This window comes from Culex quinquefasciatus, chromosome 1 (genome assembly GCF_015732765.1).
Source record: "Culex quinquefasciatus strain JHB chromosome 1, VPISU_Cqui_1.0_pri_paternal, whole genome shotgun sequence".
In the NCBI taxonomy this organism is placed as follows: domain Eukaryota; kingdom Metazoa; phylum Arthropoda; class Insecta; order Diptera; family Culicidae; genus Culex; species Culex quinquefasciatus.
This window is the reverse complement of record NC_051861.1, coordinates 73,576,702-73,648,790: the sequence shown is the minus strand read 5'-3', so window position 1 is coordinate 73,648,790 and position 72,089 is coordinate 73,576,702. Positions and strand designations below refer to the sequence as shown.

General features: G+C 40.8%; 3 protein-coding genes and 1 long non-coding RNA gene across 14 annotated transcripts; 2 read left to right on the top strand and 2 right to left on the bottom strand.

The window, feature by feature from the left end:
* Positions 1 to 21,069: 21,069 nt before the first annotated feature.
* Positions 21,070 to 53,004, top strand: LOC6041845 (tektin-3). 11 transcript variants are annotated; one of them, XM_038251043.1, is made up of 7 exons: positions 30,207 to 30,317; positions 30,718 to 30,901; positions 37,491 to 38,318; positions 40,883 to 40,992; positions 41,878 to 42,049; positions 52,389 to 52,525; positions 52,602 to 53,004. In XM_038251043.1, exons 2-7 carry the CDS (start codon positions 30,884 to 30,886, stop codon positions 52,828 to 52,830), a joined length of 1,494 nt encoding a protein of 497 aa, XP_038106971.1. In that variant the 5' UTR covers positions 30,207 to 30,317; positions 30,718 to 30,883; the 3' UTR covers positions 52,831 to 53,004. The 11 variants fall into 11 exon arrangements, with proteins under 11 accessions (XP_001851055.2, XP_038106971.1, XP_038106989.1 ...); XM_038251061.1 differs by having other exon boundaries at positions 30,211 to 30,270; XM_038251072.1 differs by having other exon boundaries at positions 30,211 to 30,282.
* On the top strand, positions 48,268 to 49,228 carry LOC119766507. The gene is made up of 4 exons (XR_005276961.1): positions 48,268 to 48,703; positions 48,766 to 48,875; positions 48,934 to 48,999; positions 49,068 to 49,228. It is a non-coding gene; the product is annotated as an uncharacterized LOC119766507 (long non-coding RNA).
* A 38-nt stretch (positions 53,005 to 53,042) lies between the features above and the next one.
* LOC6041844 (regulator of nonsense transcripts 2) lies at positions 53,043 to 60,823 on the bottom strand. Its single transcript, XM_001851002.2, has 4 exons — positions 58,910 to 60,823; positions 54,295 to 55,084; positions 53,716 to 54,237; positions 53,043 to 53,458 (listed from the first exon to the last, which is right to left on the bottom strand). Exons 1-4 carry the CDS (start codon positions 60,688 to 60,690, stop codon positions 53,132 to 53,134), a joined length of 3,420 nt encoding a protein of 1,139 aa, XP_001851054.2. The 5' UTR covers positions 60,691 to 60,823; the 3' UTR covers positions 53,043 to 53,131.
* Positions 60,824 to 61,373: 550 nt separating this feature from the next.
* Positions 61,374 to 65,192, bottom strand: LOC6041843 (neutral alpha-glucosidase AB). Its single transcript, XM_001851001.2, is given in 5 exon segments — positions 61,374 to 62,684; positions 63,193 to 63,633; positions 63,636 to 64,314; positions 64,373 to 64,853; positions 64,917 to 65,192. Coding segments are annotated over 5 exon segments (2,793 nt in total). The 5' UTR covers positions 65,039 to 65,192; the 3' UTR covers positions 61,374 to 61,614.
* Positions 65,193 to 72,089: the final 6,897 nt, after the last annotated feature.

The window sequence follows — 72,089 nt, the reverse complement described above, 5'->3', positions numbered from 1 at the left end:
GAACCAGACGGGTTCTCGAACTATCTTTAGACTTCCAATCCCAGGCAAAACAGGGATCAGCGCGTATATAATGGTTAATAAATGGCATTTGTGTAACACTTCTTTCAACTCCCGACCCAACCATCTCGCTTTTCTTCTTTTTCTGGTTTAAATCATAGTTTAGTTTGCTTGAAATTATTCAGTCTTATAATGAATAAGTACATACAAACAAATAATTATTCAGGAAGAAAAACAAATCAAACAAACCATGGTATTGCTTTGGACAGTCTTTTCGTAAAAAAAGTCTAAATAAAAATAAATTTGAAAGTTATGTTTGTGGAGAACCCTATTTTTTATAATTTGATAACTGAGGCAAAGGTCAGTCAGTCATAGATTCCTCAGCAAAGTTCAAAATATTCTACTCAGACACAATTGCAGTGGAATGATGCGGTCCACCATCAAAGGAAATATTCAATTTATGTTCACCTGACCATTACGGCGTTCCGTGCCTGTGGTGGGACAAATAAAATTAAGCGTAATCACGCACTCATTAGGAAAATGGCACGTGTGCTGTTAGAAAATTCTAGATAATCGTTTGAAAAGATTTTAAAGTATTTTTTGAATTATAACATAATGCGATTCAAATTAAAATAAACTGGCTGAATTTCCCAACAGTAACCTAAAATACGATATAAATTGCGAGAATTACAGTACCGCAAACTTTAGCCTCTTTCATTGCTGTCGAACGCCACTCTTCGGAACGTGGGGGGACGCGAATTCCACGAGGACAAATCACGGCTCCAAGTTCAGTCATGCTTTACGTCGCATTTCCGGCGATAATTTTCACTCTGTCACCAATAATTATTGCAATTGTTCCTGGTGGTTGCAATATTATGTTACGATTTTACAGTTCAGAGAGCGCGGAGAGTTTCCACCACCGGCAACAGCGTTGGCGTTGCTGCGGGGCGAGTGAGTAAATTTGTTGAAAACACAAACAACTCTATTCCGATGGGCCATGGTTACATGGTAGGGTAACCAGAAACAAAAAAACTTTTGTAAATTCCTAACGTAGGGGAAATTCTCGTATCTTTGGCAGGTTAATCACTCGCACCTAATTCCATCCAATTTGCTGATTTTCACTATTTAAACAACTAAATTTGCAAAACTTTTGATATAAACTTGCTTGCTCACTTCTTATTGAGCTATTTATCACTCGATTTCAGTTGAAAACGCTTTTAATTAGCTTTAATTGAATGTCAAAGTTCTTACCTGCCAACATTAGAGGCACGCTGGAATTAGATGCTGTTCCCCTAGCTCCGTTTCATTTATATTTCAAAATTGCAAATGTATGTCATGATTTTATTTAGACATCTTTTCTGTACTTTTAATTAAAATTGTTAACTTTTATTGATATTAGCATTAGAATTAGCATTTTAGAACGCCCTATCCACAGATGGCACCACAACGCTTATCCCACTGTTTGGTGTGATAGTATGAGACCCTCATCCGGACCAATAATCCAACTAGTGCGTCCATTCCGGGAATTCCCGAGACAAAAATCCCGGGATTTTTCCTAAACCGGGAATTCCCGAGATTTTCTATAATTTGTCCCGGGAATTCCCGAAATTAAAAAAAAAAACATATTTTGGCCTGGAAATTCAGATTTGGTTGTGAAAATAGTAAAACAATAAAATGAATTTAAATTTGTATTCAACAAATCTCAGCATTAAATTGGCTTTTTAGGAAAAAATATTATAATTTTAATTAACAGGTCCGCAAAATGCCTAGTGCTTTAAATTTTTTTCTCTATTATTTTATTTTTTTAAGGACTGAATATATTTACGTATATTTTCGATATTAAATTAAAAAACGTTACTTAATCCACCTTTAGGTGGTTGGTGCCTTCCTCACATTCATAAAGTGAACACACTACACAGTGTATAAATTACACTTATTTTTATCAAAATATCTGAGATCAGGCCTCAAAAAAAGTGAATTGAAAACACTAAAGTACTTATAACTTTTGATAGGGTTGACAGATCTTCAGTCTTTTGGGCTCGTTGGAAAGGTCTTTTGATTACCTATCCAATGATGGGTCGCATAATAGATCCGGACGACTTTTTCATCAAAATATTTGAGATCCGGCCTCAAAAATGTGTATAAATAACACTTAAGTACTCATAACTTTTGATGGGGTTGTCAGATCTTCAATCTTTTGGACGCGTTGGAAAGGTATTTCAAATACCTTTCTAACAATATATAGCATGACAGGTTTTCTTACAAAAACCACCCTTTTTACAATCATCCAAAGTTTAGCTAAAGCCGTTTTTTAGTATAACTTTTGAAGTACTTTTCTAAACTTCATAATATTAACTAGGGTCTTGTGGGACCCCAAGACGGATCGAATGAGACCAAAACAATCTAAATCGGTTCAGCCAATCCGGAGATAATCGAGTGCATATTTTTGGGTGCACGGACTCACATCCAGACACACGCACAGACATTTGTTCACAATTTGATTATGAGTCGATAGGTATACGTGAAGGTGGGTCTACGAGGTCGAATAAAGAAGTTCATTTTTCGATTGATTTTATAGCCTTTCCTCATTGAGGTGAGGAAGGCAAAAACAATCTCATATCAAATTATTTATAATCAAACACCGGTATCTAGGGCAAATACGTACACATGTAACGAATAAATACAGCTATTAAAGCAAAAAATAATTGCATGACATTTTGGATGACTACGGTTAAAACAGGAACTTAACAAAACGATTTGTACTTCCAAATGTATTGCTCTAAAATCTCCTGTACCTATTTAGACTGTAATTCTGATTTTCCCTCGGTTGGTGGTAGTAACTTGAAGATAATTTGTGAAATATGTTTTATATAAAACAATGAGTTCAAACTGATATAAAATTTCACATTGATCGGTATCATTTTATTTATTGTCGTTTTTTAGCTGTTTTAGTCATGTCATATAAAAATATATATAAAAGAAAAAAAAATATAAAAGAATTCCAAAGTTTTTTTTTTTTGAATAGGTCCTATACTTATATGGAAGACAAAAGCTTATTGGACCTTTCAAAAAAAAAAATCAAGAATTATGTAATTTGATTCGCAAATAAAAAAATAATTAATCATACTGGAATTTAAAATAGTAGTTGATATAGAATCCTAAACACCACACAGACAAAACAAAATTCTTTAAGGCTATTTTAAAACTGTCGTCTTTGTTTAGATTGAAGTGAGGATTATCACCATTTGATTTTATTAAGCTAATTCAATGATTTTAAGCTTGAAAACATAACAAATATAATGAAATATAGATTTTTTAACTGATTCAAAAATTACCCGGGATCCCGGGATCCCGGGAATTCTCAGGATTCCAAAATATTTTTCCCGTTTCCCGGGAAATTCAAAACCCGGGAAAATTGGACGCCCTAAATCTAACACGAGAGATACCATGTCTTCATCTTTTGATGAGTGTGTAATTTTAGCTAGGGCATAAGTGGGTCCTTGCCGGGTCTAAGCTATCCTTTGAGGAACGGAAGGAATGTTAGTAAACACCTATCTAAAGTGCGCAGGGATCCCTACGACACCATAGTGGTATAGATGTTTGTAAGGGAGGTTTCGGACTCAATGTTAGTAGGAGGTAGAACCCAAGGATATACCCCGAAAGGTATTGTGGGTGGACAAAATTTGGTTTAACATTCAATCCAATACCCGCTAACCGGTAGCGAAATTATGGGAAAGTATAGTTTGCATCAGACTTTTGTATACACGCAGAAAAATCTGATTGCGAACTTGGCAAAATGTTGGGTACAGCTGCTAAACACGATTGTCGTCTTAAAGCCGGCAAACATGTTTGCCAAATTCAACCTAACATGTTTGTGGTTTCAACAAACATGTTTGTCATTGCCACGGCCTGACATGTTTGTAAATACAATAAACATTTGGGATGATTTAACAAACGTGATTGTTGATTCAAGGAACATTTTTGTGAAAATAAAAAATCGGGGTAGGCTTTTCTTCTTTTTCTTTGTTTTCTTTATATAAACAAAAGCTTCTTTTGATTACATTTATTTCCACATTTTCAACTCATATAAATGCATCACAGGGAGTTCCGGCCACACTTATTCGACAGGCATTTTTGCTGGACACCAAATAGAAACATCAGCTGCTGGAGACATGGAGAAAGTTATCTGAAACTGAAACTTCTTAAATATCCAACTCCTCAAGAAAATTAAACGACATAGCTTTTACCTGATTATACCTGAAAAAATCCACCAGCCTAGTTATATGGAACAAACAATGACTGGAAAAGGAAAATATAAAGTTTGATTCTAAATCAAATAACTAATAAACTAGACACTTACCTATTCTGTAAAAATCCTTAGAATTCCACCTTTTTCACTTCGGCCATCTTGATGTTGAGGTTGGAGTACATACACTGTTAATTTTCCTTACACGTTTACACGAGTTTAGTTTCAAACAACAAACTTGTTTGTCAAACCGGCAAAATGTTAGCAGAACCGAGAAACGGTGATTATTAAAATATTAAAATGTGTTTGTGGTGCTTAAAAACCGTGATAGTTGTTTGTAATAAACTGTTTTGTTAATTCAAACTTACACAATTTTTGTGCGTGTATGCCGAATGCTGATACAACTTATCTCAGTCCCGGGTATTAGGTGGTGATAGCCCTCGCGCTGCTTCCAACGACCCGTTTCAGAATGACAGAGCTCCTTGCGGTCCAATTCCGAGGTCGCTGGGCATTGTTCGGCCCCGCCTAAACATAGAAGCAAGCATCTGAAGGAAACTCGATCTATATTTAGACTTCCAATCCCCTCAGGCAAATCAGGGATCAGCGCGTATTTAATATGAGAAGATAGCATGTTTCAACACTACGGATCAACTCACTACTAGAGTGCAAACCTTCTGATGGCCGACTGCTTAGCGTCCCAGACCACCAATCCAAAGGTGTGAGTTCGAATCCCACCTGATACATTTTCGTTTTTGTTCATGTTCAAAGTTCAAATTCATGATTCCAAATTTCAAAGGTACCGACCGGGATTTGATCCCTGAACCTTCTGCTTGTGAGACAGAAGCCGTAACCATTAAGCCGCGGAGCCGGTTATTGATATTTTTATTTTATTTTAATAATAAAAACAAGCGATCGGGTGATTGGGAATGCAACTCGCCGAATTATTATTTGATTTTTGTTACGTGGAATGCAAATCAAACGTGATATAAATATAACATAGTTTAAATTCAAACAGCCGACCAAAAAGAAAATCTACAAGTAATATATATATAATTTGGAAAACATGACTGCAAATAATTAAAAATCGAAAGTAAACAGGAATTTTCACTCCTTTTTTCACCAGAGGCCGCACAAGCTCGATCCTGTCATCCTCCGACGAAGCTCGCACTCAAACTCAACTTTTATTGATAACCTAAATCTGATAATCTAAAAGCCTTTATGTTGTTAGCGAAAGTTGTACGGAGGAAATTTCTTCAAAGATATTTTCATGGGTGACGAAGAATGCAACAATACCATTGGAATGTTTTATTCTTCAGTCACCCTATAATGCACTTCCTTCCTCTCTCTTTCTCGATCATTTGTTTGGCCGTACTATCCATCGCTCTCACTTTTGAGTTCATTTCTAGCGTTTTCCCTTCTCCTGGAAAAGCCTGCACGTGCAGAGTGAAAGAGACACACTGTGAGAGGGAGAGAGCGCGCGCATAATGGAAAAACTTTCTGACCCGCTTACATTTAATTATCATTTTAATTAGCTCATTGGAACAATTTATGCTTGAAATGACTTCTATTAGCTCATTGGAATGCTCACTGTGGCTTGCCAAAGCTCGCAAATAAAAAGGAATTATTTAAATAGGCCTCTCTCTCTGGGGGCACTTTGCCTGCTATTTTGTATTTTTGTTTTCGGGGTTGCAGGACTTTGTGAAAGCTCCCGGCTTTCGTGACGGTGGTGGTGGTGGTAGTTCAGGTACGTTGCAACACCTGGTATAGCTAAACGGTTTTTATATTCTTTCTTTTTTTGCTCGACACGCACGAGCTGTTAATATCACGTGGTTACTTGCGTTCAACCTAAACAGGCAGGGAGAAGCTGTCGACAATCAATTATCAATTTCACTGCCACGCACAGAAGGTTAAGTTTTCTTTTCCAGGCTCATCATCTTAAGTGGTACTTCTCGACTAAAAGATGAAATGGTGGAAAGTGAAACTAAAACATAATCATACTGAAATTAGTTTTTCTTATCAACAGGCACAACTCGATTACAAATTTAATGTTTCTTCTTGTAAAATTTTTGTAAGCATCCATATTTTGTACTTTGCAGTGAAGTACCTAAAGCTCCAACTCCCTTTGTTAATTTTTTCCACAAAAGGCAGCTCTTTTCATACTTTTTTGCGTGGTTTACATTCAATTATACACCGCATTAGAGTGCATAAATTACAGGGGAAATTTTTACTTTGTACCCCCATGAAACTTGGCCATGACCAAGTGAATCCACCAAAAAACCAAAGACACCAGGTGTGGTATTGTACAAGCGGTGCGATGTTCGAAAGCATTCCCGTTATTTAAGGTCATACCCGACCTGGAAATCTCCCTGGTGGCATTTTCGTAACCCCAGAAATCGCCCTCAACCTGCATCCGTTTCACTGGAAGTGTATAGTAAAACTGACAATGGCAGTGACAGTAAAATAACAAAATTTATTGGTCAAAGAGGAAACTCATTCTCCCACGAAACAGAAGAAACACGCTAACCTCTTTGCCCAGAACGGAACGAAAACCGGAATTTCGTGTCCTTTTGGGTAGGTACCTTTCGAGCTACCGAGACTGAGGTCTTCCGGAGAGCACACGGAGTGCTTCTTTCATTTTGGATCTGGCTGGCACCACTGCTGACTGGAGACAATGACCCTAATAAAAAAGTACGACATGGTTTTTCGCCGAAAAATGGCGCGAAATTTTCATCAAGTCGAGACGATGCCAAGCGGGACTACATTCCACGTCAGTACTCTTTGTCTCTTGGTGAGTAAATATTTTCCAGTTAGTTCCTTATTATGCACTGATGGCTGGAAAAATATTTTCATTCCAAGAAAAAAAATTAAAAAATAAACAATAATCAATCAAATATTAAATAAAGGTGAAATAATCTAATTACGGCTTAATTTGAAAACCAAATGGTGTCAGAAAAAAATTTAGTACTTCTTGCATGAGAACATCCTTTCAGAATATCAACCAAATTCGAACTTAGCTTGGAGACTAAGTAAGTACTAGCATATAGCTCTAGCGTATTTTATTACCGTAATCTGGGGTGAATCGGGACTTCAGTCTGAATAGGGACAGCAGTTTTTAGAGCACTTAGTGCTTTTAAATTTGGAAATGGATGTACACATTTTGTTGGTCTGGACCAGGACCAGGAAAATTGAAATATTGTGCTCCAACATGGTTAAAACTGCTGTCCGAATTCGCCCCATGTGTCCCGATTGACCCACTATTTTTTTGTAAAAACGATTTTTTGGAACTTAGAGAAGGTTACATAGTTTTTAAGTAAATTAAAAATAATAAAGTTAGGCCGTTGCAAATATTTTTTGAAGTTTATATCCCTCGGCTCTGACCAAAGTCGAGGACGGGGGCAAAACAAATTGAAATAACAAGCCTAGGTTTCAACAATTGGATGAAAAAAGTGTTTTAAAATGCATTTTACAGGCGTACAGTTGCTTTCCAATCATTAGTTTTGAAAATATCGAGGTATTGAAGGATTTTTTTTTCGCAAAAAAAAAACTTGTCGTGGGACTGTACATTGGTATTTCATGAAAATTTTAAATGTTTTCAAAGGAGTTAAAACATGCTAAATATGATTATAAACGTGGGAAAATGCATTTTAACTGGGTTTCTGTTAATTAAACTCAAATTTTCATTATCATTTTGAAGTTTTTCGAAAAAATATTTATTTTGCCCCCTGATTATTCAGGCCAACTTTGAAGGGGGAGGGGGCGACATAAACTTTGAAAAATATTTGCAACGGCCTTATTGAACAGCCATTTCAAAAACACATTTATCGTTTGAATAAACATCATTATAATCCTGTTCGTGTTCACTTGTTCAGCTTGAGCTTTTTGGGTCTTCCAGGTTTGCGCTTTTTAGATTCGGAGCTTCCAGAGTGATCACTATCACTATGACTACCAGAACTAGCGTCCATTGGTTGATGAGGCTTCGGTTCAGGGAAGAGCCCAAGTAACATTTTAGGCTTTATCAAGGCTGTCACAATCAATATAAAACATATCAGCCAAAACCAACATTAAAACCACTAAGTTGTAACAGCCTCCCCAGAACCCCGATAAACCTCTGTTAAAACCCAAAAGGACCTCCACAAAAGGTTTTCACGGCCTATTTATAAAACCTACATAGGAGTTCAAGGCTTTAACATTGAACCCTAACTACCTCCTCAAAGCTTACAAAATAATTCACATATTTAAAAAAAACACCAATGGTTTAACCAAGCATGGTGGTGTTTAAATTTCCCAATTGTCGAAAATTTCCACTTTAAATTTTCCGCAGCTTTTGCCAAACAATGACATTGTTTCAACGAGGAAGTTCATTTGGATTGTCGCGTGCGTTTGTGGGTGCTCTATTTTTAATTTAATTTTCATTTCACCACTGTGTTTGTCCAGGTTTCATTTTTTATATCACCGTGTGCGGCGAGTATATCGAACCAGCGAACAAACACGTGAAAATTAATTTGTTCTTCGGGGAGGGAAAAAAAGAAACTAATTGAAATCGAGCCTAATTGTCAGCCGTGGCGATTCTTTCTGGCAAATGCACCCGCGAAAAATGAACCGAGCCCGTGGACCACGGCCACGCAAGTGCATTTGCGTTCACAAACAACGTGATTAAAATGCTGTGGTCAGCGCTAATTGGGTTGCGTCGATGGGATGTGAGAAGTGTCCGGATGTGATTGGGAGGAAAGGCTTTTTTAACGAGCATAATTGAATTGGGAACGCTGAATACGTTGATTTCTTAACGAACTTTTACTCAAGATTTTCTTTTTTTTTATTGTGAAACTTTTCATTTTGACAACAATTTTTTTTTAATTCAAATATTAAAAAAATACCCTGGGTTTTTCATATCAAACTATTGATGAAGTTATATCATAGTTCTGCAAACGCGTCCTTCTAATTTTTAAGACTTTACATACAATTTACTCGTCCAAAGCTTGTAATTTGCCATCCTTGCTGCATCCTTATCAATCCTAAACCTTTGTATAGCAAATAACAGCACATAGAGATTCTTCCGGTCTCAGGCTCAGGAATGCCACTATTTTGTGGGAAACTTTACCATTCTTGGTCCGACCTGTTCATGGGCAGCTTCCCCCGTACGACTGAAATGAAATTAAATCCCACCGGCATCAACCGGAAATCACCGACCCAGCTTGGTTGTTGCAGGACGATGATGATGACTAGGCAAACCTCTACTTTGTCCTGGAAGAACCGACCAAGCATACGCTCATACGTGTGTTTTCATTCACGGGGAAATTGCGGGAAAGTCTGAAATTAGAAACTTTAAATAACACGCTCTCGTTTGACGAGATTCGTTCCTTTTTAGAAAAGAAACACCTGCTAATCTTTTGATGTTATCAATGGAATTGAGTTTATTCTGCTTCTGGTAAACTAACCAATCCACCAACAGAGAGATTTTGCTGGACCATACATTGTTGCTACTCAACTTTGCCACCACCACTAGATGGTGATGAAGATGATGGTACTATAGGCGGTTCAACGTGTGAAAAAGTCAAACCAGCACTGGTGGTTAGCTCGGTCAGGTTTACCGTAGAGATCCTTAACACTCCTCCGTCCAAGCCTCCGAAACCGTTGCTTCGCTAATTTCAACTCGCTCGCATTTGGCCCCATTTCAACCAATCTTGATCGTTCTTGCAGCATTCTAACCGGTAGGATTTCAAGATTCATCTGAAACAAGAACGAACTTGATCCGACTAACCTGCTAGTCACACCGACTAAATTCGTCGAAGCAACTCTTTTTAGGCGCTTGTTTAGGGAACACGTCATGGCCAAATCAACAAGAAAGCATTCAAATTTGAAATCAACCATTCAAATTTAACTAATTTGGGGTCGCTGAACACGAATATGACACAAAGAATACTCCAAAATATTCAGAAATCCAGAAATCCAAGATGGCGGCCAATATGGCGCCTGTAGAATAGCGGGAACATATATTTGAGGGTGTAGTAGCCGTTCAACTACTCAAATCTAACTAATTTGGGATCGCTGACCATGAATATGACACAAAGAATACTCCAAAGTATTCAGTAATCCAGAAATCCAAGATGGCGGCCAATATGGCGCCTGTAGAATATTGGGAATATTTATTTGAGGGTGTAACAGCCTTTCAACCACTCAAATCTAACTATTTTGGGGTCGCTGGCCACGAATATGACCCTTAGAACACTCCAAAGTGTTCCAAGATCATGAATTCTAAGATGGCGGCCAATATGGCACCAGTAGAATATTGGGAATATTTGTTTGAGGGTGTAACAGCCTTTCAACCACTCAAATCTAACTAACTTGGGGACGCTGAACACGAATATGACACTAAGAATACTCCAAAGTATTCCAAGATCAAGAAAGTATTCAGAAATCCAGAAATCCAAGATGGCGGCCAATATGGCGCCTGTAGAATATTGGGAATATATGTTTGAGGGTGTAACTGCCACTCAACCACTCAAATCTAACTAATTTGGGGACGCTGAACACGAATATGACACTAAGAATACTCCAAAGTATTCCAAGAACAAGAACTCCAAGATGGCGGCCAATATGGCGCCTGTAGATTATGGGAAACATTTATTTGAGAGTGAAATAGGCATTCAACCACTCAAATCTAACTAATTTGGGGTCGCTGGCCACGAATATGAAACTGAGGATACTGCAAAGTATTCCAAGATCATGAATTCCAAGATGGCGGCCAATATGGCGCCTGTAGAATATTGGGAATATTTGTTTGAGGGTGTAACAGCCTTTCAACCACTCAAATCTAACTAACTTGGGGACCCTGAACACGAATATGACACTAAGAATACTCCAAAGTATTCCAAGATCAAGAACTCCAAGATGGCGGCCAATATGGCGCCTGTAGATTATGGGAAACATTTATTTGAGAGTGAAATAGGCATTCAACCACTCGAATCTAACTAATTTGGGGTCGCTGAACACGAATATGACACTTGGTATATTTCAAAGTTTTCAGAAATTCAGAAATCCAAGATGGCGGCCAATACGGCGCCTGTAGTATATTGGGAATATTTATTTGAGGTTGTAATAGTGATTCAACCACTCAAATGTAACTAATTTGGTGTCGCTGAACACGAATATGACACTAAGAATATCCCAAAGTATTCAGAAATCCAGAAAAAAAAATTTATTCCCAACATACTACTTGCGCCATTTTGGCAGCCATCTTAGATTTCTGGATTTCTGAATACTTTGGGATATTCTAAGTGTCATATTCGTGTTCAGTGACTTCAAATTATTTAGATTTAAGATGTTGAATTACTATTACAACCCCAAATCAATTTTCCCAATATACTAAAGGCGCCATATTGGCCACAATCTTGGATTTCTGAATTTCAGAATACTTTGGAATATACCAAGTGTCATATTCATGTTGAGCGACCCCAAATAAGTAAGATTTGAGTGGTTGAATGGCTTTTACAAACTCAAATAAATTTTCCCAATATTTTACAGGCGCCATATTGGCCGCCATATTGAAATTCTTGATATCGGAATACTTTGGGATGTTCTTAGCGTCATATACGTGTTCAGCGACTCAAATCAGTTAGATTTGAGTGGTTTTATCACTATTACAACCTCAAATAAATATTCCCAATATTCTACAGGCGTCATGGATTTCTGGATTTCTGAATACTTTGGAATATTGGAATATTCCTCATATTCATACCCCAAATTGGTTAGATCAATCAAATCATATCAAATTATTCGCTCTACAGCATTGCCTTGGCGTTCTCGATTGCGAGATTCCTACTCGAAACTAGGTGTTCGAAAGCTTGATTGTTGAGGCAATTGCAAACCTCTTTTTACACCTTAGCTTTCATCCACCCGGGATTCGAACTGACGACCTTTGGATTGTTAGTCCAACTGCCTACCAGCGACTCCACCGAAACAGGACCCAGGGAGACGACTCCTACACCTGGACTGAGCTAACGACCTAACCTTTTTAGGTTAGTCCGGGGCCAACATTTACTTCCCGTCCGACGGAAGGCGTGATCAGACAAATCTCGTCTCGAAAAATGCCACCGGGACCGTCTGGGATCGAACCCAGGCCGACTGGGTGAGAGGCAACCACGCTTACCCCTACACCACGGTCCCGGCATATTGGTTGGATTTGAGTGGTTGAATCACTATTACAACCTCAAATAAATATTCCCAATATACTACAAGCGCCATTTTGGCCGCCATCTTGGATTTCTGAATTTCATGATACTTTGGAATATACCAAGTGTCATATTCATGTTCAGCGACCCCTAATAAGTAAGATTTGAGTGGTTGAATCACTATTACAACCTCAAATAAATATTCCCAATATATTACAGGCGTCATATTGACAACCATCTTGGATTTCTAGATTTCTGAATACTTTGGGATATTCTTAGTGTCATATTCGTGTTCAGCGACACCAAAATAGTTACATTTGAGTGGTTGAATCACTATTACAACCTCAATAAAATATTCCCAATATACTACAGGCGCCATATAGGCCGCCATATTGGATTTCTGAATTTCTGAATACTTTGAAATATACCAAGTGTCATAGTCGTGTTCAGCGACCCCAAATTAGTTATGTTTGAGTGGTTGAATGGCTATTACACCCTCATACAAATATTCCCAAAATTCTACAGCCGCCATATTGGCCGCCATCTTGGATTTCTGGATTTCTGAATACTTTGGAATATACCAAGTGTCATATTCATGTTCAGCGACCTCAAATCAGTTAGATTTGAGTGGTTGAATCACTATTACAACCTCAAATAAATATTCCCAATATACTACAGGCGCCATATTGGTCGCCATCTTGGATTTCTGAATTTCATAATACTTTGGAATATACCAAGTGTCATATTCGTGTACAGCGACCCCAAATTAGTTAGATTTGAGTGGTTGAATGGCTATTACACCCTCATATAAATATTCAAAATATACTACAGGCGCCATATTGGCCGCCATCTTGGATTTCTGAATTTCTGAACTTTTGGAATATACAAAGTGTCATATTCGTGTTCAGCGACACCAAATTAGTTACATTTGAGTGGTTGAATCAATATTACAAGCTCAAATAAATACTCCCAATATACTACAGGCGCCATATTGGCAACCATCTTGGTTTTCTGGATTTCTGAATATTTTGGGATATTCTTAGTGTCATATTCGTGTTCAGAGACCCCAAATTAGTTAGATTTGTGTGGTTGAATGGCTATTACTCCCTCATATAAATATTCCCAATATACTACAGGCGCCACATTGGCCGCCATCTTGGATTTCTGGATTGCTGAATACTTTGGGATTTTCTAAGTGTCATATTCTTGTTCAGCTACCCCAAATTAGTTAGATTTGAGTGGTTGAATCACTATTACACCCTCAAATATATGTTCCCAATATACTACAGGCGCCATATTGGTCGCCATTTTGGATTTCTGGATTTCTGAATACTTTGGAATATTCTAAGTGTCATATTCGTGTTCAGCGACCCCAAATTAGTTACAATTGAGTGGTTGAATCACTATTACAACCTCAAAAAAATATTCCCAATATACTACAGGCGCCATATTGGCCGCCATCTTGGATTTCTGAATACTTTGGGATTTTCTAAGTGTCATATTCTTGTTCAGCGACCTCAAATTAGTTAGGTTTGAGTGGTTGAATCACTATTACACCCTCAAATATATGTTCCCAATATACTACAGGCGCCATATTGGTCGCCATTTTGGATTTCTGGATTTCTGAATACTTTGGAATATTCTAAGTGTCATATTCGTGTTCAGCGACCCCAAATTAGTTACAATTGAGTGGTTGAATCACTATTACAACCTCAAAAAAATATTCCCAATATACTACAGGCGCCATATTGGCCACCATCTTGGATTTCTGGATTTCTGAATACTTTGGAATATTCTAAGTGTCATATTCGTGTTCAGCGACCCCAAATTAGTTAAATTTGAATGGTTGATTTCAAATTTTAATGCTTTCTTGTTGATTTGGCCATGGTGTGTTCCCTAAAACGAGCGCCTAAAAAGAGTTGCTTCGACGAATTTAGTCGGTGTTACTAGCAGGTAAGTCGAATCAGGTTCGTTCTTGTTTCAGATGAATCTTGAAATCCTACCGGTTCGAATGCTGCAAGAACGATCAAGATTGGTTGAAATGGAACCAAATGCGAGCGAGTTGAATTTAGCGAAGCAACTGTTTCGGAGGCTTGGTCGTCCGTGTAAGTGAAATATGCCTTGGACGGAGGAGTGTTAATAGGGAGACTGGTCTAAGTGATTTTGACGTACCCAAACAGACACGAGTTTGACGTATCCAAACGAGTATTTGCCTTTACGCCCAGCAAAGCCTATCAGTGTTGCCAAGCTCAAAACATACGTTGCCAGATCGATTTAGCAAACTTAGACCAGTCTCCCTATTTAGGGTCTCTAGTTTACCGTCATTTCCATTAGGGTAGAATAGTCATCAATGAGACACGGGGAACAATGATAAAATTACTCACACAAGTCGTAGTTTCAACCAATCATGCTCATATTTGGGGGAAAGGTTTGTCTGCCTGTGTGGATCAATCGGACCGCGCGCTGGACTCACAATCCAGAGGTCGCTGGTTCGAATCCCGAGGTGGACGCAAAAAATTCTAAGTGTAAAATATAGGTATTCGGTGCCCTCTCCCCGTGCCATACCTTCACACTTAGGAGACCCGGGAGGCGGAGTCTTGTCGCAAAAAGAACGATACACACCTGTGGATCCGTTGACGAAACCGCAAGGTTTAAGAGGGCCACATTATAAGGTGTTACGTCGATTCCGTTCCGTTTGTCTACTGGATACACGTCTGCCATAATAGTGGCTTTGGTTATGGATGCTCCCTTGAAAAGTTATTAATAAATGTTTGATTCTGGGGTGTAAATGTAAATTAAGGACAAAAATAACATTTTCGCTACCATTGACACCAAAACTAATATTTCTTCAGATTTCTTTCGACATTCTATAAGGAATGAGTTGGGATACAATGTCCTTTCAAAAGGTTTGACCAAAATTAAGCTTATACCCAGAAACCAGGGCAGTGCGTGGCCGAATGGTTACGCTGTCCGCTTTGTAAGCGGATGATTCTGGGTTCGATTCCCATCTGCTGCAACCTTCCATCGGATGAGGAAGTAAAATGTCGGTCCCGGCCTTGGTTGTTAGGCCGTTAAGTCATTTCAGGTGTAGGAGTCGTCTCCATGCCATAAGTACAAACAACACACCAAACCAAGCCTACTCCGGTGGAATCGCTGGCGGCGGTTGGACTCGCAATCTGAAGGTCTTCAGTTCAAACACTGGGGTGGAAGGTTCCTTGGAGTAAAAAGAGGTTTGGGTGTTCTCCCCATTCAAGCCTTCGGACTCCTAGGTTCGAGCAGAAACTTGCAATAGAGACCACAAAAGACCCGGGGGTCGTTAATGTGGATGGTTTGATTTTTTTTTTTTTTTTTTTTTTGAAACCTAGGCTGTCTCATTGTTCCCCACTTCTTTGAGCCCATGGGAAACAATGAGACACTTAGATTTTTCTTCAATAAACTTTTCAAAATCTATGTAAACCTTTCAAATCATGAATTGAAATAGATTTTTTAACTCTATTTTACCAAAAATATTAAGTTATCTAGTTTAAATTTATGGATTTTACAAAATTTTAAATACTTTTAAGTATAACTTTTGTTAATTATAGTTTCAAGTTTGCAAAATTGCTTTAATCTGTTCAAGGCATGTCACCTGCAACACAAAAACATGATGTTTTGTTAGAAAAGTATTGATGTTCGTAGAGCGTCTCATTGTTCCCCAGCTATCTCATTATTCCTGCCAAGTGCGTCTACAAAGAGACAGTTGAATAACTCTGAATCTAGACGAAAGATCGATCTCATATGTTGGTCAATATTAAAACACATAAAAATGTAAATAATGCAACAAAAAGTTCATTAAAACATGCTGGTAAAAAAATACAAAAATCGTCGAAAGTTAAAAACCTAAAGCGTCTCATTGATGACTACCGTACCCTACGTCGTGTTGTGTCTCCACCGAATTTTTTTCTCTAAATTTGACCATCATCATCAGGGTTCCAACGTCAGGAATGTCAACGCAACATTAAACCGCGGAAGCTAGACGGGTGAGAGGAAAAGCTTTATCTACACTGAAAAAAACCAATTCTCGAAATCGTGAATAAAATTCACGAATGCGAGAACCTTCCTTCGTGGTCATTTATAGTGCAAATGCACCATAGTCATGAATAAATTCCTTCGTGGTTCTCAGAAATTTGTGTTAACACTGGAACGCCCAACGCATGTCCAACTTACACGGACGCCCAAGCCTCCCAAAAAAGGTGGAACGGTAACTTCAACTCGCTGGTTCTCGGGCCTAACTCAACCAATCAAGATGATTCTTCTTTCCAGTGATTTGTTAGGATGTCTATATGATTCTAGAACTTTGCAGAACTCAATTTGAACAAATCTGTAATTTCTGCGACAGAAAATATCGCTTCACCTTTTTTTTAAAAAGACTGCCTCCGCGGAATTTTTGGCGAATTTTTTTTTACACGTGAAAAAAAAGTTGGAACGATGTTTTTGATCGCAAAAATTACAGATTTGATCAAATTAAGTTCTGCAAAGTTCTAGAATCATCTAGACATCCTAACAAATCACTGAAAAGAAGAATCATCTTGATTGGTTGAGTTAGGCTCAAGAACCAGCGAGTTGAAGTTACCGTTCCAACTTTTTTGGAGCCTTGGGCGTTGGAATGTTAATATGTTTGAGATAAGCTTATCTGTAAAAAACAATAGCCAATGTATTCACCGTTAGGCAATATAGATTAAAACAATAAAAAAAAATGTTTAAATGTGTTTTTTTTCTAAACCGTTTTACACCACATTTGAGTTTTCTATCTTGTTAGAAGCAAAAAGGGACCATACTTTCTATGGAAAAGTTATAGACAACAGATCGGGTTTAATGCGCACATAATTGTTTTTTTTTCACAAAAAAAAAATATTATAAATAAAATCCATTGAGGATGATTACTACTTCTTAGTGATTGAATGTGCTCGCTTTAACGATCTCACATATTTGTTTGCTGTGTGTAGTCTAAACCCCGATTTAATCCCACCAGGGGTGAGATAGAGCCTTTCTTACTAAAGAATATAACTTCTCTCAATTCACAACATCGACTTGATACAAAAAATCTTATGATGAAAGCAAGGTATTATTAATGATGTGTTTTCTAAAAGAAATTGAAAACGCAATTTTCACCAATCGAATATTTTTAATCGTACAAATTCTTAGCTTCCAATGCGCAAGTGACGACACACACCGCGGTTTTGGTTTTCTAGTTTTGGTACGAGCCCAAAAACCGAACAAAGCAGGCGCAAAGCAAAACCGAGTTAACCGCACAGTGGGAAGCTTGCCATTCAGCGTCTACGAAAGTGAGAGAGTCAGAGATAGATATTTTTACAACAGCACCACTACACACTCAATCGCATTACCTTAGGTAGATAGCCATTGGCGTCGCGAGCATTGAAAACTTTGAAAACGATATAAAGCTTAGAAGCTTCGAAAGCTTCTATTGGAATCCAATGAACTCTGTTAAATAAACTAACGAAATCACGACAAAATGAAGCCTACTTAAAGGCGATTTTAGGAGCACACGGGAAACAAATTGTTTGTACCCGGATGAATGTCCTATGTCAAAAAAGTTTTTGCATAAACATTGGACAGTTATGCAAAAACGGACAGAGCAAAAGAAACCGAAAAGCTACGATATCTTACATGTTGAAGGAAACATCGGTAGACAAGCTACTACGAACGAGTATAAGTCGAGCCGAAACATATGCGCCAATATTCTCGCGCCAGTATTCGAAGCTCAACTTGACAACTTGGCGACGAAGCGTCGAAAATCGATGCAGTGTGATTTTTTAGCGATTTTTCGGTTTAAAATTCATGCTGAATCGACATATTTACGAAGCTGGAAATGACGTCCTGGCTTAAAGTAAAACCTATACCTTTCTTTAGTAAGAAAGGCAAAAAAAGTAAATCGTTCTAAAATTTGATCGGGATTGCCGATCGATGTCGAATTTGTTTCCGATGCTCACTCATGGTCTGTACTATGAATGTAGCAAGAAATATCGAATAAAATCAGAAATGAAAAATGTTGGCGAAGGTCACCAGGTGGGCTTTTACCTTTTTTTTAGGGATTTTGATTCTTATGGTAAGTCAATCAAACGGCTCTAACTCCAGAACCATATTATGAATCTGGATGAAAATTTGGGAGGTTGTAGAGCTCAAAAAATGCAATTTTTGAGATAAATAAAAGATATGAAAATGAAAAATTTTGACCATATTTTCATTTGAAAACTGGGTATTTTCTGGAAAAGTCTGGCCGCATCCGAAAACAGATGGATAATTCGAAATTTGCGCGGCAACTCGCCCAGGTTCAGCACACTAGCTGAGAACGGCGCGACACAAAATTTTGCAAAATTTTACCACATACGAACATCACTCGACCTTCACGGAATTTATTTTCTCAAAATTCGAGGGTTCGAGATAGACGAGTTCTATCAAGGTGAATCGATAGAGCGTCGAAAATCGATGCAGTGTGATTTTTTAGCGATTTTTCGGATTAAAATTCATGCTGAATCGACATATTAACGAAGCTGGAAATGACGTCCTGGCTTAAAGTAAAACCTATACCTTTCTTTAGTAAGAAAGGCAAAAAACAAGATAAACAGCTGCAACCAAAAACTGTTTTTATTCCATCAACTTTGTTAACAACTCAAAAAGGTAAAATTTTCTAAGTACTGATACTGCAGCCTAAACTATCGTATCAAAGACAATCAGACATAGTTTACTGTTTCGTCAATGTGAAGTATCAATAAAAGGATCATATAAAACACATATTCTTGATAAATTTGTAAATATTTGTAGCTATAAAAATGGTGTGCATTTTAATATCTTTTTCTACCACTCACACTAAAACCCCTGCCAATTGCATCCATAGGAAAAAGAGAATACAAAAAACTAAACGTGTAACCGCAACGTTGTTGCCAAGCATTAGCTTTTAGCTTTCTGCCGGCGGTCTCGTGGAGCTTCTGTGCACTGAACACATACATGTATATGAAAAATGTTTGACTGTTGAGTTATGAGCAACATTTTCACCACCGTTGTCCCCGCCGTACCGTACTGCCCCAAAAAGCTCCCACCAGGCTAACACAATAGATGTTACCCGAAAAAGCTTGTTCCATCGAGTATCATGTTCTCGCAAATAACTGCACCCTTTCGCTTTTGAATAGGGGGAATGTATCTATTTTATACTTAATGGCAACTAGACGCGAACCTTACTAAAAGAAAGCAAATTTGCTAAATGCTGATAATCATTAATCATATTTTTATGGTTAGGTTAGGAATCTATGCAAGTTAACTCGCTATTCAACGAACTACAAAAAATGAATTTGAATGTAGTTTCACCATTCATAAAATCTGAACACAGCTTAACATTTTGTAAGTACTTCTTTGTAACTGCTTCGTCATGAGCTGTTAAAATCGAGTTTCGCCATTCGACAACGTTAAATTATAGTTCAATTATAAATGCAATGGAATCCTTCTGGAATGGAATTCCTTATATTTTCATTGAATAAACCCAAGAATGTTTTCAAAATATTTGGATGCGCAAAAAATATGTTTCCTTCGATTGATGTTTTGATTACCTTTTTTAGAATTTCAAGCAAATAGCCTGACTGAAATTTGGCAGCTTTACCCTTATTCCCATAAAAAAAAACTATACAATAGATAAATTCCCCTGTGTTGGGGCTTCTGGATGCAGGCAGCATTTTTTAATGCTTCCCATCAGCATCACTATTCACAATAGGTAGCGCCATTCCACTTTGCCAACTTTATTCCATTATGTTTGTAATATCCCAAAAATATCGATAAAACAAATTACAGGATAGCAAAAAATAAACCAAATTCCTGTTTCCTGTCCCCACACACTCTGGTATTCTCCGATAACAAGCAATGAACGAAGCTCAAAATGAACTCTTTCGCTTCCAACGATAGTCGTTGTGATTGTTGTTGCTGCTCGAAAACAGACAGCAATTTAAACAAATTTAAGCAAAAAATTAAACCAGGAGTGAACCACCAGTCCCACGTCGCGAAATGAATCTAGGGTAGTTCTTATGAAACTGAAGCCGGTTGGAGTGGTTACTTGATATTGCAAATGATATTGATATCCGAAATAATGGTTTATGCTAAATTTTGGATGCTTTGTTGCATTGCTGAGCAGTGATGAGAGTCATGCCAAAAAAACTAAAATTTGAATTAAATGAAACAAAAAAATCGTTCCTTTGAGCATTTTTTGCATCTAAATAATTACAATAATGAGGAACTTATTTTAATTTTTTATTTTGTTTTGAAGGGCGTGTTTATAAAATCAAAGCAAATATTAACTTTCAACGGCTGAGCAAATTCGATCTGATCCAGCTTTGGCAACCATAATCCTCCAAACAGCTGACTTTTTGTTTACCGTATTACGCAAGACAAGTACAAAATTAAACGACTTCCTCATCACAATTGCTGGATGCAGCTGTATTATTACCATTACGAGACAAGCAGTTCACCAAAGAACAAACTTCGACGTCGACGACTTCAGCCGTTGCCTAGCTCAACTACCAAACAATGCTCATAATTCTGGGACACCACACACCCTCACGAAGGAGCTTTCGTTTCGATTCGACTATTTGTTTCTGAACTGCTGGGCTGACTTTATATTATATACGACGAAATGGTTGCAAATACGGACTCAAATCCCATCAACAGCCAAAAGTTTTAGGCCACGATAAGCTTCTTTCCCGATCCGATTCAGTTGGTGCTCGAGCTCAGTTGCGGGAAGAGTTCGCGATTTTCGATTTGACGTGGTGACTTTATTTTTTTATATTTTTGGATTTTTTTTTCTGGTGAAATGAAATCCTTACGGAAAGAAGTTTGATACTCTGAACAGGACGGGCAGTAAACATCGAATCAGGGCTTAATGTTGTGCTGGGAGGGAGCTAGTGACTATGAGGTGGTGCTCCCGTCCTCTCAAACACTACATGCCAACACCTTTATGCATTCGGCAAGGAAGTCGAGTGTGCCACTGGTAAGGATATTTTCTGTATTATTTTTTTTTTTTTTGGTAAAAAGGTGCAGTGGTAATGCTACAGGCATAACCATCATGACGAAGAACTTCGGACACAAAAGTTAATGATTTTTTTTATAGTTTTATTATTTTCGTTTCTTGGCCACAAAATCAATCACGAAACGGTTATTTCTTAAGATCTATTTATTTCTGCTTTAAGATCTTATGGTATTTCTGCTCTAAGATCTTATGGTATTTTGACGTTGGATAACGTCTAAAGTTTTGAAACGCTTCACAGCTAATCGTAATGTCTAGATTTTCGTGCCAGTTGATTTGAAATCATTTCATCAATTAAACTTTTGGCATTGAACATTTTTTAGAAATATTTTGAAATAATAAAAGCCATTATCAGGACTCCAATTCATTACAGAGAGCCAGTCTGAACCATGTGTTAAAGATTTTCTTTGCGTCACAACAAATTTGAATCACATTAAACGATTTATTCCCACACATTACAAGACTTTTTTCTCGTTTTGACGTATCTACGGCGTTCTCTCTGCCTTCCTACAGCATTCGCCACCTAGATTTCTTCGTTCCACGAAATCCCAAAACGAAAATCTATTTCATTTGCGTACTCAAATCACTCTCGACAGTCTACGAGGAAGGGACGACACAGCGGCAACAAAGATAGCTGAAGGCGGAGAAGCATCGCGGCGAAGGGGCAGACCGAACCTGGAAGGGTTCAATGTTGTTCGCGATGGGGAAATGTTTTGGCAAGGCTCTTGCCAGCCATCGGCGACAGCCATGTAAATTTCAACAGCAAGCATTTAAAAGCCCTTTTCAGGGCTCAAATTGATTACGAAAGAGTTATTCTCAATTTCAATAATTTCGCAATTATCGATTTATTACCCCCAGCGATTTATTACTCATATTGCCAAAAAGTTCAAGATGGTATGTCAGAGAAGACATAGGACCAAACATTTTGAATGAGTTTTTGGATTGCTAGTGAAATCTGGGATAAGATTATTGTATTTTGTTTCATAGATTTGTCGGCAAAATTGTCCTAAATGTTCCCCAAGGTGAACTTTCCATGAGGGCACCGGCAACTCCAGGTTGTGGCCACTACTGTCGAAATGGCCATTTGCAGGTTCAATATCAAAACAATGAATTTTGATACCCATATTGCAACAACCCGTATGTTTCGGTTAATGTTACCCTGGGCCCAAGAGGAACCTGCTTTGAGGGCACCGGCCACTCCAGGTTGTGGCCACTACTGTCGAAATGTCAATTTTAGTTCAGTATCAAAAACCATGAATTTTGATACCCATATTGCCAAAACTCGTATGGTTCTGTAAATGTCCCCCGGTCCCCGGGAGAACCTGCTTCGAGGGCACCAGCCAGTACAGGTTGTGGCCACTACTGCCGAAATGGTCATTTTCATGTTCAGTATCAAAAACCATGAATTTTGATACCCATATTGCCAAAACTCGTATGGTTCTTTAAAAGGCCCTCCGGGCCCCGGGGGAACCTTCTTTGAGGGCACCGGCCACGCCAGGTTTTAGCCACCACTGCCGAAATGGCAAATGGGTCTCGTGGCGCAGGGGTAGCGGCTTCGGCTGCCGATCCCGATGATGCTATGAGACGCGGGTTCGATTCCCGCCTTATCCACTGAGCTTCTATCGGATGGTGAAGTAAAACGTCGGTCCCGGTTTCTCCTGTCTCGTCAGAGGCGCTGGAGCAGAAATCCCACGTTAGAGGAAGGCCATGCCCCGGGGGGGCGTAGTGCCAATAGTTTCGTTTTTCGTTTTTTGCCGAAATGGCCATTATTATGTTCAGTATCAAAAACCATGAATTTTGATACCCATATTGCCAAAACTCGTATGGTTCTGTAAATGTCCCCCCAGGCCCCGGGGGAACCTTCTTTGAGGGCACCGGCCACTCCAGGTTTTGGCCACCACTGGCGTAAACAAAATCTTTGAACGAATTGGGGGAAGCTTCCTGGCTGACCCGGCTGTGCATCCCGGGGCCGTGACTAATTACACGAGCTCGTAGTAGATTCGTTGTACTAACCCATACAACAGGGCTACAACAATTTTTACACAGTCTACTAGGTTAAACGATTTTACTCCACTGCCTAAAAGTTGCCTCCGCTGGGCTGGCGGTTTTGCTCGTCCCAGGGTGTATCTGTAGTTGGTCGCAGTCTTTGATGGCCTTTTCAGGTGACGAATTTAGATACATCAATCGAACATCCGTGGAAGGGAAACTCGACGCATCGAACCCAATCAGCGTGTACCATGAAACGGGAGTGTGTATGAATGGTGTGTCATTCTACGGCATTCGCACACAATTTGCCCTCTTCAGTGCTGCTCTCCGATTCTCTCTCTCTCTCTAGAAAATAAAGGTAATTTTTCAGAAGAAATCCTTCTCCGGAAGAGAGAATTTGGGGCTCTCTCTCTCCCTGCTGCTGCTGCTTCACCCGTCTGCGGCTCAGATATTATGAGCCGACCCGACTTGTTCAGCATCTCGGTGGCAACTAAGTGGAGTGGAAAGGGTAGAACGCATTTTTATACTTCTACTTCGCTATTACTTCCCCTCTTTTCACAAGCACCCAAGATTTTTTCCTCATTTTGCCGTTCCTACTGCATTCTCTCTGCCTTCCTACTGCATTCGCCACCAAGATTTGATCGTTCCGCGATATGCCAAAACAAAAATCTATAAATATAGGTCGATTTGTCATTTTCGCAATCATTTCACTCTCGACTTTCAACGAGGAAGGGACGACGCGTCAGCAAATGAGGAAAGGTGAAGGCGAGAAACAGACACGGTAGTCTCGAGCTGGGCCGCAGTTCCCGGTCGGACGAGTCAACCAAACCGGGAATACCTGACGGCGGAGATGCTTGAGCTGAGGATAAAGTTGAAGCGTTCAACGTCGTTTCGATGGGGCTTTTTCTGAGCCAGTGTTTTTTGAAGGCTGTTGCCAGCAATCGGCGACGGCTTCAAATTTTCGAAAAAGTTATTCTGACTTGTGCATTTTTGCAGCAGGCGATTTTTCCCTCTCCGTGCTCACACACACACACACACACACACACACACACACACACACACACAAGCGCGTATGACATTCTACCACACAGAAACAGTGGTTTCATGCTAACTCTGTGGTGAAATGATATTTATTCAATCTTTTTTTAAATTTTTAGGGAACATTCTTAGAGAGAAATTTTGAAGGAACAACTCTTTCGTGAGATATTTGGTGGCCCTGAAAAGGGCCGTTTGTTTATCAAATCTTCCGCGAGGTGTAGTGCTTCATTCGAGCCGCTTCTCCGGTCAACGTTGAGGAAGATGTCCATGGCTTTGGTCTGGGTCAACCTGCATCAGCACCACGTTCCTAAGTGCTACTTGCGGCGGGGTTTTTGCTTCTTGTCCGTTACACTTGCGATGGTGGAGGAGCTGCTCTTCTTCTTTCCCGATGGTCTGCAGTGGCGATTCGTTCCGAAGTTCCGATCCTTCGGGGTGATGGCGGCCAGATTCGTTTCGTCAACCAGCGGACGGGCCGCGGGCTTGGCCGGTTTCCTCTCTCCTTCGGAACCTTGGCCTGTGGTTTGCTTTCTGCGGTGCAGCGGTTGTTCTTCGTTGTTTGTCCGTTGGGCTGCCTAGGGATATTTTCGCCTTCTGCGCCCTCTTCTGCTGCAGCTGATGTGGCCTCGACGTGAGGTGATCGAGGTGATTCTGATAGAGTTATCTAAGCCCGCTCTCACGCACACTAGCACGCCATTTGTTTTGCTGGACTGTACAAAATTTAACCTCAATCTTTTTCGTGTACGTACACGCAATACATACGCACGTAGATAACTCCATTCCGAGGCTGGATTTAATTTCATTTCCGTTTTGCGTAACCGTGCAGCAACATCACAGAGGAGCAGCTACATTTTGATACCTTTATTGCCCCAACTCTTATGGTTCCGCCAATTTCGAATTTCATGTCCAGTATCAAAAACCCTGAAGTTTGATACTTATATTGCCGCAACTCGTATGGTTCCGCAAATGTCCCCCCATCGGAACACGCCCGAGGGATCCGGTCATTCCGGATTGTGGCCACTACTGCCGAAATGTCAAATTTCATGTCCAGTATCAAAAACCCTGAAGTTTGATACTTATATTGCCCCAACTTTTATAGTTCCGCAAATGTCCCCTTATCGGAACATCCCCGGGGCCTACGGCCACTCCAGGTGGTGGCCACTACTGCCAAAATGTCAAATTTCATGTCCAGTATCAAAATCCCTTAAGTTTGATACCCATATTGCCCCAACTCTTATGGTTCCGCAAATTTCCCTTATCGGAACATCCCAGGGGCCTGCGGCCACTCCAGGTTATGGCCACTGCTGCCAAAATGTCAAATTTCATGTCACGTATCAAAATCCCTAAAGTTTGATACCCATATTCCCCCAACATTTATGGTTCTGCAAATTTCCCCCTATCGGAACACCCCCGGGGCCTCCGGCCACTCCAGGTGGTGGCCACTACTGCCGAAATGTCAAATTTCATGTTCAGTATCAAAAACCCTAAAGTTTGATACCCATATTGCCCTAACTCTTATGGTTCCCCAAATGTCCCCTTATCGGAACATTCCCGGGGCCTCCGGCCACTCCAGGTGGTGGCCACTACTGCCAAAATGTCAAATTTCATGTCCAGTATCAAAATCCCTTAAGTTTGATACCCATATTGCCCCAACTCTTATGGTTCCGCAAATGTCCCCTTATCGGAACATCCCCGGGGCCTCCGGCCACTCCAGGTGGTGGCCACTACTACCAAAATGTCAAATTTCATGTCCAGTATCAAAATCCCTAAAGTTTGATACTTATATTGCCCCAACTTTTATGGTTCCGCAAATGTCCCCTTATCGGAACATCCCCGGGGCCTCCGGCCACTCTAGGTTGCGGCCATTACTGCCAAAATGTCAAATTTCATGTCCAGTATCAAAATCCCTAAAGTTTGATACCCATATTCCCCCAACTCTTATGGTTCCGCAAATGTCCCCCTATCGGAACACCCCCGGGGCCTCCGGCCACTCCAGGTGGTGGCCACTACTGCCAAAATGTTATATTTCATGTCCAGTATCAAAATCCCTTAAGTTTGATACCCATATTGCCCCAACTCTTATGGTTCCCCAAATGTCCCCTTATCGGAACATTCCCGGGGCCTCCGGCCACTCCGGGTGGTGGCCACTACTGCCAAAATGTCATATTTCATGTCCAGTATCAGAATCCCTTAATTTTGATACCCATATTGCCCCAACTCTTATGGTTCGGCAAATGTCCCCTTATCGGAACATTCCCGGGGCCTCCGGCCACTCTAGGTTGCGGCCATTACTGCCAAAATGTCAAATTTCATGTCCAGTATCAAAATCCCTAAAGTTTGATACCAATATTGCCCCCACACTTATGGTTCCGCAAATGTCCCCTTATCGGAACATTCCCGGGGCCTCCAGGTGGTGGCCACTACTGTTAAGCGCTTGCGAGAGGAGCTGAGCTCCTCTCGCTTCGGTGGTAGACCACCGACTGAAGCCAGCCTTCCGATTTCCCATGGTTTTGTAGGGAAGCGGGAAGGCTAGTTCTGAAGACGCCACCTAGTGGCGCTTGCGAGAGGAGCTGAGCTCCTCTCGCTTCGGTGGTAGACCACCGACTGAAGCCAGCCTTCAAATTTCCCGTGGTTTTGTAGGAAAGAGAGAAGGCTGGCGCTCGCGAGAAAAGCTGAGCTCCTCTCGCTTCGGTGGTAGACCACCGACTAAACTAATGCTGTGGAGGGGGTGGCGTTTATATTTATATCAAAACCGTCGGCCGCGCTGCTTCTGTGATTTTCCCCTCTGCTTGGGGAAGGTGTTTCATTTTTCGGTTTCATTTCGCTTCGCGAAATTTTGGATTGCTACCCTGTATAGAGCCCTAAGACGAAGTTCTTCGTCAAAACATCAGACATTTTTCTTACAAGCATCTAATAAACATTACCGCTTACAAAAAAACTAAACATCATGAAATCACAGCCTTAACAAAAAAAAATCTATCGACGCCGTCGTGCTAACATGTCGTACGTCACGTTTTGACGTTCCGAGAAAAACGCGTTTTAATGTTTGACCTTGAATAAACAAAAACGAGAACACGCAATGTAAACAATACCTAACACGTTTTGTTTGGTTGACCACTCTGTGCGTTGCCCCAAAATTTGGTCGAATTTGGTTGCTGGAGTCCCGAAATATAATTGATTTTTTAGGGTAGTTGAGCTCGTTCCTGTGTCAAACGCGTTCTGACCAGAAATCCCTTTGGCCAATTGTCGCACTTACATCAATTTTAAGGCTGTGTCAAGATAGCACGAGAAGATGCATATGAAAAGTGACAAAAATGCACGGAGTTTTTTTTCGGTTTTTATTGAATATCTCAGGATTGAAATCTAATTTTGGGGATCTGTGAAGGTCAAAAGGTGAGGCATTGTGAGGTGCACAAAATGGCGTTCTTAACGACAAATTAGAACGACAGCGATGAATTACATTTACATATTGTGAACGCATACGCTGAACGATGTTAGGGTTTGTGTGCATACAGTTTCAAGCAACTGCTAAAGACTGCAAATGAGCTGTGGTGAATTCAAAATTGCCATAACGAAATTTTGATCATTCAAATGGACAGTTAAAATTCTTGAAGTTTTTTAAAAAGATTTTTTACATCTATTTGTCTGTGACTCTTGTTCGAAAGATTAAGATCGTGGGAAAATAATGTTCATAAAAATAATTTGTTAAAGAATCTCCTAACTAAGATAACAACTAAAAGAGCAACCAAAAGTGTAATCATCACAAAAGCCGCTCTCAAAACAATTTATTTTTCCCCCGAAACTATTCCAACTACTCCTAAAAAATAAACTGTGCTTCTTGTAACGCAGTTTTTTTATACTTGTCTAAAGATTCAACTCAAGAAAGAAACTTCCAACTGGTTCTTTTGATGTTAACTTGACTTGGTTTTTAGTGATGAATGTGAGCACCATCTCAGCAGGAGGAAACCTTAGAAATAGTTACAGAAAGAGAGAGAACACAGCGATTTCATTCATGCTGAGCAAAACTCTACATTTTATGTTCTGCTTTTTACGCCAATGAGTGACCTAGTTTCCTGAAGTATTTTGGAGGGGAAGAAACTCACCGCACAAGACAACACGTTGAAACGGTAAAATGTATCATATTATTTTATTCTTAAAAGACGTAAACGTGTTTATCAAAATTATATAAAAGTTGTTTTCAGCGTTACATACACATTTAATAGAACAGCCTGACAAACTCATACAAACGTGACCACGAATCGACTCACGCCGAGGCGTCTTTCAATTGCATTCAAAATAGCTGTATACATGCATTTTACAGTACTCAGTGGCACGTGCAGGACACTTTCAGTGTTTCTGAAACATGCATGAAAAGCTTTACGTTATCTCTGTGCTTCGTAATTAATTAATTTCAGGCTTTTACACTGAGGCTTCATCCATAAAGTACGTCACGCTAAAAGGGCCTCGTGGCGCGGTGGTCTATACCGAGCTTCAGGGTGCACCAAACTTCAATTTAGCCAACACGCCAGTGATGTTGAACTAAAACGTTTCAGTGGCCAAAGTGCCTCAAAAATTTACATTTAAAAAATATCTATTTTTACGGATTAAATCTAATTTAAAACGTAGGTAGCTTTTTTTCTGCGTTTTAATGTTTGACCTTGAATAAACAAAAATAAGAACACGCAATGTTAACAATAACAAATACATTTTGTTTGGTTGATCATTCTGTGCTTCCTCCAGATGTTTTGTTGAATTTGGTTGCTGAAGTCCCGAGTTATAACTGAAAATGTTTATGGTAGTCCAACTCGTTCCTGTCAAACGCGTTTTGAACTGAAATCCCTTTGACCAATTGTCGCACTTACATCAATTTTCAGGCTCTGTCAAGATAGCACGACAAGATTGAAACTTCTTTCATATGAAATGTGACAAAAATGAACGGAGTTCTCTATCTCAGGATTAAAATCGAATTTTGGGGATATGTGGAGGTCAAAAGGTGAGGAATTGTGAGCTGCACAAAATCGACATACGACAAGTTAGCAAGACAGCAAAGATTTGGGATTTGGGCTCAGTATGCACAGTGGAACAAACCCGTGAATTCCCGCCAAAAAGTCATTTTTGTTGCACCATACTCTTGAATAAATTCTTTCGTGTTTCTCAAATTTATGAACAACAACTCACGATTTAACATCAAGTTTTGCCATGAGTTGAAATGAACATTTTTTTTTGTTTTGGTATTGAAAAAAAATCATTGGATTTAAAAGAGACTCCAGGAATCAAATGTAACATCTGTTTGATTGCAACAAATGTTGCGAAAAAGTCACAATGTATCAAATTGAATACACTCGATACACTAAACTCCTCCATATAACTGACCTTAATCCCCAATGAAAAAGCAATAATTCGATATCGAGCAAACACAACAACATTCCTTAACGCGGGCGCGCAAAAGTTCCATCAAAGTGAAACCGTAAAGGCAGAAGGCCACCTCTTTCCACTTAACCCATTCCTCCCTGGTCGTAACCCCCTCGCGGTTGTCTAATCGAAACGGTAGTCGTCGTCGTTGTTGCCAGCATAAGCCATCATAAAAAAAACTGTTGGTGCAAACACATAAACGAACCTGCAACATAATTCGAATCCTGCGGCGGTTCACAAACACCATCGAAAACGGCCGTTGAAATCGTCGAATCGTTCGGCCCCAGAGCCATCAGTCGGGACTTGAACGTTGTTGGATTAGGAAGGATTTATTGAGTACTTGCAAATTTTGGGTTCTCTTGGTACGGGAGAGTGTGTGTGCCTTTGCTGCGGTTCTCATCCATTTAGGGTGACAAGAGGAAAAAACCCACTAAGCCATGTGAATTAAACGATCATACTGAGCGTATTTGTCATGAAATAAATCAAAAAGGCCAAGTTTACTCGAATTTAAGATTTTTTCTTTCTTACTATTTTTTTCTTAAAAGAATTCCACCACTGAAAAACAAACTGCAATCAAAAATCTAGTCCTTTGACTTTGCCAAAATGTTTCAGCTGTAAAATCAATTGTGAAAATGTGTTTTTATTTCTGATTTTTTTTTTTTGTAAATGTTTTCTAACAAACTCCAAGTTTTTCAGTAGAGGGTAAATTAAGGCCGATTTTGGTAATTTTGGTAATGACCTATATGCTTAGTTTGGAATCACCTGGCAATTTTTCTTATCACCCTATTATATCCTCTTAACCAAAGTAGAAAAGCATGTGAAAACGATGGTAATGCGTTAGAAGACGGTGGCGTCACGGATTAACACCAAGCGAGAGGCGGATTTGCTGCCAGACGGAACGACGGGAAGTGTCTGTTGTCGAGTCAGTTGTGGACATCCTGTTTGCGGGCCCTGAAGCACGTGGCCCGCTGCCTGATGGCCTACGAAGTGCAAGTAATTATAACGCAATCACCTCCCTCAACATTTTCCCCACGGTGTCACATCCAGTTTGTGTTACCCAAGGTCGCAGGCCTATTTTTGGCCCTCGGCTCAGTGATCGTGCAAGAAATATGTAGTTCAGAAAGTTGGAAGTGAAAAAAAACGTTGACACCTCCCGCGTGATTGGCGTTACCTCGTCCGCGATTGTTTTATCAATTTTCGATTTTTCAACTTGTGCTTGCGCAAGCACGTGGTTCTATTACGAGAGAGGGGAAAGAGAGCGCGCGCCAAACCACGAGGGGTAGTTCAGTGGGTTGTGTTGTGGAGTTTATTACTGGCTGAAAAAAAATCAGTGTATTATTGAATTGAGGGTGAAATGAATGGCAAGCAATTTGCTTTTGGTTTTATTTTAAACGAAATTCATCAGAGCTCTGACTGACTGACTGAGAGATTTTAAAGAAGCTACTTATACGAAGGATTTAATACTAATTACTTTCACATGACCTTCAGCTTAAAGAATACAGTAATTTTGCATTAGTGTGTTAAAAGTGTGTAATCCATAGTTTGTATTTGAAAATCAATGCCAGCTTTCAACAAAACAGGCTCATTAAAATCTTGATGCCTTTGATGAAATTCAGACAGTCTCAGCAAATTTGTTGTTATTTTTACGTAAAATTTCCAAAAGAAATCTGCCTGAGAAATCAACTTCTTGCCAAGTAGCGGAGATGAAAATACTGATTTTGATATCTCTAAAAAATGTTGCACATCCTTGCAAACAAAAATTAACATATGTTGTTGCTAAATTTATAGGCCAACAAAATTTTACAATTTTGACACAATGAACGTTTTCACAGCGGTGAGTTGGCCGTGCGGGTTAGGGCGCGGACTTAGCATGAGACCATGGTTGCCCCTCCGTTGCTGAACAGAACCGTAATATCCTTTCAGCACGACCTATCATAGGCTTCAGCGATCTAATGGTGTTTCCCTTATCAACAGCATGTATGAATGCGCTGAAAAGATAAAACACCAACGGCGCCCGCCATGTCAGTTTGTAGATCTCGATCTCGGACGGGAATGTTAGTTAGCGCAGGTTGCTACTAGGGTAGCTGGTTTACCCTGTGCTTACACCCCACAAGCGCCAGGAACCTGAAAATTTGTTAGTAAGGTGGGGTATTTGGTCAGGATTTACCATAGAAGATGACGATGCGACCCAAAATCAAAGTGTTTGTTCAATGCGTTTATGTATTAACACATTTTCCGTTTAAATTTTATAAATTTTTAATGAAATTGTTTAATCTTAGACAGCCGGCTGTGGAAAGATTTGGCCAAATAATGTTTATTTTTAGAATGAGGTGTTAAACGCAATGCTGCAATGATAGTGTGGACTGATTTTGAATCATATAATCATTTAATTCACAATTTTTTAATATTTTGAAATATCGCGATGAGCTCAACCGTCAACGTGCCTTCCGATCTTCTTTCTGTTAAGGTTTTCGATGCCTCTCGAGCTACGATGCTATGGAGAGGGCTTGACACACAAATATCCGACGTCGAGCACTCCGAGCTACGGTGCAACGGGAAGGTCTTTTTCAACACAAAAACACTCGCGTACCACACAACGTTCTTGCTGAATCAAAATAATTTTGTTACGCGATCATTCTAACGAAGCCAACCGTCAGAAAGCCTTCCAATCAACGATGATGAAGAAAGGGCTTTAAGCACACAATAATTCATCGATTAACACTCAAACGCTCGGGTAGTCATTTGACCCTTATTTTTTTTCTTAAAAATCTCATAACTTTTGATAGAATTGACCAATTTTGATGCTTCCGGGTGCAAAAGATCCAGATTTGTCTATATTTTCAACTGTCAGACGGAGGACAAATGTGGTCCATTTTTACCGGAGATATTCCGGATTCTGTTGGGGTACCTCGGCCCTCCTAAATGGATATTTTGCCAATATAATAAAAACTTTTCAACAGAATAAAATCGGAAATGATGCAAAACTTCAAGGAATCATCCTAAAACATCATCCTGCATAGATACATGACATGCTGAAGACCTTCGGGCACCGGAACAGGTTCTATCCGGAAACGGTTCACTGAGCTGATGTCAATTGTTGCCCAACTGGAACCGGCTCCGCTGCCCCGTAGGACTTAACCATGTCAATTATTTTTGCAGGATGATGTATTAGGATGATGCCTTGTAGTTTTGCATCATTTCCGAAATTTTTCTGTTGAAAAGTTTTTATTATATTGGCCAAATACCCATAGGAGGGCCGAGGTACAACAGAATCCGGAATATCTCCGGTAAAATGGACCACATTTGTCCCCCATCTGGCAGTTCAAAATATAGACAAATCTGGATCTTTTGCAACCGAAAGCATCCAAATTGGTCAATTCTATCAAAAGTTATGGGATTTCTAAGAAAAAAATAGGGGTCAAATGACTACCCGAGCGTTTGAGTGTTAATATAAATAATGTCCAAGATCTTGTTTTATTGCTACACCGCGTCCCTTCACTCACTCCTGATTTTTGTCTTAACTCTGCACACAAACACAACCATCCGCTCGCACTGGTGGAACATAGTTCCGTGCGGGTTAAGGCGCGGACTTAGTAGACAAACTAGATATAACTATCGCTGGTTTGATATTTTTATGGGATTACAGATATTTTTTTCTTAGCGCCTGCCAGATGTAAATTTACACATTATAAGAGGTAAAATTAAAGCTTTTTCCTGACATAAAAGATGTACCCCGTTTTTTAGATGTAATTTTACCATAATTTTCACCTGAATAATTGATATTTTGTAAACTAAGTGCACGGAAACATTTTTTATGGAACCAACAGGGCCATCCAGAAATCACACCAGCTCTTTTGTGAAAAATTGCAAAAAACGATATATATGAGTGGAACAATGGTCAAACATGAATATCACTTAAGTGGCTATAGCGCAGGGTTGCCAGATAGTCAATCTTTAAGACTCGTTGACTAGGTTTTCAAATTATATATTTTGGAGTGTATGCAGAACTGCGTAATCACCAGCATTTTTCATATAAATATGCTTCAAAAAGAGTATTTTTTTTAAAGACTCGTAGTTCCCATACAGTTGAGTGTGATCCGGATCCAAAAAATGGCAGAAATATTACTGAAGTGGACATAACTCCAGACAGTGTCGCCAGATCTTCAAACTTTAAGACTCGTTGACAAGGTCTTCCAAATGCATATATATTTCCTGAGTCCAAGCAGAACCTCGTAATGATTCAATTTATATTATTTATAATTTATAAACTTCAGTACTATGCTCCTGTCGAACATTTGTAAAAAAATATATTGAGATGATTCTGGCGAACTTAAAACCTCATGCTTTCAAATAACTCTTCTTAAAAGGCACATTTACGTTGCACGGTGTTATTGCCAATTTTGCACCTAATTCGACGCACAGCCAGAAAATATTCACACCTCAAATATGCACACATCAGAATGCACACCCCTTCTCCACCCTGCTTGCCTACTGTGGTGAGTGTCCAGGATAAAAGCTATCCTCGATTTGAAGCAGAGCTTTGGGGTGTGTGTCTTAGACAGTTTTTTTCTGCTGTAGTTCGAGGTATGCACATTTGTGAAATTTTTTCCATCACTTGCTCGATTGTCGTAAAAATCGTTGCAATCTGCAATATACAATATATTATTATAATTTGTCACTGCTTTGTGGTTGTGTATTTTTGCGATTTCTTTCAATTTGAAGTGCTGCATGGCCTAGCTCGTTTGTTTTCTAAAAATCGCGAAATAAGATGGAATAACAAATTAATTTTTCAATAAAGCTTTTGGAACACATCTGCTAAGGTTCGGGATGTAGGACGAGAGAGTTAGGAAGTAAAGTATGGTTAACTCAAGCAAAACAATGTAAATGGGGGAATGTCGAAGTGTAAACAAAGTGTCTATCCTGTTCACGTCAGTTGATGTTCACTTTAGGAACGAGCAGGATAGACTCTTTGTTTACACTTCGGCTTCGGTCCTATTCCAATGTTTTGCTAGAACTGTATTGTTTGACCAAAATGACCATAATAATAAACGTTTCCATTCGATGCACCGGCCAATTTTCTTCTAAAGTAGTGGCCGAGCATTGTTCTATCATTTTTTTTTTTTTGTTTTGATGAATTGGCCATTTAAAAACAAAGGTTTTCTGAATAGTTTACGAAAATCTCAAATCGCCTCAAGTTACCAACAAAGGAGTGGTTTGATTTGCTAAAATTCGGAGTACTTGCATGTTTTGAAGGTATAAAAGCACCTCCAAATATGAGCATGATTCAAAAGTCGATTTTGAGTGTTGTACCGCTTCACATGAAATGACCAATAATGCTAATTATTATAAATAATCCCATATTTTTATAAATGTACGAAAATTTGTTATAGCTGATTCGATTATCTGAAGGCCTAGGAAAAAATTCACTTCGGATAATCACAAGAAAATCCACTCAAATCGGCGGAAATAATGAATCTGACTAATGTTGTCAACATCCAGGACAGAGACAGGTTAATCTTTAATTTGTCGAACACTTCAAAAATCCGTCATTTCCACATTTATCTGACAAACCTTTAGATAACCGAGTCCAGGATGTGATTTGTTTCAAATAAACGAACAAAAATAACAGGTTTGGAATCTTATCTCACTCAATTTAATCTCATTTCCATCGTGCCTCTAATGTTGGCAGGTCAGAACTTTGACATTCAATTAAAGCTAATTAAAAGCATTTTCAACTAAAATCGAGTGATAAATAGCCCAATGAGAAGTGAGCAAGCAAGTTTCTATCAAAAGTTTTGCAAAATTAGTTGTTTAAATAGTGAAAATCAGCAAATTGGATTAAGTTAGGAGCGAGTGCTTAACCTGCCAAACATACGAGAATTTCCCCTAATAGAAACAAATTCTTTTTAAAACTAAAACTAAAAGTGGCATCGAATCATCCCTCGGCCCTCAATTGCTTTTTGATTCCACTCAACAAATCCGTATCGAAACATGCTTTGGCACTCGATTTCTCGATACCTGTCGGACCAACACCAGGCAGGGCTGCCAGCAGGCTTACTGACTAGATGGCGAGCAGATATTTGCTTCTTCTTTTTTTTTGCGCGCGTGAACTCGAACAAATGCGCCGGAATTTGGCCCGATAAAATCCTCCACTTTTTCACCATCGCCCCTGTCCCGGTGGAGCACGCGGGACACAGTTTAACGAACAAATAAATAAATAGAGGGAATCACCTGGGAAACCATTCGGGCCGCCGCACCTTGCTTGTGCCCCATACCTGCCAACTCCTTCGCAATCCGGAACGAACCCTCAAAACGAGGTCAACTTTTTGGCGCCCTTTGCCGCAAGTGCGCCAGCAAAATCAGTAAAGCGAAAAAGTTTTTATTTTCAATTTCACGTGCCCCCACTGGATCCATCCCTATACGTGATTGTGTCTGTATTTTATACAGTTTTCTATTGAGTGGGAAGCCTTATTTTCACACAACCCTCCCGCAAGATACGAAACGTCTCTGGTGGTGTGCCACGTGGCGCGAAATAAAATCGGACAGTTCATTCATAAATACTACGTGTTCGATCCAAGTTTTGCAATTTAAAATTATCGATCAGGGACTTGTTTTGGAGGATTTGGGTGGAAAGTTTTTAATATCGCGTAGATTCCTATCAGGTGTCATTGGAAAAGTTGCCAATAGTCGTCGTGCCCTCTGCCACGCCACGAACGAAACGAACAATAATAATAAGTCTGGTTTATCGCGAAAGGATCTGTCCGCAAAATATCACTGGCTGTTTTGAAAGTTTTTCCCTCTTTCCCTACTTTCAACGGTTATTGTTAAGATCATGGCAATCCTTGGACAATCCCACCTTGAAATTTAACGATGCCACTTTTTAGTTTAGGGGGAGGTGGGGCAAGACGACCATATGGGCCAAGAGGAACAATCGTGCGTACGGCCGTGATATTTACAATTTTGATTATTTCTAGCTGTTAAGCTGATTCTACTAACACTTAACCGCCAGAACGACGTAAACGCCACGGGAAATAAGATTTAATGAAGTTTTTTTCAAAACCTTTGCTTTCTTTTAATTTTTTGGAAAGTACAAAATAAGGTTTAGGGTTCGTATTAAGGCTCATTTTATCAAAATGCTATTTTTCCTAGATCTATGATAAAGTATGATTTACATTTTGTTTTTTTTTTTTTTTTGTTGAGAGCTTTTAAAAAATCTTGTTCAGGCAACAACGATTTTGATTTTTTTTATGTTTGATTTAGGGTGGAAACATGTAGGTATTGCCTTCGGTTCCCTGACTCATCACAATTTGACAATCAAATACAGCTCTTGAAAAGTGTTGGGAATTTTACGTGTAGTAGGAAAGCAAAAGAGTGGCGGAGACATTTATCTAATTTGTCTTAAAACATGCGTCTCCATTTAAATGTGAACACATATATTTTCTAAAAACCTTTATTTTCAAAATTGCTGCAATTTTTTTAACCACTGCAAAACAATTGTACTAAGCTGCTTAAAATTTAATTATAAATATGTTTACATCAATTGTGCACATTATTCTAATCCATTCACATTACCTTCCCACAGCCTTGGAGTTCCACCACCCATGCTACCCACAACATGGAGCAGATCTCCGGCCCTCCGGCCCGGACCGGAACCTGCTATCAAACGCCACGCTCTCACCCATGGCGTCCCACAATGGGCTACGAGGCGGTCCAAGTGACGCCGCTCCACGAGCAGCCAATCACAAACGCACTGGTCGCGTCTTCCTACTCACCATCGGCGATGTGTTCCGACCCGGTTACCTTCCCGAACCTGGTCACCGGCTTTGAGCGTAATCCACAACATGCTGCTCGAGCTGCCCTGTACACCCGGTACACACCCAACGAGTGGACAACGTCGAACGTGGCGACATACGCCGATGCCGACAAGAACCGGAACTACGCGGAAAAGGTTCGCTCGGAAGCGGTCCGGTTGATGCGTGAAACGGACGAGAAAACCTCTCAAGGGCAACGGGACGCGGCCAGACGGCTGGGCGAACGCATCACGGACATTACGTTCTGGCGCAACGAACTCAACACCGAGTTGGAGAAACTTGTGGCCGAATCCGCCCAGCTGACCGACACCAAACGGAACGTCCAAAAGGCTCTCCAGGATCTGGATCCGCCGCTACACATTACCCAGGAATGTCTGTACCATCGTGAGGGTCGCAAAAGTATCGAGCTGGTGCACGACCACGTGGAAAAGAGTCTGCTCGTCGAGACGGACAACCTGCGGTCGTGCCAGGAGAAGCTGTCCCAGCTATTGGCTCGCATCACCAAGCAGTTGGCCGACTGTCGAGCGGCGCAGCACTCTCTCGAGGACGACCTCAGCCACAAGGAATCAGCGCTCGGAATCGACTCGCTGTGCCATCAGGTGAGTATATGTATTAAACTTATCATTATCCATATTGATGAGGAAGATTGATAACACCCAGCCAACCTGCTCTTTAAATCTAAATTTTTTAAGGTACCCATTTATTCAATCATTCAAAAACCTAATTTTAAGTGCAACGCTATGAAACACACAAGATACGGAAAAGATAACAAAAAAAGCAAGCTGTGGAGTGGCTATGAAGTTGGATCAGATTTTCATGTCGAATCATATTGAACATATTTCAACACATGAGTGATCATGAACAAAATAATATGCCCTCGTGTTGTATTTACAGGTTTTGTTTCGAAAAAAAATCACTTGTTGAGAAAGTTTTCAAAATACATTTCACACACTGATGCTGTATTCAATAAACTTTAAAATAGAGTACAGTCTAGACTCGATTGTCCGAAGTTTCGATTATCCGGGGTTTGATTATCCGTACTGTATATCGTGCATATCGTGTATTTTTTGGTGTATTTAAACATTGATTTTTGTAATTCAAACATTCCACAACCCGAGCAGACGGAAATAACTTGGCCCGTTTGGCCCGTTTAAAATAATAGTCTTGATTTTAAATTTTTGAAACTATTTTTTTTAAGAGATCGGAAAATTTCACGTATGTTTTCATATTTTAACATTGTAAATCGGACCATTAGTTGCTGAGATATTGACATTAGAAAATGGTGGGTTGTTTGGGTGAAATTTGGAAAACATCAATTTTCCTATTTTTAACGGTGCACATCAACCAAGGCCTTTGCACCCAGATTTTTATATCAAACATTTTGGTATCTTCAAAACTATCGAAATAATTTTTGATTCGTCCCATAAACTATCGTCTACAAAATAATGTACAATAAAGTTTGACTCTTTTAACATTCAGATGTTTACAGGATACGTTCTCAATCAATTTTGACAATTTTGGAATAAGAAGACAACAACTTCCTTGGTTGCTGTGCACCCTTAAACCTTTTCATGGCTATATCTCAGCAACTATGGGTACATAGTATCAACAAAGTTCAAAAAAAGCAAAATATAGAGAATTTTCTCAGCTTTTCATATCAATATTTTTTCAAAGGTGGGCAAACCTGGGCACTAATTTCAAAAAATGAAAAACTACGACTATTTTCAAAAAAGTTACCTAAAAATGGCTCTAACTTGAAAACGGTGCACTTTATCAAAAATTCACTATCGTACTTTTTGAAAAATGAAGTTGAAAATTTTTGGCGACCAATATTTCGATTTTTTTTTTTTAATCTGTACTGATTCAAAAAATCATAACTTGGTCAAAGATTGTTTGCCCATTCTGGAAATTTCTGAAAAGTTGGCATTCCTCTAAAATATATAAAAAAACAATTTTTTTTTGCATATCAAGTTTTAGTGACAAAAGTGAAATAAAAAATCACAAAAAAAAATTATTGGGTATCATTTTTTTTAGTGTAGTCCATATCCATACCTACAACCTTGCCGAAGACACCAAATCGAGCAAAAAATTCCTTCAAAAGATACAGATTTTTGAATTTTCACATATCATTTTTGTCTGGACAGCTGCCAAATTTGTATGGAAAATTATATGAACGATCTAATGATGCAAAATGGCTTCTTTGGGCATACCGAAGGCACCATAAAAGTTTCAGCTGGATTAAAAAATACAAAAAAAATCGAATGACCGAAATCTCAGAGAATTGCTCTTCACTAAAAGTACTTTTAGTGACTCTGTTGTTTAGGATGTGCTTCGTTTCAAAGATATTAAACAGTATTTAATTTCTAAAATCTCAGTTTAATCTAAGAAGGTATAGCGATACCACGAAATTTCTTATTTGTACCATCCCTGCCCTATTTCTGTTGAAAAGTTTAAACGGAACTCAACCAAGATTTATCGAATCCAACTTCAACGCCGACTCCAGCTCTCCAAAATACATCAAATTACACTTTTTTGTAAATTTGCGGACTCTGACTCCATCTCCACAAGGTTCGTCAACTTTGATTCCGGGTTATGATTTCCAACTCTGCCGATATTGCAGCTTGGGGATACAATGTAGACCAGGTTAAATTAATGTTTCAATCAAAAAAATATAAATCATACTAAAAATAGATTCTCGTATATGCTCTACAGTTCAAACACCAACCATCGCAAAACAAAAGGAGAAATTGCAACATTATTTGCCCTCAGCAAATAAAACGTTGCACGTTTACAAACTCTGCCCTCATCAGTCGCTGAAGTTGAGAGACCAAAAAAAGAACCCATCTGCCGTGATATAACTCAACGCGAACATGTAAATTTGTCCGACAATTTATAGCCTCACGCCAATTCGTTATCTGGCTTACCACAAAAGTGCCCTCCAGGAGCCAGTGTGTGGCAAGTGGACGCTTTGGTTTTTGTCGAACGGTATCCCAGCCTGAAAAGGTCGAATTAAACACCCGCGAGCGTGAATTCCAATACTGATGAAGTGACCAATAAATCAGTGGCCAAATAATGCCTCCCCCGCAAAACTGGTCATACACACACACGCATACAACTAATCAAAGTCGCGATAATTTATCTCTCTCGTCTGTCTCGTTTGCAGCTGAATAACTACAGCCGCGGGATTAATTACTACGGTGGTATTGAAAAATATGATCCGACCGTTAGTACGCCCGGCACGTGGTCCGGTTCGAGCAGCACGCGCATTAACAAGTAATTAATTTGCTACCTTTTCGCATCACCACCATCGGAGCACCACTGCCAGAAGAGTCCAGCGGGGGGCTCTCACGTTGAACCGTCCTGATTTATTGTTTGTACTGCACTGCACTTAGTGAGCACCCACGCCCGTCCAACCACGATTCAATACGCAGAGTACACTTTATTTGTTCAATTTGCACCAATTTGCTGCGGTTTTATCCCCTCCAAATACCACGAAAATCTTTTTTCCTGTCAGCTGATAAGTGATCAAAATGCAATATTTCCTCTCGATGTACACTCGTTTCGTAGAAATTAAAAATTAACAGTAATTATTAAAATCCGCCCACCAAACAGTACGGTAGAATAACCACATCCTCGTAACAAAATGATAAAAATTCGCAAAAACCGTAATTACGGAAGGGGAATTCTCGAGAAAACAAATTTATAATTTTATTTCATTTTTCAATTCAACAAAAAATTAATTGTTTTATAGTAACATCGATTTTGGAAATTCCATTTGAAGCGAGCACAAACAAAATCAAAACATCCGAGTATCCTTGCAACGCTAAAGTTTGGATCAGATTTCTGATTTTTATGTTTTTAGTTTTTCTATGCTCTAATCAGTTCTAAATGTGTTTCCCCATTTTTTTTGTCTGACAATAAAAATAAGGGTCATATTATATCAGCCAAGGATTCACAAAACCAATTTTGAGCTCAACCCTTTCTAATGGAATTGCTGCATTAGAAGAACTCTTTTGAATTTTGATTTCATTTGATGACAAAATTATTTTTTTCTAGAGAGTTGTCCAAGCCGTTTGTACGATTGTATTAATTAATGACTGGGAGGAGATTTTTAATCAGTTGTGTGTTTCTTTTTTTCACCCCATCCCTCACAAAAAGCTCCCATTCGGAGCGGTCCAAGTCATGCCAGCTGCGGAGTGACGCCGAGTCCCTGATCAACGCGGTGGCCACGTCCGTGTGGGACTGCTGGAGCAACACCAACAACGCGTTCAACAACCGATCGTCGGAGATGCTCGAGGCCAAGAGCAAGATGCAGCTGCACCTGCACAAGGTAACGTACCATGCGTCTCCATCAGAGTGTTCAACGGGTGGATTTGACAGACCATGCGTCTCCATGAATATTATAACAATTTTACAATATAACATTTTTTTAAATTTGCGCAGTTGGAAATCCGAGATATTTATTATCGAATTTGGAGCATAGGTATTACCGTGGGCGATAGAGGGTTTATCTCCGGCCAACTTATTTTCAGTTCAAAAGGAAGATCAAGAAAAATGCTGACTGTCAATTTACGTTACACTGTTTTTTTTTACTTAGCGGAAAACCTAACAGATTTTTTAAGTATTTTTTTGGGTTGGTTCATCAAACTTAAAATGATAAAATGAAATAAGCGTAAAAAACTAAAACTCAGGATTATTGCAAACTTTGGAACAGTTCCACTAAATATGTGCTTCATTAGAAAAACTCGATTAAGAATTTGTACTTTTTTTGGGTCCAGTCAGTGGGGGTGACATCCGGTCTGGGGGTGGAATTGGATCGAAGTAATTTTTTACGGATTCTTGTCAAATTCTCAGGTTTTTCAAAATGAAATCTAATTCAGTTGAAAAGTTTTTATAGGGGAAACCTTAGCTGATAATTCACGTTTTTGGTTTGGTAAAATAAAAAGTGACGTTCTCCAAAATTTCAGAATTTAATTCCCATCCAAACGATGAACACCGCCTTCTGAGTTTTTTATTATTCTTATAAAATAATTTCCATAACTTTCATCAAAATTTTATATAAGTTTTAAGTTTCAGCAAAATGTTTTCATCCTTAAAAAATCTTAGTATGCGGTGTGAGTTGCGTTGGAGAATTTGAACGGTGCACGTCGCGGTCATCACGCAGGATTTTCGTTGCCGTTTCCGTCTTTGTTGTCCCTCCGATTGTGTGTGTTTTTCGGTCCGGGCGGTTTCGCGTTTTCGCATTTTATTTGGTTTTATCTTTCCACAGCCGGCTGTCTAAGATTTAATCATTTATGCTAAACTCAACACCAAATAACCGGGAATAGTCTCATCCGCATACTCCGACTGTTTGCCTTGAGAATGCATAATACATCACACCATTAAACAAAATTTATTGATTATTGGGTCGCATCATCATCCTCTATGTTGAATCCTGGCCATTACCCTTACCCACTAACAAAATCCCAAGTAGAAGTAGTTTTCCGGCACACGTGGGGGTGTGGATATCATATAGAACCCACCCTTTGTAGCAACCTGTGCTAACATTCCCGTCCCAATCCCCCGAGATCTACAAACTGACATGGCGGGCGCCGTTGGTGGCCAACGACTGTTTCCTATTAGCAACGGCCCTAGTTTTGATGATCGTGATGTTTTATCTTTTCAGCGCATTCATGCATGCTGTTGATAAGGGAAACATCATTTGATCGTTTAAGCGTATGGTCGGTTGTATTGTTAGGATATTACGGTCCTGTTCAGCAACGGAGAAGGACAACCATGGGGGGTCTCTCATGCTCATGCTCATGCTCTTAAAAAATCTTAGTATGCGGTGTTCATCGTTTGAATGGAAATTATATCCTGAAATTTTGGAGAAAGTCACTTTTTATTTTACGAAATTGAGTAGGGTATTTTAACCATTAGTGGACCCCCTAGTAGAGCCGACGCGCATTTTTCACAATTTTTCAATATTCTAAGCACTTTTTCATAACCCTGTGTACAGAACAATGAAATCTGAACTCTTTTGAACAATTTTGACTAATGGACCCCCTTTTCCTATAGTGGACCCGGGTCCATAATCCGAATCCGAAGGTCTTATGATAGATATAATGAATAAAAGATAGATTTTCCATCATAAACAAATATGTTTTGTAAACAAATTTGGCTTAAAACAACAAAAAACCTAACAGACATTTAAACAAATTTATTTACGAAAAAGATCAAAGAAAACGTTTCAAAAACAACTGTAAACATAAAAATGATAAAAAAGTAATTTTGATGCACATTTTTCCAAATAAATTACATAAAAAGTTGACCAAAACAAAACAATTGATTTGTTTACAGCTGCTGATAAAACTACGCATGTTAATTTTCAAAAAATGTTTTGTTATTGATTTATTATTATAAAATATCATTTCAAACATTGATTACGATGCTTCAGTTAAGAACAATTAACTTAGATTTTTATTAATTATAAATTCTTGCGGCTTCAGCATTTATGATACTTTTAACATCAAAAATCAAGCCATCCACATTAACGACCCCCGGGTCTTTTGTGGTCTCTATTGCAAGTTTCTGCTCGAACCTAGGAGTCCGAAGGCTTGAATGGGGAGGGCACCCAAACCTCTTTTACTCCAAGGAACCTTCCACCCCAGTGTTTGAACTGACGACCTTTGGATTGTGAGTCCAACCGCCGCCAGCGATTCCACCGGAGTAGGCTTGGTTTGGTGTGTTGTTTGTACTTATGGCATGGAGACGACTCCTACACCTGGAATGACTTAACGGCTTAACAACCAAGGCTGGGACCGACCTCATCCGATGGAAGGTTGGAGCAGATGGCAATCGAACCCAGAATCTTTTAACATGATAACAGCTATATTTATACGCATAATTTAAAAAAACACGCTTGAAATTGGGATTTCATTGATTTTTTCATCAAAAACCCTTCAGAGGGTCCACTATAGGAAAGGGGTCTAATGGATAACGTACCATATATCTCTGCTTATATTAAACCAAAATAGATATTTTTTATGGAAATTGTTCAGAAAACTGTTCTCTACAACGCGATTGATTCGAAAATGTTTCAAAATGTCATGGTGTAATATGGCAAAAGATTGAAAAAATAATGTTGGGAACCTTTTGTGTAATAAATAGCTTATAAATAAAATACTCTAAGTTTAGCAATGTTTTAAGCTCGAATTTGTATCCGGGCAATCTGTTGCTGTATTTTCACGACAAATTGAACAAAGAAACGATTTTTATTCGGTCGTTTTGAGCTGGGTGCTGAATAGTGGTTCGCAAAACGGCCTCAATTTTGACCTGTCAAAGTGGAACCAATTTACTGTTCGCCAAAAGAAGAGAGTATTGTTATCGATTATTAAAAAATATTATTATTTTTGCTGGAATGAAAAAATTGTGGCTCTTAAGGACTTTGAGTTGAAGTCAAGAAATCTTAAGAAAGTTTATAAATATGAATGGAAGTTGTTAATGGAGTCGATGTGGTTGTATCCATGCAGAAACTGTCTTAATTGTTTGATTCCGTTTGAAAACCTGGTTTAGTTAAAATCAGACTGGTGGCAAGCTTGTCAAAAAGTGAACCTCGCTTTTGACAGTCCATATAGGGTGAACGCTCCATAAACTGGTTGCACAAAATAGGGTATACAGGCCATTTATGAGTAAATTCGAAAATAAGTTTATTTAATATTTAAATTTGTAATTTGAAATTGTTATTTATTGTCTAGTTAATTTTTTTGTTAAGATCGAGCCATGCGGCAACGCTTCCGCCTCATAAATGGGAGTTCAGAACCCGGTGCGGACCAACATAGCAGGTTATCGTTTCCTTCTAAATTCGATTTCTAAGTAAAGGAAAAGTAGTTTATCGTCACAAGCTGGACATTATCTTCTTGGAATATTTACATTTAACACTAAAATATGTGTATAAGCTAACATTAAAAAATGTGAACGATTGACTTCGTCCTCAAAAGGCTGGATAATATTTTATTTTTTCTAGTTATTTATTTTCTGACAAAAAATATTCAAACCTATTCATCAAAAACAAAATTTAAAATAATTTTTCACAAAAAAAAACTTTTTTTTCAATTGCACATTTGCTGGCTCTTTTACCCTATATTTAGCGTCAGAGGGGTAAAGCGACCAAATAGCGGGGTCCACGGTCCAACCAATGTGAGTATCGCGGCCCATACATACAATTTGACAATCTTGCCATCAGGCTGGTTAAAATCCATTCTGTTTGTTGGTCAGCTTCGCAAGAATTAGCCATGTTTTTTCACTGGTTCAGGAAGAGCTGCAGGATTTCAAAATCAGACAAGGAATTTATCTACGACATCGTAGAATTACACTCTCGCCGCAGTTCTTCGTCGATCGAAACGCGACAATTTTCCACCCAAAAATGTCAAAAACTTTAAAAAATAAAACACATACTACTGATTATAAAACAGTTCATTTACCAGCAAGAAAAAGTCATGCTTGTGCTTGAACATCCTCCTACTTTGTAGATGTAAACAAAGTGGGATCATTCGAAAATCACGTTACGCATTCTCTCTATTCATCACCCAGGTTTTGAGCATTCCAGCTTGGATGTTGAGGTTATTTCAATGAAAGCTAGAAATCTAGTATTTAAGGTCAAATATGTAATTTAGAGTCTCTTGAGGCACATTTATAAGAAATTTGATGGATAGGAACATGAACCCATCGATTTCCATCGACTTTTCTGTAGAAAAATCCTATAAAATCGAAAAAAAAATCTTTCAAAAAAAAAGTTGCTCTAGACCCCCCGACGAAATATTTCGCCGGACCCCGCAAAATGTCAGGAAAGAGCCCTTCTTTTATGGTGCCAAATATCAGACCTGCCGAATTTTTTTTCTTCGGTTTGTTCTAGGAAACACACCGTGCGTTATTCAATTTTTTTCTACTTTTTTTATTTTCTTGAACCCCATTTAGGGGAACAGCATCTAATTCCAGCGTTCCTCTAATGTTGGCAGGTCATAACTTTGACAATCAATTAAAGCTAATTAAAAGCGTTTTCAACTGAAATCGTGTGATAAAAAGGTCAATAACAAGTGAGCAAGCAAGTTTCTATCAAAATTTTTGCAAAATTAGTTGTTTAAATAGTGAAAATCAGCTATGTAATTGGATGGAGTTAGGAGCGAGAGCTTAACCTGCCAAACATACGAGAATTTCCCCTATCTATTTACCTTTTTCTCACGCATACAAGGGCTGATGCGGATGTCTTTTCAGGCCAAGTTTTCTGCATCACATTAGATCAGATGGATTATTTTTTACATTAAAATGCTTATATTTCATGATAGTTTTATTCTGAGTCGATATGTATAAATCTAGAGTTTTTTTTTTAGAAAAAAGGTCCTTTCAGCTATTGTCTTTCATATGTTTATAGGACCTAGATAAACTCTAGAAATGAAGGTGGGTCTAGGAAGATCATGTTTTGAGTGATTTTATAGCCTTTATTCAGTAAGATGAGGATGGCAAAACGTGTTTTCCTATATTAAGTACCGCTGAAAGAGGCGCATTGCGTTGTTTTGCCTTCCTCACTGAGGTAAGGCTATAATCCTGCTCTAAAAATGAACTTTGTATAAAAACGTCGTAGACCCACCTTCATGTATACATATCGACTCAGAATCGAAAACTGAACAAATGTCTGTGTGTATGTGTGTGTGTATGTGTGTGTGTATGTATGTATGTGACCAACAAACTAGCTCATGTTTCTCGGCACTGGCTGAACCGATTTGACCCGACCCTGTTGCTTTCGACTTGGTTTAGGGTCCCATAGATCGAGTTTTATACAGATTGAAGTTTCGATAAGTAGTTCAAAAGTTATGTATAAAAATGTATTTTCACATATATCCGGATCTCACTTAAATGTATGTAAACTATGTCCGGGTCCATCATCCGACCCATCGTTGGTTAGGTTAGCAGAAGACCTTTCCAACGAGCCTAAAACATTGAAGATCTGGCAACCCTGTCTTGAGATATATCCACTTAAGTGATATTTATGAACTTTTTTGAAACCGGATCTCACCTAAATGTATGTAAACTATGTCCGGATCCAACATCCAACCCATCGTTGGTTAGGTTATCAAAAGACCTTTCCAACGAGACCAAAACATTGAAGATCTGGCAACCCTGTCTCGCGATATCCCGACTTAAGTGATATTGATGTACTTTTTGGATGCTGGATCTCACTTAAATGTATGTAAACTATGCCCGTATCCAACATCCAACCCATCGTTGGTTAGGTTATCAGAAGACCTTTCTAACGAGTCCAAAACATTGAAGATCTGGCAACCCTGTCTCAAGATATGGCCACTTAAGTGATATTTATGAACTTTTTTGAAGCCGGATCTCACTTAAATGTATGTAAACTATGTCCGGATCCAACATCCAACCCATCGTTGGTTAGGTTATCAGAAGACCTTTCCAACGAGACCAAAACATTGAAGATCTGGCAACCCTGTCTCGAGATATGGCCACTTAAGTGATATTGATGAACTTTTTTGAAGCCGGATCTCACTTAAATGTATGTAAACTATGTCCGGGTCCATCATCCGACCCATCATTGGTTAGGTTATCAGAAGACCTTGTAACCTATCGCTTGTACGTAGTACAATCTCTGGTTACAATGCTTCGCATAATCCTGTCAAACTGAACCGTAGGGACAAGTTAGGACATTGTAACTAACCATTACACTTTAACAACATAAAAACAAACACACAAGCTATCCCTTCGGCAAGCACGACTCACATCTCTATTGCGTCAATTTCGAAATACGCAAACAAAAGCTTAAAATTTTATAAAAGGGACTTCTTCATTTTGAATCGTCCTCATTTGCCGCTACCGACTAGAATCCGTTACACATATTCTAGTCTCACCTGTAAAAGTCTTGTAATTTATAGTGCAGTGAAATTGTTATGTTAGTGTTGAATGTTAACAGCATTCCAGTAGCCGCGAAATGGTAATTTAGTGTCTTTAACTATGTGAGTCGTGTCTAAAGAGTGTCTTTTATTGTTAATTTAGTGTCAGGGAGTTGGTCCCAACAATTCACCATCCAAACTAAACGCAAAGGACCGCGCTCAACGTCAAAAGAGGTCGTTTGGTTGGTGGTGCATGGAGTGTCACAAATAGTGGTAATTATTAATCAATTGTAAGATCTGCACAAAACGCTAGAAATGAACTCCTTTCCAGAACCTCCAAGTTGGCAAAGCGCGCCAACCCGAGAATTCTGTAGAGCGCAATGGCGGAGGCCATCCGGTGAGTTCATTGTTTAACCACTAGACACGAAAGCACAAGTACTAAAATAAACCTTAAACACTGTACAGGTTTTTTCTGACAAAGACAAAGACACAAAACCAAAGAAACCAAAACCGTTGCTGCGCCAGGCCTGGCCGGAGGAAGATCCTCCGACTTGACTCGACCACCGCGGGATACACTAGAACACACGAACACACACACACATGGTTATCCCAAGCAACACACTTTGTCAGATAATCGTATTTCCTAACTGGTTGTATAACCAATCTGCCTCGTTATCACAACTTGTTCTACAACTCCTGTGAACTGGAAAAAGCGCACTTTTTTTTGTTGTATAACTTGCCAGAAAAAGATGCAAGTTATCAGAGTAAGTTGTACAAATGTATTTGACAACACTGTGCTATCTAACAAGAGATTCAACGAAAAAAGGGGGCGTGGTTTACGGTTGTGCTGTCAAATCAAAGCGCACACTGGAAAGGAAAGTTAGATAGAAAACAGCTATCTAACCGTCGACTAACTTACATGTAAACAAACGTTTCCTATTAGAATTTCAATCAATCGACGAAGCTAATAAAAAAGAGTACGCTTGTTTTTGCAAGATTTATTAAAAATAATTCGAAAATGAATTAAAAAAAAAAGAAAAACAATCATGACGCGCATGTGATAAGTGTGAAATTCCCTGCAAAGCGAACTTTTCGATTTTCCTTTTTTGATGAACTTCCTCTTTCCCAAGATTCGATCCGACGACTTCGACGACTTGTTGTTATCTCCACGGCAGGTCCAGGCGCTCTTCCGCATTGCTCCACGGGGCTTCATACTAAATAAGCTGACCTAATCGTCAATAAGAAGGTTGCTGTCTGTTTTGTTAGCTAAAGAACGAAGGCTGTCATTGAAATTGAAGTTATATAAGTTTGTTTCAAGTCAGTTTTTATAACTCCATTATACAACTTTGTTATAACAAACCGTTTCAACTGTCACTTCGATTACCGTACCACGGAGTAATATTGAAAATCGGTTTGATTTGGATTTGTTGTTTTCTCTATCATAAACTCTATAAGCTGATAATTTTTGTAGCTTTTACCAGCGACATGTTTACAAATTAATCGGTCAACCATCGAAACTATTGTTATCTTCAATGAATAAACATTATTGAAACTCTAAATTCCTCATGTACAAATTTACACCACCTAACAACACGCAATGTCAAGTTGAATATGTATGTTGAGCATCAGTTATATTATCTATTCTCCGATAACATTTGTGTAACAAAGCGAGAAAACCTAATGTTATTTGTAGAATGGTTGGCCCCGCCCATTTTTCAGAAGATGCTGTCACATGACAATGTTGGATAAGCAGTGAAACAAACAGTGCAATATTGTTTTTATTCAACAAACTGTTTTCGAGTAAAACATTGCAGATGAGGGAACAGTATCTTGGCATATCAGCACTTGGACGTTCAATTACAGCTCATAAAAAGTGTTTTCGAGTGAAATCGAGTGATAAATAGGTCAATGGGAAGTGAGCAAGTAAGTTTCTATCAAAATTGTTCCAAAATAAATTGTTTTAATAGTGAAAATCAGCTAATTGGATGGAGTTAAGAGCGAGTGCATATTCCCTATGTTGTGTATAAAAGTTGGAAAAGAGTGAAGTTGACTGTGTTTTAACACTTGTATGGCACACATCCCATGAGTTACATAAGTCAGTTATACAAGTAGTGAAACAAACTGATATTTAACTAACGTTGACATTTTTTTCTCGTATGTTGATCCAAAACAGTTGTCTAACTATTATTCAACTGTCGACAAGTTATGAGTGCTACTTGGGTAGGTTAGTTTTAAAACGACGAAAAACAATAAATTAGGACAGTTAAATGCAATAAACATGACTTTTTCCATAACCCAAAGCGACGATCTTTTGTGATTCTTTTTGCCAGGACAGTACGATTAGCTGAATCGAACCAGGATTGTGAAAGGGTAGGTACAATTCTCCTTCCCCACGTCAAATGTGAGCAGTTGCAGATCTCTACATCTCTCTCTCATCTCCAAGAGTCTCAAGTTCTGGTTTTATTTAATTTTTAATTAATGAACTAGTGGTGGTAATTGCCCCCTAGTTCGTTATTACAACCTTTCCAACGAGCCTAAAACACTGAAGATCTGGCAACCCTGTCTTGAGATATATCCACTTAAGTGATATTTATGAACTTTTTTGAAACCGGATCTCACTTAAATGTATATAAACTATGTCCGAATCCACCATCCGACCCATCGTTGGTTAGGTTATCAAAAAACTTTTCCAACGTGTTCAAAACATTGAAGATCTGGCAACCCTGTCTCGAGATATACCGACTTAAGTGATATTGATGTACTTTTTGGATGCTGGATCTCACTTAAATGTATGTAAACTATGTCCGGATCCACCATCCAACCCATCGTTGGTTAGGTTATCAAAAGACCTTTCCAACGAGTCCAAAACATTGATGATCTGGCAACCCTGTCTCGAGGTATGGCCACTTAAGTGATATTTATGTACTTTTTTATTCCGGATCTTAAAAATAGATGAAATTTTTGTACAATTCAATCATATAAGCCATTGTTGGTAATAAGTGAGGAAGGCTCCAACCACATATGTGGATTAAGTTAGGTTTTTTTTTAATAAGCCTCATTATCATCGTATTTGAAAATGCTTTGCGTTTAAAAAGCGCCTTTTTGCAATTCCGTCGTGAAACTGCTTACTTTTCCTGTCATTCTTGAACGACGAAATAGCCTACTTTTCTGTACCAAAAATAACAGAATCGAATAGCAACACTTTTCAAAATAAATGCTGAAAAGTTCTACTTTTCAGCACTCAAATGGGTGCTGAAAAGTTGAACTTTTCAGCACTTGTTTCGAAAAGTAACACTTTTCAATTTTTTTTTTTTTTTAAACGGTTCATTGACAAAATACATGAAAATTTGACATAAAATTTCACTCAGTGTGTGTTTTTTGGAATTGCAAAAAATGTTGTATGGAACTCGTTGCAAAACTTGATTTTTTCAGCACTCTTCGTATTTATCCAACTCGGTGAACCTCGTTGGATAAATGTACGACTCGTGCTGAAAAAATCCTCTTTTTGCAACTTGTTGCATAAACTACTATTTCAATCTTTTTTTTTAAATTTGCTTAGTAGGCGTCTCCGTTAGTACGAAAAACCTTTTTTTTTTTTTTCGATAAACGAAATTGCCCCGCTATTCTTACCCAGGAAGATGAAAAACATCTTCCCTAGAATCGAAACATCAAATTAAAAGAAATTATGCGAGAAATATTCATCACCTCAATGCGAATATAAAATTAGAAAAAAAAAATCATGCACATTGAGTAATTTATCCTAAAATTCATTTTTTTTTTTCACAGACCCAGCAGGAGATCTTCGACGTCGAGAAGCACATCGAACTGCTGCGCAAGGCCATCAACGACAAATCTAACCCGATGAAGGTGGCCCAAACACGCCTGGAAGCCCGTGCGCATCGGCCTGGCATCGAAATGTGTCGGTATGCGATTTTCGTTTCGTAGTTTATTGAAAGTAGAAAAAGCTGCTATTTGAGCTACATTTTATTTTTATTCCAGTGACAACGCCCACCTCCGGCTGGTGGAGGAAGTTTGCCACATCCAGGACTCGGTCTCGACGCTGCACCGCAAGCTGCAGGAAGCGGAAGCCCAGCACCAGCAACTGCTCAAGACCAAATCGCAGCTCGAGAACAACCTAAAGCAGAAGGTGGACGCACTGTTTATCGATCGTGAAAAGTGCATGGGACTGCGTCGGTCCTTCCCGGTTAACAACACGATCAAATATTAGAGGAATGAAGTAATGTTCGAAACGAAGCACGAAATTTAACAATATGCTTGAAAATGGAATCACGCCGCTGATTAGAAATGAATATCGTATTTAGACAGACCACACTTAATGATTGTTACTCGATGAAATAATTAGCGTTCTCAATAAAGTTCGTCATTTTGCTTGCTCTCGGAACATGAAGGAAGATTTCGGATAATATTACACTCCAAAGATTCAGTTATTTCAATGTTATTATTAGATAATAAGACAAACTTAGTCGACCCCGCGCTTTCAATTCACAATCATCTTCCAAGCGCCATGCTCAATGAAAGATTGCATCCACGTCCGGCGCCCCTTTCGGATGCTTAAACTTGGGCGGTTTCGCTATCCGGATCTTGTTGCTCGCCGGCGAGCGCTGACTCTGCAGCAGCGATTCCTGGTAGTCTTCCTCCTCGAGGCGCTCGGTAATGTTGAGCGTGAGCCGCTTGACGCTGTCGTTCTCCTCCTTGATCTTCTGCTCCTGATCTTTGAGATAGATCGCCAGCTGGCTGTCGCTGGGCGCCTCGAACGTCTTGTACTGCTGCTGTTTGCCCTTGCCGCGCACCATCAGCACGAACGGCACCGAGTCGGACTTGTCCTTGTCCTTGTCCTGGAACGGAATAAAGTTTGAGTGTTATTAGGCGTGACTGTCTAGCCTATAGGATGACATATGAAACGTGGACCAGTTCGGATGCCGGCAGATTTTCCGACGGCGTAATTCCGGGTTGATACGAAATTCCAACGAAAAATCATTTCTATCGATATAAAGAACCTCAAAACGGTGTTATCTATTGACGGTGAACGGCTATTGACATTTAGCCTGGAAGTATGAATTAAAGCAGAGACACAAACCAATCAACATCTCACCTGCAACTGCTCGTAGGTTTTCTTCGTTCCACTGCTCCTCATCGTGATCGGCACGGGAATGTCCTTGGTGTTAACCTTGGCCGGTTCCTTCAGCCGCTCCAGGAAACTTTCCGTCGCCATTCGCTCAAATTCCTTCTCAAACTCCATGTCCTCGAAGGTCTTCTCCGGCGCTGCCGGCTTTGCCAACGCTTCCAGATCCGCGTTCAAGTCATCATCCTCATCGTCGTCATCATCGCCGAGCTCTTCATCATCCTCGTCACGCGCGGTCCGAGGCTTGCCGTCATCTTCGTCGTCGTCTTCCGAGTCACCGAACGCCTCGGACGTGCAATCTTCCGTCACCGTGTCGTCCTTGTCGGTGTCCGTCTCCTGGATTGGCTTCAGCCCGCCCGTTGTGCCCGTGTCGTCATCCTTCGCGTTGAACAAATCCGGGTACAGTTTCTTGCGGATGGCTTCGACGGCTTCTTTCGCCACGTCGTAGCTGGTGTAGAGCTTTAGTTTGGGTCGTAAGTTCTTGAAGCACTCCTGAAAAATTGCTGAATTTAATTATCTTTAAAAAAATCTTGAAATTCTTAAACCTACCTTGTACATGTGATCGATCAGTATTGGGAAGAGATCTTTTTCGGTATCGCTGGTAAAGATCGGATCCGACTTTTTGAACCAGTAATAGTTCTGGAAGAAGATCAAGAAATAGTCCAACCTTTTTCTGCTGGAAGCGCTGGTAAAGTACTGCCCGCAGGTGTCCAAAAGTACGCACACCAGCTTCAGCCGGAACAGACTGCCCGGAGGATCCACCTCCGACGGAACTTCGTGGCTGAAGCTTACGCCCAACGATATGATCGAGTACAGCGTGTTCAGCACGTTCCCCGACTCTACCAGCCGGTAGTTGTACAACTCGCCCAAATACTTGGCCATCGCGATCCGTCGCTGGGCCAACTTTGTGTCGTGAATCTCCAGCCCCGCCCGGATATCCTCAAACACGGCGTCGATCACCTTGACCACCGCCTTCTCCTGGTACGAGCTCAACCCGGAAACTAAATCGGCCAAACTTCGGATCAAGTGGTACCGGATGCTGTACGCCTTGGCCAGGCACTTGACTGCGTAGTCGTGCGTATCGCGGTCCTCCCAGTTCAACCGCCGCAGCAGCTTTATCATCTTGTCCACGTTGGCTTTGTTAAGCTCCTCAAACACCAAGTGCCGGATGTAGGTGTGTATCAAGGGACGAATCTTGCGCTGGATTCGCATTCCCTCGGGCTGCTTCACCAGATAATAGGCCGTGTCGACCTGCTGGGCATGTCGGCTGTCCATCGTGGTGTTGGTCTTGAGACGCATCATCTGCTCGAGGTAGACGTTCGTGCGGAGGCGGGTATCTCTGGGAGAGAAGAGAAAGGGAAGATTTCAGAAATGCCATCCATTCGTATGGTAGGAAATGATAAGTACATAAATAGACAGAATCAAGAAAGGCTAGGCTTCGAAAATATAGATACAGTATCCCTAATACTCAGAACATAAAATAAAAATAATAAATCGATAATTGAACGTACTGATTCGCATTTGGCTTCATTTGAAAGCTTCTCGTGTGATTGTTTGATTGGTGTATCGAACGACTGCCAAATGTTAACGTTTTATTACCAGTTTTTGAAGAAAAACATTAAAAACCTATGCAACACGTTTTTCTTACAGTTGTAAACAAACTCTGGAGTGCATATTTTTGCCTTCCTCACCTCAATGAGGAAAGGCTTTAAAATCACTCGAAAAATGAACTTCTTTATCTGACCTCGTAGACCCACCTTCACGTATACCTATCGACTCAGAATCAAATTCTGAACAAATGTCTGTGCGTGTGTCTGGATGTGAGTCCGTGCACCGAAGAATATGCACTCGATTATCTCCGGACTGGCTGAACCGATTTGGACCGTCTTGGGGTCCCACAAGACCCTAGTTAATATTATGAAGTTGAGAAAAGTACTTCAAAAGTTATGTTAAAAAAACGATTTTAGCTATACTTCGGAAGATTGAAAAAGGGTGGTTTTTGTAAGAAAACCCGTCATGCTATATATTATTAGAAAGGTATTTGAAAGACCTTTCCAACGCGTGAAAAAGATTGAAGTCTGACAACCCCATCAAAAGTTATGACCACTTAAGTGTTATTTATAGACTTTTTTGAAGCCGGATCTCAAATATTTTGATGAAAATGTTGTCCGGATCGATCATGTGACCCATCGTTGGATAGGTAATCAAAAGACCTTTCCAACAAGCCCAAAAGATTGAAGATCTGACAACCCTATCAAAAGTTATAAGTGCTTTAGTGATTTTGATACACTTTTTCGAGGCCGGCTGCTATTGAAAAAATAGTCTTCAAATGCAGTATTTTGTTTGAATAAAAGACATTGATTTGTGAAATAGCGTCTTGATTAAAAAAAATGAAAATATATTTAACAATATATTTAACGGACCATTATTTGCTGAGATATCGACATTAGAAAATGGTGGGTTGTTTAGGTGAAACTTAGAAAAAAACAATTTTCCTGTTTTTAAATCTTTGCATGGCAATATCTTAGAAACTAAGGGTCGTACAACGAAGTTCAAAAATCCAATATATATAGAATTTTCTCAGCTTTTCAATTTCAAAAATATTTTTTTCAAGTTTAGGCAAACATGGGCACTAATTTCAAAAACTGAAAAACTGCGACTATCTTCAAAAAAGTTACTTTAAAATGGCTTTCACTTGAAAACGGTGCACTTTATCAAAATTTCACTAAAGTAATTTTTGATTGCAAATTTTATTTCACATCGAAAAATTAAGTTGATACATTTTTGCGACCAATACATAGATTTTTTGAAAAAATCAGTTGTGATTCAAAAATTTATAACTCGATCAAAGATTTTTTGCCCATTCTGGAAATTTCTGAAAAGTTGGCATTTGATGTCCACTTAAACATATCAGTGAAAATAAAAGGACAAAAAGTGAAATTAAAAATCACCGATTTTGTTAACGTGTATCTTATTTTAACAGTGTAGTCCTTATCCATACCTACAACTTTGGCGAAGACACCAAATCGATAAAAAAAATCCTTCAAAAGATACAGATTTTCGAATATTCATAAATCATTTTTGTATGGACAGCTGCCACATTTGTATGGAAAATTATATGGATAAACTAATGATGCAAAATGGCTTCTTAGGGCATACCGAAGGGACCAAAAAAGTTTCAGCCGGATAAAAAAATACAAAAATTAAAATTTAAGAAATAAGACCGATAAGAAGACTCCAAACGCAGACTTCAAAAACAAGTACCTGCTAGATATGAACAGAAAAATCTTAACAGAGTCCATGTAAATGAATGTGGAGTGTTTTCTGCCTAGTTCTAACATGGCTTTGAATCCAGTATTTAAGTTTGAAGATACTAATGTCTTTACTTTCGTTGCACTATTTCTTCCAATCAGCCTTCTCGTATACCCACCTCAGGGCTTCAGTCGGTTTATCAATGACTATTGAAGAAAATTGCCCATCTTTCGGGCATATCCCAGTTGGGGTGCCATCGTTAAGGAAGGTTAATTTCGAAGCGACCAAAGCTCCTCCGCCGTTTTGTAGCTGTTGTCGATGGGTTTTGCGCCCACAGGTCTCTATGGGCATTAAAATCCCCAAGTAGCACAAGCGGACTGGGTACCCTCGATCCGAGCCTTGCCGCCAGGTTTTTGGTATCATCCAGTCGTGAAATATAGACACTCGGTTATAGGTATGTAGCTTTGGATGACCATTCAACTACCGCTGCCACGACTTGGAGATTGCCATTTTTCAGTTGTTTCGTTCTAGACGATAAAGTTTTTTGATTTTGTTGGTCCGAAGTTCTTGAATGGCAATGACTGAAGGACATAAGTTCTGACCGCCAACTGCATACGGGGAAAGCCATGTGTGATGACCACAGATGTTCCGTGTTGAGTATTCATTATTATTTCACGAATGGATGATACCAAAACCCTGGCGGCAAGGCTCCGAGAGGTTGTATCGACGGTATCTGGTCCGCTTGTGCTACTTGGGGATTTTAATGCCCATAGAGACCTGTGGGCGGAAAACCCATCGACAACAGCTACAAAACGGCGGAGGAGCTTTGGTCGCTTCGAAATTAACCTTCCTTAACGATGGCACCCCAACTGGGATATGCCCGAAAGATGGGCACTTTTCTTCAAAAGTTATTGATAAACTGACTGAAACTTTGAAGCGCCCGAGGTGGTTCTACGAGTAGGCTGATTGGAAGAAATCGTGCAACGAAAGAATGGACATTAGTACCATAACACTTGAATACTGGTTCCAAAACCATGTTAGAACTAGGCAGAAAACACTCCACATTCATTTAGGGAGAGAGGGGGTAAAATGCACCCCCGCGGGGCAAAATGCACCCCCTGCTTTTCTCAGTATTGGGAAGAATTTTCCGGGGAAAAATCATATAAATTGGAAGCTTAACATTGCAAAACAATGCTAGAAAAATTTGAGCATCGTAGGATAAAAACAGCTTAAGTTATTTGCAAAACTTTAAAATGTTGTATTTTCATCTAATTTTCATTGAACTTTAATTATTTAATTTTGGTCAATATAAAAAGCATTTATTGATTTTGTAAGTGTTGAAGTATATAGTTTTTGCCATAATCTTCATTATTTTATAGACAGATGAGTCCAAAAACATCAAAAAATGCATTTTAATCAAATATTCTGCAATGGTGACTAGTGAAAACTGCTTTTACCCGGTGCATTTTGCCCCATGTTGTGGTGCATTCTGCCCCGTTTTTGAAGTGCACTTTGCCCCAATGTTGCGGTGCATATTGCCCCGCATGGTTGTTTGAAATGAATCAGAAAAGTTTTTAGAAATTTGATATTTTCGAACAATGTTGAGGTTTTTTAGGACTTTTTTCACATGGATGACGAAGAATAATAGTTGTTTAAGAACATCGAACAAAATTCTTCCACAGTAATGCTGTAATGGTTGAGAAATCACAGTTTTTCCTTAGGGGTGCATATCAGGCCCTCTCCCCCTACATGGACTTTTTACGAAATAGGAGAAGACCCAACGTAAGACACGGTTATGCAGAAAAAAACATCTGTGTATATTAAACATTCTATTGCAATGTTCTTTCTGTGTAACATAAACAAGTACACCTTTCAAACTATTTTTTTAAATCAATTTAGTAATTCAACTCACCTGCAATTGTACAAGTAAACGCCGCAAACCTCCAGAAACGCGCACGTCATTTCGATGTGATGGTGCTGAAAATTGTGCAGTAAACACTTCAAACAAAACAGCGCCTCAATCTTGTTGTAGATCCCAAACTTGACCAACTCTCCGATGTACCGCACCACCTTGATCTTGGTCTCAATGTTGATCTGGTCCTTTTTCTTGATCTGATACTTGAAGTCCACCTTCAACATCTGGCTCAAATCGACGGCCACATCCGGCGATACCAAATTCACGATCGCCACAAAACGCGCGTACATCGGCAGCAGATCCAACCGCGTCCGCTGCACGCCAAACAGCGTCTTCACGATCCGTTTGCGGTTGTTTTTCGTGTTCAAGTTCAGCAAAAAGTCGATCGCGGCCGAATCGATCAGCTCGGTGTTGACGCAATTTTGCATGTTGGCAATGAACGCCTCAAAGTACTCGCGGTTTGCGTGGTGATGCGGCGTGCTCGGCGCCGTCGTCGGTTCCTCGGCGTCCACGTCGACAGCTGCGGCTTCGGCCAGTTCCGGCGGAAGTTCGACTTCGGCTTCGGTGTCCGGTTCGACTTCCTCCATGTCCAGCACTTCCTCCGTAATTGCCGGTTCGTCCGGAAGTATTTCTTCTTTTTTGCCACAATAGTTGGGTAGAAATTGACGCAAATCGGGCAAGTTAACGTAAAAATTGCGCGTGTCTTCGTCGCCCCACGGATCCAGGTTGGCAAACTGCTCGTCGCCGATGTTGTCGATTACGGTGCCTTCGGTTGGACAGACTTCCACCTCGACCGTGAGTTCCGGAAGGCTCTCGTTCAGCAAATCGGCCATCGTTTGCGTCGAGGAGAGCAGCTTTTCGTAATTGTTTTGCAGCATTTCGATTTGCTCCTTCTTGTCGTTGGACACCTCTCCCTTCGATTCCAGCATCCTCCGGCGGGACTTTTCCGCATACTGCAACTGTTTGTGTTCGTTCTTGAGGTGTTCAAACAGCGTTTGGTAGTAATCTTTTAGCAAGTTCCGCAAATTCTGCTGCTTATCACTGGGCAGCAAGTTTGAGCTGGGAACCGTCACCGAGTGCTTTTTGGCCAGCTCCAACATCTTTTTCGGAACAAGCCCGGCGTATTCATCGCCACAGTGACGACAAAAAGACAAAATAATCGACAGGTTGCTGTGCTCCTCCTTGTCCTGGGAAATCAACGCCGTCAAGCAAAGCCCCAGCAGCGGCAGCCCCACTTTGTTCGTAAAGATCCCCACGCTGATCAACTCCCCGTAGAACCGCAAGTCCACTCGCATCTTGCTCGGATTCCCGATTTTCTCCCCGGCCTTCACGTGCAGCACTTTTTGCCAATTCTCGAACAAACTTCCGCTGAAATCCCCGTACGTCTGGTGCAACTTGCTGCACAGCGTCAACGCCGGACCCACATCGCTCATCTTCAGCTTGGCCTCCACGATCGCCGCGCTGACCTCCGAGATGTACTTGGTCAAATTCAACCCGGCCATGTCCTTTAGCAATCCCTCCAGCTGAGACGCAGTAAATTGCTTCAACTTCTTCACGAACGCCGTGTTCTTCTTCAAGCTCGAGTCACACCGGGTAAAGAACGACTCCGGTGGCCGTTCCGGGGCCACATTCTGCGACCGCAGGGCCGCTTTCTGCTCGAACTTGGCCGCCTGCTCGGCGACGAAACCCTCCAGCTCCTTCCGTTCCTGCTCGCGTGACTCTTCCTCCGCTGGCTGCTCTTCCGACTGCGCCGGATCCGGTTGTGCTGCACTCTCCATTACAACTTACACCAAAAATCTAGTAAATTCGATTCGGAAAAGGTGAAAATCAAGGCTGGAAAACGGGACGTGATTGAAAACACTCGCGAACCACGCAAGACGTCGTCGAGGGGAAAAATGTTTTTGTTTTCTTTTGAGCGCGTAGAACTGTCAAAATGAGTAGCGCTGGGAGTGGTCGGCAACACCGTTAAATTGCACCGTTTGTCGATTTGAAGCGGTGTACTGCAGTAGAACATCGGTAGATCGATTCTGTTGGTCGATTGTTTGAAACGATCTTAAGGTAAAACTGGACGTCGATCATTAAAAAACGTCTTAGCAACTTCAAACAACTTTTAAACACCTGATCTGGAGACGATGGAGAGGGAGATCAGGAAGCTTGAGAACAACAGAGCTACCGGCAAGGTTACCCTCAACTTAATCGACAGTATCGTCCTTTTTCTCGTCTGAAACAAACAAAACTCTTTTAACTTACGGCATTTTCTTAAAAACTGCTTTTGAAAACTCGAGTCGGGGAATCAATATGGCGGACCTTCCCGTACCAGAAAACATTTTTTTTCTGAAGATTTCGAAGCGATATGACCGCCATTTTAATTCCACGCCTCGAGTTTTTAAAAGCAGTTTTGACAACTAGTACATAACTAAAGTATTCTTTCAATGCAGAAAAAAGAAGTAAGATGAATCAATTTAGGTTTGTTTTTTTGCTTAGTGCAACTTTATTTGATGAATTTGTCTACATTCAAGTGAAATTTAAGTCACTCTACGCCACAAGTGAGCAAGCGACATTATTGATCGTTGATCATCCAAAAATTAAAACAAATGTTTTTTCACATTTTTTTTTCCTTCTAAATTTCACTTCACAGCTTCTCGCACTAAAATGACTTTTTATTTTGCCTTCCAACGAACGCACGATGAATGTGTTTACTTTCAGTACTTCAGCTTGATCGACCAGCTGTCCTGCATCGATGCGCCCGGCTTGCGGACTACAAACGCACCGCCCTCATCGGCGTAAACGTCCAGCTCGGAGGATTCCCCGCTAGACAGGTGCTGGGTGGCCGACTTCGGTGCCTTCGAGAGGCCAACCAGAACCACTCGCTCCAGCCAGCTCTTGGTGGGGTAGCTGGCGGTTGTGTCGATTTTTCTTGAACTAAGAACGCCATCCTTGAACTCAAACTCCAGATAGAGGTACTTTCCGGAGCGATACTCGAAGCTGGTTTCATCGTCAATATAGAGCGTTCCCTTGGCCACGCCATTCTTGTTCACGGCCACCACAAGCGTGTACGGATCGTCCTTCATCAGCGTTGACGCACGACGGATTCGTTCCTTGCGTGGGACGATGGTGCCACCTCGCTGGAACACGGGCACCTTGTAGCTATCGACGGAGAGCGTTTCATATCCAACGGAGGAGTACTTCCGATGGTTGTCCACATCGTACCACAGGTCCGCTTCGCCATTTTCCTTCGCCGGGAAGTACACGTCGACCTTGGTCTGGCCCGCCTTCAGCACCGGAGCGACGAGCAGCTTATCAGAGAGCAGAAACTGACTGTCGATGGCGTAGGCTTTCGTGTCAGCCGGATATTGGGCCAACATCGGACGCATGATGGGCAGGCCGGAGCGTTCGTGCTCGTAGAACATGGTGTACCACAGTGGCAGCAGTCGGTACCGCTTCCGGATGGCATCGCGGATAATCAGCTTGACGTCCTCGGGGAACAGCCACGGTTCGCGCCGTTTCGTATCGATGTGGGCGTGCGACCGGAAGAACGGCTGGAAAGCGCCGATCTGGTACCACCGGTAGAACATCTCACCGTCCGGATTGCCGAAGAACCCACCGACGTCGGCACCGCAGAAGCTGATTCCCGCCACGGACAGCGACAGGCACATCTTGATCGAGGCCTGCAGGTGGCCCCAGTCGGCCATGTTGTCACCGGTCCAGACGGCCGCGTACCTTTGACTGCCAGCAAAATGAGACCGGGAGAGGATGAATGGACGAAGGGCACCTAGAAAAAGGGAGAGTTGTATGAGAGTTGCTTTTGAAATTACAATGAGACCGGTACAGTGCAGAACAACGGCACAGAAAAATGTGTAAATAACATTAAAGCTCAAGCTTTTTTCATACCATCCGGCGTTGGCTGATTGTAACTTTGAAGAATGTCCAAGAAGTCTGTAGACAGAACCAAATTTAGCGACAAGAAAAATATTTCAAGAAAACGAAATAAGAAATAAATCTTACAATAATCTTAAATTTTCTCTTGTGATAATTTAGAAAAGTCGTCCTGCTTAAATAATTCGGTAAAGAAAAACACATGATTGAACTTCTCATTATGTTAACTTCAGCAAATTCGAAGGTAGCTTTTAAACGTTGCCTGCTTCCTCCATATCATAACCTCCTTTGCAGCCATTCTCTTTTACTTGTACACTAATCAGTTGGCTGAGGATGCCTACGTCCATCTGATTCCTCACTTCCTACGCGTCTGTACAAGAAGCTTCGTCTTTACGATAACTCACCTTCGCTCCGCCGAATCAGCCCGTCGTACGTGGCCATTATGTGCATGTGGCCGTACAGGTTGTGCACGTCGCGATGTTCCCACCCGCCGTGGTGCAGGTTGTCCTTCAGCATGGTAATTTCCGGCCCGTTGAACACCGACGGTTCGTTCATGTCGTTCCAGATGCCCACCTCGGCGGTGGATTCCTTAAAGTTCTCCAGTAGATACTGGTCGGCGTAGTACTTGCGCACTTCCGGGTTGAAAAAGTCCGCGTAGCTGGCGGCCCCGGGCCAGCACCAACCCTCGTAGATGTTGCCGTCCTTGTTCTTCACGTAGTAGCCACGGTCGGTGCAATCGTTGTGGAAGAAGTAGCTGCCGTCACGCTTTATGTGCGGATCGATGATGACGGTCAGGTGGCGGCCACGTTCCGTCAGATTGCGGATCATCTCCAGCGGATGGGGAACTTGTGGTGATCCCAGGTGAAGTACTTCTTACCCTCGGTGTACTCGATGTCGAGCCACATGGTGTCCATCGGGATGTCGTGCTCGTCGAACTTGGCCGAAACCGTGGTCACGTCCTGCTCGTCGTTGTAGTTCCAGCGGCACTGGTGATAAGCGATGGCATACATCTGCGGAAGGGGAGCCGTTCCAGTAAGCTCGGTGTATTGTCGGAACGCTTCCAGCGGAGACGGGCCGGTCAAGATAAACACGTCGACGATTCCACTTTCGGAGATAAAGTTAGCCACCGGCGGTTCCTCATCGGACGAACCGGAAACTAGTTTCACGATCGATGACATGACGTTCTTCTCCTGCTCGGGAGCGAAAATGTCCACCCACGTTTCGGCGGCATTTTGCCAGTAGACTCCGGCCGTAGAAGATGGCCCTGTGCCGTAGATCACAGGAACCGCTCCGTACAGGGCCATTCCGTTATCCAGTTCGTACTCAAACACGTCCAGGTTGTAAAGTCGGTACGGATCTGTCTTGCCGACGGTGTGCTTCAGAGCGAAAGAGTCAGCGTGCTCCGGAATACCGTACAGAACCTTTGCTTGTGGGAAACTGAAGTCCATCGCGAGACCTTCCGGTCCGTTTGGCTTCGAGTCGTGATGTCCTTTGAAGTTTTCTTCCCACGCGCCTGGATCTTCCTTCTGAAAAAAAAATCTTGTTCAGCACATCCCCACAAGAACAAAAATCTTTCCCACTTACCACTTCTTGCACCTCATTTCCCTGTCCCTCTTGACCTTCCTCCTCCAGCGGAGCTTCCGGCTTGGTTTCCTTCCGTCGCAGCTGCTCGTACTCCATCATTCCCTTGGAATTCGCAGCCACGACCAGCTTGTCTCCGTTGTAGAAGTCAATCTTGAACGGAGCCAACGTCACCACCGCCCGGCTGGTTCCACCGTCCGCCGCAACGGTAATCGTCGATCCCGACGAACCTCCTTCAACCTTAACATTTACATACTCCGGTTCCTTGGCCAGCGCATCCAGCATGCGGTATCGCTCGCTCAGCGGACTCTTCTCGTCGATCTGGAAGTGGAAAATTCCTCCCCGAACGGCGGCCAACTTCAGCACAAACAGGTGCTTCGATTCCGAGTGCTGCAGGTCCAGCAGAATGTAGTGCTTGTATGTTTGCAGCGTTTCCGGCAGCACCACAAACTTGCTCACGGCCGGTTCCGTGTGGCGGAGTCGCCTGCAAAAAAAAACACTCAAATTCATCAGCTGCAACACCAAAACACACCAATTGACCACTCACCGGCAGAAGCTGCTCTGTTCGCAGGTTTTAAAGTTGTTCCGGTCGACGCTGACCGTCCGCTGGTAGAGACAACACAGCGTAAACAAAAGCAGCGGCAGCCAAACGCGGCTTCCGGCTGCCATGGTGGTCGTGGTTCGGACGCTCTGAAGGTCGAATCACTAAAGTTTTCTGTCGGATTTTCAAAAAGCTTCTTTTGTCCAGCAGAAACGGAACAGAAATGGCCGGCAGCGAAGATCAAACGGAATCGTACGTCCAGCGCAGAGGTGAAAAATAAACGTCAACACGTCATCCTCGCTGACAGTTCCAGTTTCTGTTGTCGGTAAAACGATGCCAGATTTCTTATTTTTTCCCCAGAATCTGTATTATATCTGAATCACAGTCTGCATCATGTCAAATTCGCAGCTGTAGAAGAAACTTTAGAATTTTAACACCAGATTAAATCTAAGCTTTTGACAAAGAACTTTGTCCTAAGGGCACTGCACTGTCTACGGATTTCAATCCAAAATTTCGAGAAGCGAAAGTTTAACGATTTTTGTAATTGGGTACTAAAGCCCTATGTAAATTTTTATGTACAATGGTAAAAAACACGATTAAAAACCATTTCTGATCACTTTTCTTTAATTTTAATGCAAAAAAAATATTGACAAGACAACATTTATTCGATGGATCAACTATGGTCCCCTTGGAACGAGCTGTCAAGTAGGAGCTTTTCTGTCAAGAAGGATCGCGAGGTTAATTATTCAAAATTGATTTTAAAATCCATTTTAAACTCTTTGTGGTCGTACAAAGGGTCATTGTACTCAGAAAAATAAGCTTTATCGCTGTGAACAATAATATCAGCAATCTAAGCTTCATTTTAGGACCCAATTGTTTAAACGCTTATATCTTCCACCCCATTCAAGAAATCTGTATGCTTTATCCACCAAACGAAAGGGGAAGTCTTAAATTGCAAGTAGATAGCAGATCACATAGTTGATACAATTTTGTTAAAGTATTCAAAAGTAAAGATGAAAACAAAAAAATTAATGCAGGAAAAATCCCGGCTGCTGATTGGCTGAGAGCTTCAGCAATTTTTGCCTTGTCTCCAGGGTTGCCAGGTTGCCAGATAAATCTGGGAATGCCAGATTTTTCAAGTGTCAGCCAGAATAAAGATTCATCCGAGATTAGACCCGTATTTTTTCGTTTGGCCATTAGGGTGACCTACGCCGTGTTAGGGTGGTCCGAAAAATGTCAATTTTCGTCGATTTTCTCAAAAACCACTTTTTTCAATAAATCGTATCTCCGCACCATTTCATCCAATTTTAGCTGTTTTAGACGCAAAAGAAAGGTGATTAGTTTGGCTATTTAAGAAAAATAGTAAGAAGTTTCAAAAATCTAGCTTAACATATGAAAAGGTCGTATGAAAACTTAAAATGCTGTTTTGAAGGTCGTGAAAACATTGGCCCACTCCGTCGCTCGACGACACTCATACCACAGACAAACAGACGTGACTCTCCATACAAATTATTATAGAGTTATCTACGTGCGCATGTATTGCGTGTACGTACACGAAAAAGATTGAGGTTAAATTTTGTACCCGCCAGCAAAACAAATGGGGTGCTAGTGTGCGTGAGCTCGGGCTTAGATAACTCTATTGAAATCCATCGTCCTTCATCAAACCACCAAATCACGGCGACGCCAACGCTGCCTGGTGAGCTGATGCCGAAGCGCAGCCCAAACATGCCAATACAAACCCGCCCACATTGACTAGGCAGCCCGCCGGCGGTTCGCTGGCGGACCGCCAAACCGCTCTGGCGATCCGCCAGCTTTTGATTTGGCGGACCTCGGGCGACCCGCTGGCGGATAAAATTTGCAACAATTTGGCGCACGATCAGTTTTTTTATCGTGACGTTGGTCCGCCAGCGACTCGCCCCGGGGTCGCCCAGGTTTGCCTTGAAATGTTTCACCCGCCGTTCATCCGCCCCACATACGCCGTTTTGTATGGTTCAACCGCCCCTGTAGGTTGGTCCGCCAGCGGGTTGCCCTCGATACGCCTCCCATAGAAAGTTCATCCGCCTAAAAAGCCCCAACCGCCGTGGCTCGCCCTCGACCCGCCTTTCATATACGGTTCGACCGCCCCTGTAAGATGGTCCGCCAGCGGTTCGCCCCCGATCCGCCCAAAATGCCCCAACCGCCTTGGCCCGCCTTCGATTCGCCTTTCATACATATTTCATCCACCCAAGCAGAATACCCGTTCAGGTTCCTTCAGGATTCTGATAGTGTTTTTTCAAGTTAATCTAAAACTGAAAAAAAAAACACAAAGTGCTTTATATAGAATGGCAGATCTTTGTAGATTCTTGTGTGCTGAAATTTAGAAAAAAAAGGTGCAGGTGGTTATGTTACACATGACCAGTATGACAAAGAACTTAGCAAAAAAGCTTTTAAAATTAAGCAATTTTGTTGAATTATGCGTCAGATATAATCAAAACATTATTGGATTTATATTTTCGTTTAATTTCTCTTTAAGCTCCGTATTAAAAAACCATGATATCTCTATAATTCGATGTTTGTCCCCCAATCGGAACAATCGTGAGGTAGCGGCCTCTCCAGATTGTTGCCACCTTTTTCGAAATGGCCAGTATTGTAAACCATGAGTTGTGATTGTTACAACTCGTTGGTTCAATAGATGTCTTCCCGGGAAAACTTTCCTTTAGGAAACCGGCCACTGCAGCTTTTGGCCAACTTTTTCTAAATTGCCATTTTCATTACCAATATCAAAAACCATGAAACCGGTAAATGTCCTCCCGGGAGAGCCTCCCTGAGGGCACCGGCCACTCCAGGTTGTAGCCAATACTGTCAAATTGGCCATTTTCATCACCAGTATCAAAATCCAAGAAGTTTGATACCCATGTTGTCCAGTCTCGTATGGCCTTCCATCGGAACACCCCGGAGGAATCTGGCCACTTCGGGTCTTGTGGCCAGAATATTCCAGTGGCTCTGAATTATTCTGGCTGGCCTGCCTCCGCTTGGTCTGCTCCTAGCTCCGGGCTAGCTACTTTTCGGCCAACTGCTTCTGGGCCTCCAGGCCATCTGCTTCAGGTCCAGAAGTAGATTGTTGTTTACTCCTCGGCGTCCAACGATAGAATGATTTCCAAGGGTTGACGGAGCGGGGTTATATTGGCTTAGAATGGAGACGGATGTCCCGCCCCTTTGCGCCGGTTATCTCATTCCTACGTCATTCGATTTTTGATGCACTGGCAGGGTTGCCAGGTTGCCAGATAAATCTGGGAATGCCAGATTTTTCAAGTGTCTGCCAGAATAAAGATTTACCCTTCTCTGTGCCAGATATTGACAGATTTTGCCAGATTTTTCACTTTATACCCATTTTGAACATTTTTTAATTAAAATGAACGAATATAATTGAAAATAGAATGTGTATTTCTTAAATAAAATGCAAATTCAACATTTTTGTGGCCATAAAATCAGTTAAACCAGTTAAACTCTACAAACTTTTGAATTTGTTTATATCCTCCCTCCCCTTCACCATTCAAATTTGTTAGATTTTCGTCTGCCAGATTTTTCCAGATTTTTAAAAGATACTTTGCCAGATTTTTCAAATTTTGACCTGGTAACCCTGTGCACTGGTGGGAATGGGAAGTTGTAAAGGCAGCATTTTTGCCAACGATTTTCATTCCATCGTCATCGTTCGAACCGACAACATCGTAGCAGCAGCAGCAGCAGCAGCGGAAAAAATCAACGACTGGAGGAAATCAAGAGCAAGCTCCGAGAAGAAGAAACACGCCAGCGTGTGCGTGAAATTACTGCCAAAACGACGTCGAAGGAGAAAAACAAGGCCTACTTGGATGGACGCTCGAGAAGATGGCAACAAAAATCAACTTCTGCTGCAATTTAACAAAATGGCGCTTTTCAGCGCCAACGAAAAATTCACGAAAGAGTTATTGTTTCAAATGATTTTGGTGCATTTTTAAAGCTTTTGACGCTTGGCGTTTAAATTAATTTAAATATTTCCCCCAAAATTTACATTTTACAAAAATTTACGAATATAAACAATTTTCGCTTGCAATTGTCCACGGTCAATCGATCGCAGTTGGCCTTGAACAAGCAAGCGCGTGCTTTGACCCACGCAAAAAATCTTTCCGCTCTCTGATTGGCTGTTATGTTTTGCCGTGGAGTCGTGAAGGCAGTACCGACAACATCGTAGCAGCAGCAGCAGCAGCGGAAAAAAATCAACGACTGGAGGAAATCAAGAGCGGGCTCCGAGAAGAAGAAACACGCCAGCGTGTGCGTGAAATTGCTGCCAAAACGACGTCGAAGGAGAAAAACAAGGCCTACTTGGATGGACGCTCGAGAAGATGGCCACAAAAATCAACTTCTGCTGCAATTTAACAAAATGACGCTTTTCAGCGCCAACGAAAAATGGTCATTTTCATTACCGGTATTGAAAAACATGAATTTTGATACCAATATTGCACAAAATCGTATGGTTCGGTAAATGTCCTCCCGGGAGAACCTCCCTGAGGGCACCGGCCACTCCAGGTTGTGGCCAATACTGTCAAATGGCCATTTTAATTACCAGTATTGAAAACCAAGAAGTTTGATACCCATATTGCCCAAAATCGCATGGTTCGGTAAATGTCCTCCCGGGAGATCTTCCCTGAGGGCACCGGCCACTCCAGGTTGTGGCCAATACTGTCAAAATGGCACGGGGTTGGGCACATGCTTCATCCGTAGCGCATTCGGATTAACTCCGGTAAATTTACGTAAATACCGTAAATATCGAGGTAAATATGGATGCACGAAGAATGACGAGACAATTTCAAAAGGAATTTTGATCAGTGTGGTTTTGACGTTTCTAAACGTCATTGGCAAATGTCACTTTTAGGGACCATCCATAAACCACGTGGACACTTTAGGAGGGGGAGGGTATGGCGATTGTCCACGCTCCATACAAAAGATTTTTTTGTATGGACAATTGTCCACGAAGGGGGTTCGAGATTCCCAAAAAGTGTCCACGTGGTTTATGAATGGTCCCTTAAGAATGTTGCGTTGTGTAAATTTTTGATCAAAATTCGGATGGGACCGCTCTGCAGACCAACCAGTTACGGGTTCCACGACGCCCTCGCCATCGGAAAAGCCGTGGCAAAAGCAGAAGCAGTTCTCCTCAACCAGTTCATCCACAGCAGGTTTCTTGTCCCGTGACACCGCCGATCCCGGAGGATAAATGTCTTCTATTGAACGGGACGGCGGGTATCAAATTCCGCGACATACGTATGTTTTTTTGCAAGGCCCGAAGCGCATGATCGGTCATCAACGTCGAAGTCAACGGAAACGGCCAGAATAACAGCCTAACTCAGGGAGTTCATCCTGACAGCGAAGCGAGCGAGATCCGGCCAACGAAAGAGGAAAAAATGTGAGGCGATTTTGGAGTAAATACATCTAAATTATTTAGAAGTGAACCCGTGCACCACGGGTTCATTATTTAAGGGTGGAAACCAGGGAAAATAATAAATAAATGTGATTTTTGATTTATAAATATTCACTACTTGTTTGCTTTTGAATTCGATTGCACGAGCGGGGTGCATCTTCAGCTCCTGGCCAATCTGACCCGTGAACGGAATCGGGCTCGGTGCTGTTGAGGGGTATTGTGAACATTGTTATTCTTGTACGATTCGGAATCATTCTTAGGGAGGAGCATGCGATGTTAACGGCAATATTCAATATTGTTGTTTTTTCATCATATTTAACAATACAAAAAAAAATAAAGCTTAAATCACAAATACAAATAAAATACAAGGCGACTTCAATGTTCAACAGGCAAATTCAATGCATATGCAACAGTTAGATGCGTCTGCAGCGTAGACGCGTGTAGGAAGTTCGAACGCGTCCCGGACGAGCTTGGCACCGTCTCCGGTGGACATCTGCACTAGCTGTGGCCCGGCCAGCTTCAGGAAGATCGACTTTGTTTGCGCCACACAGGTACGAGTCAACAGCGTGCAGCACTCCCTTCGGTGGATAAATTCCCAGGTTCTTGAACTTGTCCTTACGCGGCATCAACAGAACGACGGTCCAACCCGCCAATGTTCGATTACTGCTCGGTGGGCCGTTCGTCCACCTCCATCGCCTTAACGCGCGCGTCGTACTCGGCCGGAAGTGTCTCCAGGATGAGGTACGAGTCATGTTCACGCCCACCAATTCGCCCGGCTTGAGCTTCTCCGGATCAACCAATCCAATCACGGGCAAAAAGTAAGTCTGCCGTGTCGAAGTCTTAATGACGATGCGCTTGCCCTTCCGTTAGGAATCCAGCACCACCACCACCACCCCGTCGTCCTCCGTCTCCTGCGGGTCCACGTACAGCAGCTCGATCGACTTGTCCTCCAGGATTACCGCCATCTCGGTTGCTGGTGCCTTACTAAGTCCGGAACACGCACTAAATTCAACACAAAACGATGGAAAATACGGATTTACTACGACGAAGCTGCTGCCCCTGGAAATTGCCGGATGATAACAGAGCGCCAGTGAATCTTCCGGCCGGGAAATGTAAGAGACAGATTGATTTTTTTTTGTTTGTAAACAATCAGCAGTGCGCGCGTTTACCTGTCATGTGAAAAAACACTGAAATAAAATTCTTAGAAGAATGGTGTATGCACGTAAATATGGATGCACATACGGATCAACTTATGAAATAAATGCAATATATTTGGAGTGACCACCTCGTGCAAAATGGCCATTTTCATCACCAGTATCAAAATCCAAGAAGTTTGATACCCATATTGTCCCGTCTCGTATGGCCTTCCATCGGAACACCCCTGAGGGTTCTGGCCACTCCGGGTCTTGTGGCCAGAATATTCCGGCTGGCCTGCCTCCGCTTGGGCTGCTCCATGCTCCAGGCCAGCTGCTTTTCGGCCAATTGCTTCTGGGCCTCCAGGCCATCTGCTTCCAGGTCCAGGTTGTTGTTCACTCCTCGGCGTCCAGCGATAGAATGATTTTCTAGGGCGGATCGAGCGGGGTTTATATTGGCTCGAAATGGTGACGCAACAGTGCCTTGTTGCGTCGCAGACCTCTTCCCCAGTACCAAGCATGCAACATTTTCGTAACGCGCGACATTTTTCGTTTTTCTGGATTGACACCTCATCAGAATAGAGCCCTTAGGACAAAGTTCTTTGTCAAAAAAAA

Excerpts from the sequence above, each read along its gene's own strand:
- LOC6041845 (XM_001851003.2), top strand. The coding sequence starts at position 21,332 with ATGTTGTGCTGGGAGGGAGCTAGTGACTATGAGGTGGTGCTCCCGTCC. Across the intron at positions 40,993-41,877 it reads AGCAGCACGCGCATTAACAA|CTCCCATTCGGAGCGGTCCA; the intron begins GTAATTAATTTG and ends CCTCACAAAAAG. Across the intron at positions 42,050-52,388 it reads TGCAGCTGCACCTGCACAAG|ACCCAGCAGGAGATCTTCGA; the intron begins GTAACGTACCAT and ends TTTTTTTCACAG.
- LOC6041844 (XM_001851002.2), bottom strand. The coding sequence starts at position 60,690 with ATGGAGAGTGCAGCACAACCGGATCCGGCGCAGTCGGAAGAGCAGCCA. Across the intron at positions 55,085-58,909 it reads GTTTACTTGTACAATTGCAG|AGATACCCGCCTCCGCACGA; the intron begins GTGAGTTGAATT and ends CTTCTCTCCCAG. Across the intron at positions 53,459-53,715 it reads AAACCTACGAGCAGTTGCAG|GACAAGGACAAGGACAAGTC; the intron begins GTGAGATGTTGA and ends ATTCCGTTCCAG.